A 70,667-nucleotide genomic window follows, 5' to 3' on the forward strand; every position below is an offset into this window, starting at 1 on the left:
TCAGTTTCATTTTTACATACCATACGGTGTTACAAATTATCTATCTATCAACTGTATCAGGATGACCATTGATGTTGAGGCTTTTGCAGATACGCAGTTGTTCTTGCCCTCTCAGATCTTTGATGGAAGGAATAATAGAAGCGCGTCTAGTGAGGGTATTCACAACAGATCTTTTGTGTTGTGCGTTTTGACACTCAGAGGTCTTTTTGGTCTACGAGAACAAGTGCTAACCGAGTGGAAGGGAGATCCTCTACATAGCACCCCCCAACAATTACATGGGGTTTATTTTTGAATCGAAGAAGTCTTACTTAAAGACAATAAGCTATAGGTTAAATAGTACAATATTTATTATATAAAACGTCATTTTGCCTTGCTCTGAAGTATGAGTCATATTAATATTATAGCTATTCTTTGCTGGGTAAAAAATTTTACAAATTAATCGATTATAAATCCGATTATACCGAAATGGGTTCCACACTAGGATATAATATGGGAGGTTGGTGTGACACGTGATCGGACTATAATTTCTTATTTTACCATTGAGTATCAAACTGATCCTATCAATGGTAAGATAGACTGCGGTTATGTTCATTTTTTTGTGTTCATCGTATAGCTGTTTTATTGAGTTTATATTAATCATATGGCTATTTCAAGCATATAAATGTGGCCATCTTAATGATTTTAGAGCCTGCTCATAAATCATGGGATCCAACGCTTTGCTGAAGATATTCTTTGTATAACTTCTCCTGTGAAGGAATAAAAAATAATAAATGAAAATCCCGGCAAAAAAAAAAAACTATTACCAAAACTTGCGAATTTACACAAAGTACTTTCGTTAGTTTGAAAAAGTGATCTTTAACAATGGATATTGATCGCGCCGCGTCTTGTTTAGTTGTTTGTTCGCATTAAATTTTTTTAACATCGTGTAACCCTCATGTAACCCCGTCAATATGGATGTCGCATGAGAAAGTTCATGATGGGGGAAACGAAGTTCCAAGGAAATAAAATAATGGCGAATAACACTTCTTCTTTCGATAGTCTATGACGGTTTAGAACGAAGTCAGGGCAGTCACCTTAAGGCACCAAGGTATAAATAGTCTAAAAAGAGATGATAGGAGTAGAATGGTTTTAAGGACGGGAAATATGAGGGTTGATAACGTACCTTTTTCCCCTTGACATAGCCTTGTACATAAGATTGCTTTTCCATCAGTAGTCTTTTCTGTTTTCTTGAAAAAGTGGGCTTCACCCTGTCAGAAATAAACAGCGATGCATTCTTTTACAAGCTACACCTATGTTGGTAGTATACTTTGCAAAATATTTCTTATCTTCATACCACTAACATGGCTGTCATATTTCTGTCTTTTGACTATTTTGGGAATTGTTTCAAATCCTTTATGACGAAAATAACGGCGAACTTCACATGAACCTAACCTAATGACAAAAAAGAAGGCCGTCTTATCCGATGCATATGAAGTTCAACGTTTGACCTGAGCATTAGACTAAATGTTACTTACTTCGATGAAAACTTTCCAATTAAAAGAAGAAGAAACGAGAAGACAAGAATTCCAATAAGAGTGTGGTAGCGGTATTCTATTGGTATGGATCTCCACATTTCTTCTACAGGAGCCTGATAATAACAACCAAGGAAACAAACAACTACATGTAAATATTCACGTTTACTAACGTGCCATGCGGTGTTACAATGTAAAGTATTCTCACGCACTGCTTGGTTAAATGTGTGTCCCAAATAGAACCCTTTCAGCACGTCAGAATGCTGCAGCTCAATTTGGAGGACATAAAAATAGTTTTCCATTCTCATGAGATTAAATTTCTGTTTTGTCCTCCAAATTGAGCTGTTTGGACGTCACATATGCAAGGGGTCTATTTCTTTCCGTGACCTTTAAAAGCCTTCATATTTTATCGATACCCTGAAACAACCTCTGGGCTGATAAAATTCAGGACACGGCTAACTCACAGATCAAACCCTGAAACAACCTCTGAGCTGATCTAAGTCAGGGCACGGGTAACTCACAGACCAAACCCTGAAAAAACCTCTGGGCTGATGAAAGTCAGGACACGGCTAATTCGCAAATCGAATTTGTGGACGGGGAAGACCCGGAGAGAGAAAAAAATCCATTAACAAAGAGACCTAACAAATTGTGTTCACGTGTGATGCCCTCGAATCAATGAAAAGACCCAACAAACTCTATCATGAAAAAATCCATTAACAAAGAGACCTAACAAATTGTGTTCACGTGTGATGCCCCAGACTCAAGAAGTGAGAGGCGAGTGTACCACCACTATAGATGCCAAACCTATAGATGCCACCACTATAGATGCCACCCCTATAGATGCCACCCCTATAGATGCCACCCCTATAGATGCCACCCCTATAGATGCCACCCCTATAGATGCCACCCCTATAGATGTCACCCCTATAGATGCCACCACTATAGATGCCACCACTATAGATGCCACCACTATAGATGCCAACCCTATAGATGCCACCACTATAGATGCCACCACTATAGATGCCACCACTATAGATGCCACCACTATAGATGCCACCACTATAGATGCCACCCCTATAGATGCCACCACTATAGATGCCACCCCTATAGATGCCACCCCTATAGATGCCACCAAGGTTACTTTCCTTGAATGTGCTGTGCTGGTTCATAGTCGTATGAAAAATACTCTTTACTTACAGTATAAGTTTGAAGCTTTCCGGCGAAATCGCTTCCAAGGAGATTTTCCAGTGTACCTCGCGAGCTACTTGCCACGAAGTGAACAAGCAAGACAAACGGAAGCAACATCCCAAGGAATGCAAACACAAAGCCCTTAAATCTTGCCTTAAGATTATAAGAACGCGCTTCCCTGAAGAATGACAACAAAAGACACTGCTAAAAAACACTATTCGGGAAATGATTAACACCATCGACTTCCAGTCTGGGCCCGGATTAACCATAGATTGAAAATTAGTTTGTTAGATCTGTTTTTTGTAGAGGGAGGTTTTGTCTGGTTTTGTAGAGGGAGGAAAACCTGAAAATTCGGAGAAACCCCTCGAATCAATGAAAAGACCCAACAAACTCTATCATGATGCCAATACAGCTATCCCACCCTTGATTCCCTTAGACCTAAATGAGATCAGTCTACAGCCAAAAGGGTTATTTCAAGGTTCGATAAAACATAAAACTTAAAAAATCCAACTTACGCATCCTTTGCTAGGTTTTCGTCCACAAGTTCTGATATTTTGTGACAATCTTTCTCTAGCGTGTTGAGTGTGTTCTGGATCGTGTGGTTTATAGTCTTTTCTAGCTCTTTGCACACTTCTTCGATCTGGTTTGCACATCGAGATGGCTGGAAAATTTAAATACACACCACATTAAAAATATATGAGAAATAAGACAATTTATGAGTTGATGAAAGAAAATTAAGCGTGTTCTATAGTGTACCAATAGAAAATATAGTATGACTAATTGTTCCCACTCGTAGCTTTGAAAATAACTAGACTGCAATTCTCATTGGCTGTATTTTCAATCAGGCGTGGGATATATCACTGTATGCCCTACAGGTGTATATATTGTATACATTATCATGCAACAGCATGTACTTTACTACTGTGCAGTCACAAGCTCATTTAGCAATCAAAGTACTATATATCTTATTTCATTACTGCCATAAATAAAATCTTGGTAATAAATCTCTTTAGCTTGGATGTAATGCTTTCCCATTTCAGTTAAACAAAGACAACATTCTTTATTTGTACAATTCAATTACAAAAACAAGAAAAGAACTATAATTAACAGTGGGGGAAAAGGCCAGAATATTGTATGTCATCTAAAAATAGCAGGTGCTAATCGAATTAAAAAATGACAAATGGTCAGAAATGGAAAACATGAAGCCCAAGGTAAAAAGTTCTATTGGTCTGAGAGTGTGATAGTCTTAAGTTAAGTTAACATAAAGTCATAAATGTGGCCTATGCAAAATGTACTGTTGGTACTGTATACATGTACCTTGTCCATGAGGTTTGGAACATAAATGGTCGGCATGTCAAAACCAGCTTTATTCAAACCAGGCCTCTTACATAGTTCCTGAGTTATCTGCATGAGTACTTTCTGTAGGTACATAAAAAAACAGTCACGGTTACATATCAAGCACCAATATAGACCTTATCCACTGTTTTCCCAATTTAGATCATGTGTCATTCTCTAGAGTGTTATTTCTTTGATTAATGGTTATACCTCAAAAAAGACACAAAGAATCATATTCTTAAGAGGATGACACATGAGCTGAAATGGAAAAAGATGATATGCCTTTTAGTGGATTGGGACCACTGCAACATTTTACTGGTGTATTCTTCCAGCAATTTGAATGTGTACTCTTTACTCCCTTTCTCAGTGTTCAATTTTAAGATAATAAGATTTATAATGTGTTAATTAAATACATTTTTTTCTAAGAAGCTTAAAGACTGTATGATTCAACTGAGTACTTAAGAGTACATACCTGTCTATCACTCTCATGTCCTGCTGTATCAGCTTTACTAAGGTAGAATCTCAGACGGTCAGAAGCCTTTTCATTTAATTTCTCTGTTAATTAGAAAATAATTCTAAAAGTTAATTAATACAGTAATACATATTGTACAATTCTTCATTAAAAGTGGACAAAGAAAGAAAAAAATGCAAAATTGAAAAAATCTTGCAGAACACCATTTCATACCAACACCTACATGTAGATATTACTATTACCAGCCACTTAAGGACAGGTGTTCAAGAAGGTTAACTTAAAGAGCGAGCACAAACCCCTGGGAATTAGTGGATTTAGGTTGCTTATTGTACTGGACGAATTTTTAACCACAAAAATTGACCTGTACAAACTGTTTACAGGGAACTGTCTCTTTAATTGTATAATGGAACTGAACTGAAACTTGGAACTGGATCCAAACTTGCACAGCATGTGGATAGCTCAACCCCGTGTGAAATGAAACCCAGAAACGTAAAACTTTTTGACTGGTTAAAAATTCATCCGCTATCATATAATAAAATAATCAATATTACTAAGCATGTATTACTAGAATTGCAATGCAATGAAACATATCACTTATCTTACCAACAAGATTCAACGTCCTCTTGCAAAGTGCTTGTCCAATGGGATCAAAAAATACAAAGATCAGATCTGCCAAACCACCTGCAGAGACAAAACCAATAGAATATCAGCAAAACAACAATTTAAGTGTAATTCCCAAAAGAAAATGATTTTGATGCATTGGAATACTCAACCTCCTCCCCAGTCAACCATCACTTTTGATACCCTTTACAGAGATTTTGAGCTTGGGGTCACTACCAATAAATTGATGAGGACACTTGCCAGCCTTCCTCTTCCTCATTATCTCAAAAAAACATAGGACTCCCAAAAAGAGTCAATCTAGAGTTGCCAGTGGATGAGGTTATTGTTTGCATGTCTGCAAAACTTTTAGATTAAAAAAGAGCACATTTTTGTGCCAAATAAACTTGGCATTTGTCCCTTCTTGATATATGTTAGATCAGGGTTCATGATGAGGTATCCACTTAAAATTCAAGGACTATTCAAGGACTATTTAAGGACTCAAAAATGATTTTTAAAGGAACATGTTCAGCTAACTAGGCTATGGCTGTACATGGTAATTGCACATGGCCGACTTCTGAGTCATTTCCAGTACCCCTCATAAGAGGGAAGTACAGTAATGCCTCCAGGTTCATATTGTAATTTATGTATAGTTGTAGGCCATTCAATATGCAAACATATTGAAAAAAGTTTGATGACTACAGTAAATCTATTTTAGAACCTTGCAAGCATGATCAAGGCACTGAAAGTCATGGAATTTTCTAATTGTAAAATTTAAGAATTTTTCAAGTCGCTTTTTCAAGTCAACAAGTTTAATAAGCAGCATGTGAACCCTGTAAAGTATTACTCACCTAACCACAAGATAGCATCATCAACATCAAATGGATACTTCATGTCACCATCAACAAGTCCAGGGGTGTCAACAAATGTAATTAGGCTGAACTTTTTCTGTTTTGAAGTGGAGATTTCAGTAACCAGGTATTCAACAACACCTAAAATTGCAAATAAACCCTTAGTTTCTAAATTATCTTACCCTACAGTACATAAAAGAAGGGGAGATAAGACAATTCTTTTCTGTATGCAAGTCTGAAACTATAATATGTAGAAAAGTGTAGAGGTATAGGGCAGGATGAATAAAACATCGATATACATATGTATGTATGTTTGTGCAATTAATGTCTTAAATTGGGCTATTGAGCCATTTCCTTCCCACCCCCCCACCCCCCCACCCCCCCCCCCCCCACTCCCCAAGATTCTCATGCACAACTGTTAAACAAAGAAATAATACTCATGGAAATGACACATAGTTTGGAATGGGCAAAACATTGTGCCCAAACTAAAGAAGTCTATTAGTATGTGTAGTAGGACTCCATGCTGTCCAATTAAGGAATAATTGGACGAGGAAAATTCTGAGGACTGACAAAATTGGATGAGGCCATAGGCCGAGTCCAATTTGGCAGTCAGAGGAATTTTTTGAGTCTAATTATTTCTTGATTGGGGAGCAAGAAACCCCATCACCTATTAATTATATAGCTGCCTGATTGATCCCATATCAACAAGACCTGTCCAATTAAGAAAATAATTGGACAGTTACCTATATGGGATTAATGAGAAGCTGTATAATTACAACTGTAATACAATGCATCATTGAGTATAGTTAGGAGAAAATATCACTGTTTTAATACCATTTATTTGTTGAAGTGGCTTGAAGTGTGGATACAAGTGAAGAGTTGCATTGCCCTTTATAAAACAACAAATAGAAAATAAATATTGATTAAAAAAATATGCTCTATAAATTTTGTGATCAAACTATCCACTAGTTTCATGCTCAGTACTCAATAATATCAAGGTTTCTTACTAGCCCCCCTTTAAAAAAATTTTTATATGGATTATTATTACAATTTTAAAGACCCATTGCCACTTACCGTGATGCACCGCGGTCACAGATGAATTTCGTGGTCCATGAAATTCAAAGATTCGTATATTGAATAATGACTTCATATTAAATCCTTTTCCAACATAGCACTAAGGCACAATAATGATTCTTTTACGTTATTTTACGGCTTAAGGGACTATCTAAGAGTTTATTCAAAAGGTTGGAATTGTTTTTTCGGTGGTGACACGATTCAAAATGTAAACAAATTGCGATGTATCACGGTAAGTGGCAATGGGTCTTTAATTTCAGAACTCACTGTCAGTGATTCCCGCTTCTTTCCACTAGTGACAACCGTGAAACCCTGAGTTTCTATGGCAACACCAGTTTTCTGAATGTGCTCTTCGATGTACCTGGACAATGTGAGGAAAAAGAAAGGCAATGAAAGGGGTAGACTAGGTAAAAGAAATGTAATAAAATGGGTATACTAGGGAAATAAAAGGTTTCACAAATCTTAATCTTTTGCTGGCTGGATTTCAATCAGCTGATAATGAAGGAATGGTCAATGCTTAGCATGCATATATCCAGTTCTGCATGGATGCATACTGGAGTTTGCTAAGCACAAAAGAAGTGTAAGAGTCCCACATTGCATAGCCAAGTGCCATAGCTTCTTGAGTGCTTTAAAAGTAACCTCCCAAGTACATTTAGAACTGGATATAGGCATACAGTAACTAAGCATTGACCATTGCTTTTACATAATAACAAAACAATTATGCCCCTACGTCCCTGTATTTATCAAATAAATGGGTTATCTTTCATATGTTAATAACTTACCAGTTAATAAAGGAACTTTTACCAGCCGAATGGTTGCCAATCAAAATCACATTTATCTTTTTCCTCGGTGCCAACAAGGTTAATCCAAGTCCTTTCGCTATTGAAACAAGACCTGTGCACAATAACATAGCAACAAAAGAATATCAAAGCCCAAAGTTTATTTCGAAACGTCAATAAGAGGCACTTTTAAAGAGGGACTAGCACAAAAGTCTTCCGAAACTTAATTCGGCTGAAACTCCAATGGAATAATCTTTAAGGGTTTAATAATCACTGGTTAAAGTTTTTTCTTTATATTCCAATGGGAAGTACTATATTTTTACGAATTTCTATAGGTGTCTGTGATGTCACATACTCAACACTAAACATTGCTCCATACATTTTTTTGTAAACAACTTCATGTTTTACTTTATTTCTATTACATGTAAGCCCAAAGGATCGCTTACGGACTTAACGTACATGACTTGTGGTTAGAATCATTTTATGGTATCTCTTCTTCAATACTGAGTATAAAACTAGAAGATATTTTGATTACAAAATACAAAGAAATGTATGGGGCGATGTTTGGTGTTGAGTGTATGACGTCCAGACTCCTATAAACATTCGCGAGAATATAATACTTGCCGTCCGAATATCAGGAAAAAACTTTAAGCAGTGATTATTAGGTCTTTAGAGTTATTCCAGTAAAGTTTCAGCTGAATTAAGCACGATTTACGTGCTAGTCGCCCTTTGATCTTTTTGGCCATGTTTTTGTCAACGTGTACAAACTAACCTCTCTCTTCATCTGTGTAGAGTTCGTGGCATTCCTTCAAGATCCGTTCGTTTAAACTTAACGAAGACGTATCCGGAGCATTTGCTGACGATCTTTGCTTTCCTGAAGGCATTTAGTAAAGATTTCTTTTGAAAAATCAACGAAATTATCTGGGAATTTTATAAAAACCGGCAAAATATTGAAAGTAAGTTTTAAACTAGTACCCAGGCTTTCTCCTAGGTCATGATAATGCGGCATTATGGGATCGATATTGGAAAGACACAGGGAACCCGAACCAGGCGTTCTTGTGGGTTTGAAGGGGAAAAACCGGGATTTTGGGAGAACTTTGGAAATTTGGAACGAGCGAGAACTGAAATAGCCTGCGTGCATCCCAATACAAACTGTTCGTTAAGTTCGTCTGCGAATCAGCGACAGATTTCTTGTTCTAGACCCCTAGCAACGTACGCAGATATATTTACTATAAACACAGGTAGCCCAAACTTGGTTTCTGTGGTGTCCTGTTATAAGGAAATGTATGGAGATTCATCAAAAATTTCAATAAAATCATTGAAACGTGAAATAAAGCCTCGAAATTTTACCCGATCATTGAGAAATAGCACTTCTTTTGAACTGCGTGGTTATTTTTTGAATTTAGCTCGTTTTAAGATTTTTTCTCCCACCAGTAAGAAATAAGAGAAGGTTGGAAACTCGAGTCCCAAAAGCGAACCATCACGGGATTTCCACAACGGATTTCCTTCGGCAACCGACCCGAGGTCACGCCGGAAGAAATACTTTTGTATCTTAGGCCGTTAAAAAATACACTCACCATAATTTCGAAGAGAGATTATAAAGTTATAAATCATAAGTTAAATACTTTTGTATCTTAGGCCGTTAAAAAATGCAGTCACCATAATTTCGAAGAAAGACTATATCCAAATCCAACCCGCATTTACGATACGAAGACTTCCGGCGTGACCTCGGGTCGATTGCCGAAAGAAATCCGTTGAATTGGTGTACAGTGAGCTCCAAGTACGGGTCAGAACAAGCGAGGTAGTATGTGAATACAGGCAAATTTCATGGCTTAAAGACACGAAGACTAATCTCTAATGCGACTTTCTCGGTTCTATAGGGATGTGAGAGAAGGGTCATGACTAAAATTTGGCGCTGGAAAGAAAATTCGAAGACGTACGAGGTTTCAAAGACCCGTGATGGTTCGCTTTTGGGACTTGCGAATAATTGTCCAAAGTGTTAATAAAGGTATCTATCATTGCAAGCTCACCGTTCGTCTCGCTTCGATGCAAAGGCACGGCTACTAGTCAAGATGGCGCAGAGAACTTTGAAAGGGACTATTGTGATTTGTTAATCCCTAGTTGCATTCTTACGCACCCTCTCATTGGCTGCTTAGCGTTACTTGAACCAGGCTGAGCTTTTTATGGTTTTTCCCAGGTTAGAAATTTTCATGGAAGGAATTAGGATTTGCATACTCTGCTCTATTAATATCATAAAACATAACAAAAGGAATTAAAGTTGAAGGAAAAGGAAGCTTTAAAGTGCATGAAGAGCTAGCCGAAGAGTCTTTCTTTTACCCGATAACCGATCAAGTGACTATATTTGCAAAGCGTGTCTACCACTTTTGAAGAAGCGCCGTTGTTTTATAGAGCAACTAAAGAGATTTGAAAACATTTTAGAAGAGCGATACAACACAGATAGCGCATGCTGCGTGGAAATAATAATAATAATAATAATAATAATAATAATAATAATAAATATATCCTTGTATTAATAAAGAACTTGCTTACCGCACTAATATTGAAAGAGCTCGAAAATGAAGCAAACAACCTGTGCCGGCTCGAAGAAGAATCCCAGCTGCCTGTGAAAAACGGATAAAACTAGCATGCTGTCTTTCCCTTTAGAAAAGTTTATGGACGAAATCAAAGTTCGCGCTAAATTATTCTACTCCTTTTTAGCAGCATTTAGGATGGCAGCAGCCATGGTTTAAAGAATCCATTGATCAAAATCTATGATTGCAGCTCAACGGTTTGGTCAATACCTTTTTATTTCACTCCAATTGGGTGGTAAGGCGATATCCCACTGATGTATATTTAACCATGCACCAGAAATGATCACATAATTACAAACATTACAGACTATAGTGTAAGAGGTTTAACAATTGAAATTCATTTCAGTGGTAGATCCATGAATTTTGGAAGGGGGGTGTCTATTACAAATGTGTCACCAGGAATGCCAGGAAAATGTGAGTAGCTTGCTAAGGACAATACTGATAAATTTGAGCAAGAAGGGGTGGCTAGCAAACCCCTTCAACACCCCTGGATCCGCCCCTACTATACGAAAACAGAAAACAGACAAGAACACCACCAGATAAAATCATCATTAATAAGAAAGAAAAATTTTCAAACCTCATTATACACATTTGAAGATGTATTCGAAGATGACAATAATTATTGCTATTAGTATATATTGCACTTACAATTTGATAGTAGATAACTTCATTATTTTAGACATTCCTAGGCGGGATGATAGATGAGAATGAAAATGAGGCAGTTGGAATCATAAAGGTCTTAAAATCCCTGCACGAGTATGTTGCTTGTTGTGGTAATGGTTATGAACGAGTGTATGCTTCTACAAGGAATTGTTGGGGACCAAGTAAGTGTAGAGCGGGCACCAGTTAATGGTCACATGTCTCTTGCCAAAGGTTTCGCGCCTGAACAGAGACTTGAGGGCTTGCATTTCAAAGTGGCAGATTGGCATACAGGAAACAAGAATCAGAAATCATTAGACAGAATATGTCATTCTTTAGGAATAACTGCAGAACGTATGGCCAATTTCGACTCCAGTTTGTTTGTATTTAGAAGATCTGGGAATCATATCAAGCAATCAACAAAGGGTGTTACAAAAAGTTGTTAAAGAGTGGTAATTTGCAAGGACTTGTCCAATATGATATTTGGACAGGAAACCATATAGTACCCACACTGTAATGTTTATTTGCAAACTTTGCTGAAATTCATAAAGCTGCTCTTGCAGTTTATTTCGATTTTCATTAGTTACGACTCTTGTAAAGTGTTGTCTGGGTTTTGGTCGACATTTCAAAGTATGAATTTGGAAATCTATCACGCTAAGCAGCCAGTGAGAGGGCGCGTAAGAATACGAGTAGAGATTAACTAATCCGACAATTTAGTACATATTATCTGAGTACGTTGCTGAGTATAGAACAAGAAATATGTCGCTGTTCGGATGCAAGCAGGCTAGAGCTGGAACCAAGCAAAAAAGAAGCAAAGTTTTTCTAGGTCCGTTTTTCTCGCGGGCACGAAGTTGAAATAGGAACCCCAAAACCCCGAATCTTCCTCAAACCCACAAGATCGCCTGGTTCGGGTTCCCTTTGTCTTTCTGATATCGATCTAAGAGGATTTCCTTTCCTTTTCCTTTTTTGGAATATCATTGCATCTTTTGTTATAACCAAACTATCTCTTTCCTTCAAACGATAACCCTTTACCAAATGATAGACATAAATATATTTATTTGGCATTTTGCACATAGTTGTACATCAACTTAGTTCCAAATAAGTTAAGAGTATATATGTATGTTTATGTATGTGTATAATACGTATGTATGTAAGTTTATGTATGTAATAATTGATAAATCAGATCCTTCCGTGGGGGGGGCAGGAAGGAAGAGAGAATGGATCAAAACGACTTGAGGAGGAAACTATACGCCAGCAGAAACAAACGCGTCTTTAATTACCTGAATCATCCCCCCCTACTTTGTAGGGGGGAAGGGGGGAGGGGGTGGTGGTTGTATTGAAACTCGTTCAGTTTATACAATTCTACCATCCAAAGGTCCCATGTATAGTTAACTCGTGGATACTCAGATTTGATTTATGTTGAACTACTTGCACTGTATTGGGTTCCCTGTGCCCTTTCTGTGATTGATGAAGGAATATATTTCACTTCGAATTGAAGTAGTTCGATCGCTAAATACAACTGGTAAAATAAATTATTGATGTTATCAGTGTTTTCCAACTTCTACGTTTTCCAGTTCAGTCTTTGTTTTTTTTTTTGTTTTTTTTTTTTTTTTTTGTTTTTTTTTTTTTTTTTTTTTTTTTTTTTTTTTTTTTTTTTTTTTTTCGTTGTTTTTTGTTTTTTCGTTGTTTTTTGTTTTTTTTTTTTTTTTGTTTTTTTTTTTTTTGCTAAGTTTTGAAGCAAACCCGATAATAAATTGATTGTTTGAGCAAGAGTTTGTGCACTGGTAAATTGCACTACTTAATTTTGATACTAAAAAGTTGGTTTTTTTTTTCAAAATCATTCGAGTTTTAATAAGTTAATATACGATAAGAAATAATCGATGTTTATGATTCGATGGGACGATCTATGAGCTATGATTCATTGATTTAATTTTGCTCGATCGAATTAAGTACAGACCAAGATAAAAAAAGCCGGTCAAGATAACTTGAAAAGTTAGTAGTATTTATAACAGTATATTCAAAAATTGTCCACATCACAAACTCCTATTAAAACTCTCACAGAAGAACAGCATGGACTACCTGTGGTTTTGCTATCATTTTACTTACCAAGTAAGTAGCACATTGCATATAGTAATATTCACTGTTTAAAAACATTGATGTCTGGAATCTTTTTAATTCAAATTTCCCAACCATTACAAAACAAAATATCTCCTTTTTTCAGTAGCCGATAGTTCTCTGGATGGTACTTAATATCAATAGGTGACCTCAGCGCAAACTACCCTCAGCAGGGGCGGATCCAGGAGCTCTTTTAGGGAGGTTGCACCATCCAGGAGTTTTGTTTCAGAAGGGGTTGTACTCTTTGCTTACAAACTCAAACACCACTAATACGGTAAATATCAGCTCATCTCCGATCTTGGGTAAGTGCTCCCCCTGCACCCCTCCCCTAGATCCGCCCCTGCTCAGCTTGCCAAACTGCGCAAACAAAAAACGTCTTTGTGTGCACGTGATTAAAAGGAAACCTCTTGATGGAGATATGGATTAGTTAATACAAGGCCACTTCACTCTTTATCAGCATGGAAAAAAAACACACAAGAAACATACCTATAGGGTACGACTATGAACCAAGTATGAAGACTGATAACGTGTGCGGGGATGAGAAATGGTCCTTAACATATGAGGCGAGGTGAGGGGAGAGGAGGGGAGTGGAGGGGACGGGGACGGGGACGGGGGGAGGTGAGGGGAGAGGAGGGGGGGACGGGAGGGGAGGGGAGGGGACGGGACGGGACGGGACGGGAGGGGAGCGGAGGGGAGGTGATTGCATGGCATGGGATGGGATGGATGGGATGGATGGATGGGATGGGATGGGATGGATGGATGGATGGGATGGGATGGGATGGGATGGGATGGGTTTGGTAGGAATAGGTTAGGTAGGTATATAGGTATAGGTATTGTAGTGGCTAGGTGAACAGGTGCGTATGTGGGCACTCGCGGAAGGAAGGAGCTGATTGCTGAGTATGAAGGGTTGGTTTTTCCTTGATGCTGAATCACAAATTTATTTATATAAGGAAATGCATTTGAACATTGTTTATTTTCCTGGATCAACTCCAAGATAACAATATTTGGCAAGATAGTCCCAACACAAGCCGTTAGATTCACAGTCTTTCGGGTTTTTATATCTTACATCTTTATAGCGTTGACTTGGTTTGAAGCACATAGAACCTGAAAAAGGTTATTGAATTGGTTTAATTAGAACACAAATTTCAGATGTGGTAACGTGGCGAAGGGAAATGTGTAGGGGAAAAAAGAACAAATATCAATAGATGTATTGATAATTAATAACAAGACGTCGAACCTTTCCTGTAGTAACAGTATCCTGGTTGCATTTGTCTCATCCTGTAGTCCCAACCTAGGGACAAGAAGCATCGATCTGGTAGTTTCTCACAATCGTCTGCACTCGTTTTCTCTGGAGCTGCCAAGATTAACTGATCGAAAGGCGTTTCTACGCATTCTTTAGATACTACATGAAGCAATGCAGACAGTCAAAGAATCACATCATTATCATTTAATTGAATTTCAAGCGGTTTAATCTTGAGTCAGGCTAAAAATTCGAGAAACAGAAATCATGATATAAAAAAGACATATATGTAACAACAACAAAATTACAGGCGGCTTGCGGGGTGTCCGGTGCATCTAGGTACACCCCCTGGATCAGCCCACTGAACATAATACTTGCTCTGTTACCTCATTAAGTCAATATTTCAGATTATCATATATATTTCTCCTTTTCGAAAAACTGATATATCGTTACCATGTGTGTTTAAGCTATTAGTTCAGTATATAAAAACTTTTTATAAATATAAAAAGCTTGTTAGTTGATTTTATGGATAATTACATTACTGACTTACTAATTTCGATGGAGTATCTTTCTGAAACATTTGGAATCGGAAACTGACTTGTAGACGCACTATAGACATCAATATCTCCGTCTCCATCGTCCCGAAAGCTCAACCATTTTTTTGGATCTATGGTTCCGATTCCTATCTGACTGCCAGCCTTCCAGCGTTCAAGAACAAAATTCACCCCAGCCTCTTTAAAATCTGGATTTTTCACAACGTACATAGGCCTATTTTTCTCAGAAGCGTACAGAAAATGACCAGAAGGCTCGTTGCTGTCATATTTTAATACTTCGAATAGTACAACTGGGCGAAATTCTCCAATCACTTTATTACAATGAACCTTAAAAGTCGATCTTAGTGTTGGGACCTTGATATCTTGGCGTCCAACCACGTCTTTCACTCCACAGCAACGCGTTCTGACGTATTTTGCGTCTGTGGATGTTTTTGGTTCTGCCCAAAGGTATTTGCCATTAAAAGTTTTGATGCGAGCATATTTATAGTCGACTTTATCATCAGTAGTTGGGCAGATTTGATCCCTCAAAACTGTAATGGAGCAATAAGGGGTAATGATTAGTATATAAACCCCTTCTGGCGGCTGGGATATTGGCTGATAATGTCCGAAGACGAAAAACGGTCCGAAAAGAGAACATTTGGCAACGGCTGCGAAGCTGCTAGGAGGGCATTTGTGATATTTTGGGGGCCATTTCTAATCCCAGGACATTATAAGTCGTTGTTATATAGCAGGGAGGTGGGAGGCGTTGCCTCGGGAAACACCGAGACTCTCGACTGGAAATCAAAACTAACTATTCCCTTCGCGACCAGACATCAATATATTTTATTACCAAACGACTTCACTGTAATGGATTCCACTACTGTATTAAACTGAAGTTTTGTAACGCGTGTGATTTTAAAATCTTGAGGGTCACTTCACTGTGTTTCCACTATTAAACCATAGTTAATGGAGCGGAATGGTTGGGAAACTTGTTGTTCTAGGTTTTTGTTCGACTTTATCCATTTTTATATGACGTTGACCCTGCACAGAGAAAGAATCGTTGCTCCGTTTGTTCATATTATGCGGGAATATAGAAGCTTTTAACCCCAAACCATTCCACTCCATTAACTATGATTAAACTGAAAGCCATGTTTTACTACAAGAAATACTGACGACTTATCATCATCAACATCATCATCATCATCATCATCATCAACATCATCATCGTCAACATCATCATCATCATCATCATCAACATCATCATCATCATCAACATCATCATCGTCAACATCATCATCATCATCATCATCAACATCATTATCATCATCATCAACAACATCATCATCATCATCATCATCATCAACATCATCATCATCATCATCATCATCATCATCATTATCATCATCATCAACAACAACATCATCATCATCATCATCAACATCATCATCATCATCATCATCATCATCATTATCATCATCATCATCAACATCATCATCATCATCATCATCATCATCATCATTATCATCATCATCATCAACATCATCATCATCAACATCATCATCATCATCATCATCATCATCATCGTCATCATTATCATCATCATCATCAACAACATCATCATCATCATCAACATCATCATCATCATCATCATCATCATCCTCAAGTTGTTATTGTCATAAACAAAATACCTGTTTTCGCAATGTTGTTTGTGCTTTGTGCAAAATATCACGTGCACTGGCTTATTTTCACCATTCTTGTCACGTGCAACTTGTTTTCCGATCGGGAGATCAGTGACTTACTTAGCTATATAACACCGATAAATGATAAACTTTCCATACCCTTATTATCGCAGGATGAAATACCACTACCGAATAATAACCTTTGTCCATTAACTTCTGAAAATAAAGAATTCAACTATAAAAAACAACGAACATTACCGAAGCGAAAAACCGGAATGAATACTGAATAGAAGACGTACCTTGCAAGAACACGTGTACGACGGCGACCAATAAGAACAACCACAAGGTTCCCATAATAGCTGTCAATGAAATATGAAATTAGAATTTAGCTGGTTACTAGTTAGGTTTTATGGAGAGAGGAAAACCGTAGAACCAGGAGAACGAACACTTGAAATTAAGGGAGAGAACTCCAGCCCAAAGTGAAGCTGTGGTAAAATCAGTAAAATCGTCAAGAATACGCCGTGTATTTTACTTAAGGCAATGAACATCATGAATAGAAACCAGAGTAGAAATCGATTTTTTTTGCGATTTTTCCACTGTTAGGGGAAAAGAGAGGATTTTAACTGTTTGACCTTCCCCGGAAATTATTATATGAATCTGAATCAGACACTGCCAGCTAGCCCGACGCTAGCTTCGCGTTGGTGAACTCCAGGCAAGAGATTAGTACACCCCCGCAACCTTGATTCCCGAAACAGGGACAACAACCAAACGTTACCAACAACAGTAAATGATTAAAGATAAACAATAGAAATTGAATTGAAAAGTATATACACAAGCACAAGGTATTACGACAAAAACAACTACGACGCAATAATAATCATATGAAATACTTCGAATATCCACTAAAAGTCCACTAAACATTTCTGTTTCTTTGCTTACCTAGATTCAAGTCCACTCAGGAGTTCTTCAGTCTAAATTTTAATGCCTTTTTTGTTGGTTCCTGGCGCAGAAAAAAATTGTTATGATTAGGAAATTTAAAAATAGTAACTTGTTGTTGATTGAATGACATATTTTTCTACAGGCATTGCTGTAATTGCTGTTATATTTTGACGATTGTCATTGGTTGCGCTATTGGTTGACCGATTTTCATTAAGTAATCTAAAAACTACGCCTATCATAAATAAGTTAAATCTAATATCATTTCTACAGGTTGCGAATTGAAGATAATGGACATGATTTTACTCTTTCTTCGCCGGTGCGAGTGACTTGGGAAGAGCGAGCGCGTTATTCAAGAAACGGTACTGTACGGGTAAGAAAGGATTCATGCTTCTGTTTTTCTTGTTGTGTTTGTGCTATTCACCTAGTTTTATTTGAGTGTTATTTTTTAGCTGTAATCATTACTCTGCTTCAAGTTCTTTTTTTTTTTTTTGTTTTGTTTTGTTTTGTTTTTTTTTGTCGTTTGTTCTTTGTTTGTTTGTTATTGTTGTGTGTGTGTGTGTGTGTGTGTTCAAATCAAATTCACAAATCACATTTTTGAAGCTGAATCACTATTTACAAATATTAAAAGCAATCTTTGATCGAAAAAAAAGAAACTAAAAATAGAACTTCTGCAATGGTATATTTAGAGGCTATCAATCTTATTTCAGAGCTATAGATAAGAAGAGTTCTTAAGAAGTATTTATAATTTTCAAAGTATCGACGAACGCATGGAATCGGCACGTCTTTTATTATCTTTCAAATTTAGTTACCCGTACCGCCCTGATATAGCCTCCTCCCCAGGCATCTCCTTGGCGCTTTTTTCTCCTTGGACTTCCTGTGGCGAGAACAAAAAACAGGAATCCCAACAGAGAATGGCTAACCCTGATGCATCCTCTCGGCTTACTCGTAAATCAAATTGGAGTTTAGCATGTTAGGTGACTGAGGAAGAAAAACCTGAAAACCCAGAGAAAAACCTTGAAATCAAAAGAGAGAATAAATAACGAGTGAGATGCATGCGATTGCACTTCGATCCACTAACCGCCCCTTAATCTGAAAGTTTCAGTTTTGATTCTCGGAAAGATGGTCATGTATCTACGGTTCTGCAGTCAAAATACATAGCTACGGCATTCAATCAAACTTTTCTTTCAAATTGACAGGTTGCAATAGAGTTAATTAAACCTTGGAATGAAATATTCATAAGAAACACAGGTACCAAACAGCGTTTATCTGAAACGTCAAAACTTAAAAAATGTTTTGCCTTGTCAGCTTATGCCGGAAATGCTATACAAATTTTCTATAGGCTAAGGTTACTTTTTGATAGAGATATTATATGCTCTTTTAGGTTAATCAGTGTGTCCTAAATGTTCGAGGTTTAATTGCATGAGAATTATTAACATTTCTTTTTTCGTCTACTTTCCGCGGTGTTTCGATTTTTAATTATAGTTTTTTGTTTATCATGATCATAATTCATGTTAACCACGAAAAATGGAAAAATCCAATATTCATCAAAATCAAACAATTTTACAACGAAAAAGAAAGCTTTCTTTGAAGTCGTTCCGCGTGTCATGTCACGATCACTAGCTTGGGTTATGACGTCATTTAGTAAATTCAATAATGGCGGATACCTGTGGATGATCTGACCGAGCGTGGCTTTCGAAGCAAACTTTGATTTCTAGTTTTGTCAAGAGCGAGCCACTCAGCCAGAGATATCCAAAAGGCTCTACAATAACACCCGTTCTTGAAACCTACGGGCAATATTTGGTTGGAAAGTAAAGGGCCTAAGAGAATGTTTCCGTGCAGACGAGGGACTGGTTAGCGTATTATAATATAGATACACGTATTTCAATTATGTTGAAACCTTTATTGTGTGTTTGCTTCATGCAGCTTCTTTGTTTGTTCGTGTGTTTGTTTGTTCGTCTGTTTGTTTGTTCGTCTGTTTGTCTGTTCGTCTGTTTGTTTGTTCGCCTGTTTGTTCGTTCGTCTGTTTGTTTGTTCGTCTGTTTGTTCGTTCGTCTGTTTGTTTGTTCGTCTGTTTGTTTGTTCGTCTGTTTGTTTGTTCGTCTGTTTGTTTGTTCGTCTGTTTGTTTGTTCGTCTGTTTGTTTGTTCGTCTGTTTGTTTGTTCGTCTGTTTGTTTGTTCGTCTGTTTGTTTTGTTCGTCTGTTTGTTTGTTCGTCTGTTTGTTTAGTTCGTCTGTTTTTCGTCTGTTGTCGTCTGTTTGTTCGTTCGTCTGTTTGTTTGTTCGTGTGTTTGTTCGTTCGTCTGTTTGTTCGTTCGTCTGTTTGTCTGTTCGTCTGTTGGTTTGTTCGTCTGTTTGTTAGTTCGTCTGTTTGTTTGTTCGTCTGTTTGTTTGTTCGTCTGTTTGTTCGTTCGTCTGTTTGTTTGTTCGTCTGTTTGTTGGTTCGTCTGTTTGTTTGTTCGTCTGTTTGTCTGTTCGTCTGTTTGTTCGTTCGTCTGTTTGTTTATTCGTCTGTTTGTTTGCCTTCGTCTGTTTGTTTGTTCGTCTGTTTGTTCGTTCGTCTGTTTGTTTGTTCGTCTGTTTGTTCGTTCGTCTGTTTGTTTGTTTGTTTATTCGTCTGTTTGTTTGTTCGTCTGTTTGTTTGTTCGTCTGTTTGTTTGTTCGTCTGTTTGTTTGTTCGTCTGTTTGTTTGTTCGTCTGTTTGTTTGTTCGTCTGTTTGTTTGTTCGTCTGTATGTTTGTATGTCTGTTTTTTTCTTTACGTCTGTTTCAAATGTCGTTTTCATAGGTCGGACTCGTCATAGCCAGAGAGCCATGGAGGTTTTCATTTTACTGTTAGTAGTGTTGTCCTCGATTCTTGTCTATCAACCATGTGCCGCCGACGACCAACTGGTCATGAAAACTCTCATGGAAATTTTCGAGAGTCCACAAGATTCCGACCCTGACAATTACTTCAAGACCTATGGCAAATCACTGCTTGAGCAAGCTGCTATGCTTGATGCTATGGCATTGGCTAAGCGTGGTTTAGACAAACAAGCACGAGAAGAGCTAAAATTCATGGTCATTCAAACACTGTTGGCAGACTTTCCGGAGGATTATCGCGCTGTCGGCGATCTCGTGAGACTTATAAACTCAGACCGATCTTTTTTTGCTAACACACTTTATACAGGACAAAGGTATTTTAAAGTTGCCTCTGAAGAGATAAAGAAAAAGTTATCCACTTATCGTTCAAGTCAAAAGACTGAGGATGACAAGACAAGAGTGAAGGAGCAAATTGAATCGCTGCTAAAAGGTATGCCGAAATATATATGCCATGGAACCAAAGGTGATGTACACTCGCCTCTACAACTCACTTTTGCGGTCTAGGGTTCGATTCCTGGACACGGCATCACGTGAGTGTAGAGTAGAGTTTGTTAAGAGTCTCTCCCTAACGGCTCGACTGAGGGATTTTCTCCGAAGTTCAACTCGGTTTTCCTCCCTCCGCGACACCTAACACGCTTCCAATTTCATCTAATTTCAGCAAAAGTTAAAAAGAAATTGGAGTTTAAGAAATGATGGCTATATCTTAAATTCCAATATTTTTAAGGGGAAAAAATATGAAAAAGGTCAAGCTACACAACGACGAAAAAGTCAAAAAAAATATTATCGTGGCACTTTAATAATTACGGTTTGCCAACTTTTATTTAACAGAAGGAAACGTAGCAAAGTGGAGGAATGAGCTAGAATCAAAATGGAACAAGGATTTTCAAGAAATGAAACGCCTGGGAGAGGGAACTGGAGGCAAAAAAGAAATGCGAGCTTGGCAAATGTATGGCCAAGTTAAGATTCTAGCCAAGAGGTTAAAGTTCACGGTGCCATTTGGCCCTAATGGAAAGTTTGGAGGTCCCGTAGCTGATGTCCTTGGGATTGTCGTGAGTAGCTTCGGGTTAGCGGAATGTATATCCACGGGAAACACCAATGGAATTGTCAAGAATGCCATTGGCATTGTTGGAAGTCTTGTGGGCTTGGTAGCATTTGGTTTCGTTACGCAAGGAGTTGCCATCGCGGGTCCTATTGGTGCTTTAGCAGGAGCAGTTTTCTTCATCATCCCCATGATAGTAGATTTGCTATGGCCGTCCAATTTAGCCATTGAGACAGCCAACAAGCTATCAGAGGTCTCTCGTAACGACTTGAATGGATATATTTCGCAGTTAAAGGGAATGAGAGAGGAAGGAAAGAAAAGGTACGTTATATCGTTGCAGTGAAGAAAGGAAGCCCTTTAAAAAGAACGTGTAAAAAGTTTGTAAACTGAAGTTTTCGTGGACATTCTAAGTGGGAAGAGGTTGTCAGTTAAATTTCTCTTTTGATTCCAGGGTTCCGATTCTCAAGTTTCCTTCCCTCAAAAAAAGCTACATTCCGATTCCATCTATGAATTAGTCGTTCCATTACTTAGACCAGCCCAGAAGTTGTTTTATGGATAAAATTTGAGGAAAAACTAAAGTGCAAAAAACAATTCAGCATGATTGTCTATAGTAGTTAGCTTACAGTTTACAGTCAAACTAAGAAAACCGTGAACAACTAAAATATATCTGGAATGTTAATCATCCTGTTCTGATCAATCACATGCGAGAATGAATTCATTTCTAATTAACTGTCGCATGTGATTGGTCAGGACAGGATGTTTAACATAATTCAGACATATTTTAGGTGGTCGTCATGGTTTTCTTGGATTGATTGCTCTAATTTGACTGTAAATTTTCATCATGGCTAAAGTAGCCACAAGCTGGGCACTAAATAAATAGTAATTAAAATAACACACGAGATGGTGTACTTTAACAAATACAAACCTGAATCACAAACCTGAATGCCTGCATAGCTGATCTCTATGTAGTACGTAAGAGCAACATACAGTTCAGCAACTCGAGTTTTGATCAAAGAACATGCTATGCCCAAACCATCGGTCGAACATCATACATTCTTTTTTCAAAAAGTTAGGAAATCTTTTCTAAGCAGACAGTACTAAAACATTCTTTTTTGTCTAATATGATCTTCAGTTACCTCTCTCTACTTGAAATGTCTAACTAAGTCATGCTTATTTTTCAGTTTTGGGTGGATATACCAAGTCAACAGTGGAGTGCTTATCAAGAAGGGGATCACACCAGATTCAATCATGAAGTTTACACAACCTTCTTGTGCATCAGAAGGCTCTCCATGTGACCCCAAGAAAGAGACCTACGATGGCAAGCCTTACTTGGTGTTAGGAGCGAGGAGACAGTCTACTGATTCCAGATCACAGTTTCAACTGGACATGCCGTATGACTTTATTGGCGTCCCAACCGAGTCCCGGTTCTGTGGCAACACTATCACCATCAACACAAGGTCATTTCGTCAGTACATAGAAAAAATTGACTTTGAATTGTTTGAATGGGAAGTGAAAAAAAAGATTGGCTACTATCATCGTAATGTCGAGATAGATACCAGAAATGTGCCAGAGTATAACCAAGTCAACATGGATGAATGGAGAAGGTCTAAAAGGTCGTTCATTACCAATAAGACGAAAGACCAATTGCAGGACGAGACTGAAGAGATCAAATGTGAACCTGAGAGCGATCGAATCAGCATCGATGAGCTGGAATATCTTGATCCAAACAATGGAAAAATGAAGATTAAGACTGGTTCGGGTAAAGATCTACTCTCCATCAACTCTATGATTGGCAAAGTAGACGGCAGTAAGTCTGATTTGATCGTAGCTGACTTAGGAGCCGGTGCCAATATGTTATCTCTAGGAAGTACGTTGGGTATTGGAAGGATGAATATAGGAGAACTTCTGGTAGGTGCGGTATTCGAGAACAACGAAGGCCATGGGCGAGTCTGCTATCTTCGAGAAGACTTCAAATTGCATAGATGCGTTGGGAATGTTCGAAATGTACAGATCTTTAAAGGCTCAAGGTAAGCCAAGAAGTTTAGGAATACTAGATCAGCGAAGAGATTCAGTTTAAACCACTCGCGGGTACTAAAAATATAGTCTTTTATCTTTATTCTGTTATAAGTTAGATACGTTAGATACTACGTTGAAAAAAGTCCATGTCAAGATCGAAATAGGTTGCTTTGGTCGTATAAGGACAATGTATGTAAACACAAATGCGTCTGGCTTTTGTCGATTCATCGAATTAACTCTGTGTACATGCAATGACTGACTGATCATTCTGTCCGTACATCACTAGGGAATCCGGTGACAAAATTATAAAATAGCGATCGCTCAGCATTTCGAGCAAAACTGACATTTGTATGGACAATAGTTTCAAATATGAATATTAACACATAATATTATTCTATGGGTTATTAGACGGTCGTGTAAAGAAAGACTTATAGCAATCCTTTTAGTATTCTTTTTACAATATAATTGACAAAGAAAAATGCTGCACTTTGATTTCATCTTACTCCTTCCAATTAGTTCGATGAGCCCCATGCATTTTTTTTATTTGTTCCTTGAACTTCTATTATGATCCTGATTCACCATGCGAAGTTTGAAGGGGAGGGGGTACTACAAAAGGTATTACATTTTGCGTTGTTATTACATTTTGTGCGAGTTATTACATTTTGTGGCGTAACAACGGGGTTCCACTTCCACTGTATTACAAAACAGCTGAAAAAGGCTTGTGTTAAAGCATATGTGTTCATTCCGAAGATTAATTCCTCAACATGTACTCGATAAGTTTCTATAAGGCGTTACATTCTTCCCCATTTGGAATATTGGGGTCCGCTTTTGATTGAAATAGGAAAAGTAGAGGAAAGAAAGATTGAAGGCTGTCAAAATCGTTAACATATGAGTATGTTCTTAAATACTTCGTAAAGGGTAGATCCCTTGCTGAACGTAGTATATTCAGACACTGACTTTACTTCATATGATATTGGGATAGAGTTGGATGGGGACGTACATACATACATAATTTTTGCTCTCATGTATTAATCATTAAATATTTTAAATTTTGTTGGGATATGGCTGGTTTAGGGGGAGGGTCACAATAAGCCTGAAGCAAGATGACGTTTTCACCCCCTACTCTATACCATAATAGTTTTTAAAATTCTTTCATATTAAAATTTTTGATTCCTTAGAGAATACAGGAACAATAGTCATAATTAAAGAACAAAGGCAGTGTGAAAAGGATTATGGTCTAAAACGTCTAAAACGGGTCATTCCCTAAAATGGCCTCTAGCAATTAGAAATTCATTTCGAAGCCAGAAAGTAACGATTTGCACCTTTTGGACTTTTCAGGCTCAGTGACACAGTATACATAGGACCTGATGGACCGTTCACGATTATACAAAACCATGGAACTAATCTTTACTATTTTGATATGAGTAGGATCTACGCGAGGGCCAAAAATGGTAAGCAAAACTGGCATTTCAACCTTTATGTTGTATTACCAAAAGGGTTTATTACCAAAAGGGTCGAGGAAGTAGTGTAGAGATATAAAATCCAACGAAATGGCAAATGTTTTTTGAAATGACTTTCTTCATTTCAATTGTCAAATCTCAGATCCGTGTTCAGTTTACAATCTCATTTTTTGCAGTTGACCAGCATATCATTTTCCATCGCTTTGTGCCAAAAGTTCAACATCGCTCTAAGATGAACAATTAATCGGTATCTTTCAAATTAACCTGACGCAATGATCTACAAATCAAAGAGAATCAGATCTTATTCTGAGCATTAAAATAAATAAAAAAAATATTTTGTTTTTAATTTTTTAAATTTAACTGCCGTTTCTAAAATAGATCAAAATAGAGGAATCAGTGTCTAAGCCGAATGATTATTGATATTTTATTTTAGGCTCTTTCTTATTTATGTATTTTCCTAAGAGGTTTTACTTACGATACCCAAGCGAACAAGATCACGTGGTTGGAAAATGGAAAAAAAAATTAGTTGATTTGGAGCAAATTTTATAATTCTTAGACAGTTATGCAAAATGAGATAATATGTGTTTCATTATGCAACAAACATACGAAACAAGACAGCATTATCATCTACAACAACAATTGTACATCTATTCAATTTAGTTATCCGCCGTCTTTTGAAATTCCAGGAAAGATGCTTCGCTACCAGATAATGGACTACAGTGGAAATAAACCACAGATCATTATGTACAATATGGCCAAGGGAAGTAATTACATTTGGTTTAGAGCCATTGGCCGAGACAGTCCAGGGATACTATATTTCACGACTGGACGTGAAAAGAATCGCATAGCTCGAATCGACATTACTGGTCTCTTTACGATGCCAGATGTTTACCAATATGATAACAAACTATTCTGTACTGGCATAGAATAATGCTATGTTCGTACTATGCAGAAATTTAAAGTGACAAAATACAAGCTCTGTACCCGACTAGGGTCGTGGCTACTGTCCATTTCAATCGAAAATCAGTAATAGGGGATTGCACTAAGAGGTCACGTGATCGGCATTGTGACTGGCATTCTACAGGATTTTAGCTATGCGAGGAATGTAGAAAAAGATGGTGGATTCGGATAGTTTTTTTGGTGATGAAAGGTGAGTTAGAGAGGCTAAATAACGATAAAAATCGCTTATTCTTAGTAGATATCTAAAGTGGATTTTTGCTTTTAACTCACCAATGCAAGAAGAGAAACAATATGCTATTTTTAGCGATACGATGTGAAGACCTACGAAGTGTTTAGTCTCGTTTTGCAAGTATTTTTCAACTTCATTCTCGAAAATTGCATTTTTTTTGCAAGAAATATAGTTTTTATAAATATCACAAGTAAATGTTTGCTATTAATTCGCCAGGAAAAGAAAAAATTTGGTATGTTTTGAGGCCATAAAATAAATACCATATTTTCTCTCTTCTTGGCGAGTTCATATAGCAATCTACTTTAGACATCTACTATTTTTTATCGTTATTTAGTGCGCTAATTTACCTTTTACCACCATAAGAACACCCGAATCCCCCATCTTTGTTTAAAAATATCTAGCTAAAGCTTGGTGGCACTTTAAAGAAAGTGTGAGGCCATATAGAGCCATAATATGCACATTTATTGCTGTACCTCCTTGCAAGGCTAAGTGGGAAGCTGTTTATATTAACTCGCTCCGGCTCTTCGGTGGTGAGCTTCTTCTTTACTTGTTTCGAAAGTAGCGGTCTTAGTTCTGTAAGCATGCTCATCATAAGCAGGGAAACTAAGTTTTTCAAACAAGAAAAGTCAGAATGTTTTTACCTTAAGTATAGTTTAATCAGTGTCATATTTTATTATACGTAAATTTCATGAAGTAATGATATATAATAGACTAATAAAGGTTAGTCAACTTATTTCCACTGTTTTTATTTGTGTCTCTTTGAATACAATAAGTTTTGTTTCACGGGTTAAGTAAAAATCATTGTAAGGGCTTCGTGTAGAATACAAGCCGCAGAAAGGTATAGAAGTAACCAATGATCATGAATAGCTTTTAATGAAGGCATCAGATCGCTTCAGTTGCCCTGGTAGCACGTGTTTCGTTGGTAGTCATAGCAACAGTTCGCTGCTTCGCAGTCTTTTGAGCCTTGCTGTGGACAGCTTCTTCGAGAAGCCACGTTTGGTTGATAACACATGGAATCTAAAAATAATTCCGAATTAAAAAATGTATTTACGAATTCGAAAATTTAATTGATCCCATACCCTTTAAACATCTAAAGAAGCTGTGAGGCGTCGTATGAACTTCAAACCTAATTACCTTTCTTGTAGAAGCAGGTTCCAGGAAGTACAACGTGCCTGGTTGTATCCCAACCGTCTGAAAAGAAACATCGGTCCGGCCTTTTCTCACACTCTTCCACATTCGTTGCACTCACAGCAGCCAAGATTCGTTCTGATTTTGGAACTTCAATGCATTCCCTTGGCACTGTATAAGATTAAAGCATGTTAACATAGTTTTTCTTGGCCCCCCTCCCCCTCCCCCCTTCATCCTTTTTAGGCGCCTGCGCCGCGGTCCTTGCTTGCGTAAACCTTACCCATCTCCAAAGTGAAAGCATCATAAAGTGGCGGGAATCGAGGGTATCGTTGAACAGTATGAGACTTTATCAAAATAGATCCATGACCATCTTCAGCAAAGGTCCACCAGTATCTATTACGGGCAGATTTGATAGCAATTACAGGTCCACGCCAGCGAGTGAGGATGAAGTTAGCATCGCTGTCGGAAGAACTTGGATTTTGTTTTGAAAACAGTTTCTTCCAACGTGTGTCTGCGTAAAAGTAGTACCCAGATGGACGAATAACACCAGTTCTTTTATCCGTGAGCACTTCAAACCTTACAGTGTCTTGGTTGCCAATCTTGCCACAGTGTACTCGGAATGTTGTTCGTAATCCTGGAATCATGACGTCAGTTCGACCAACCGCGTCCTTTCCGCCACAACAGCGAGTTCGTACGTAACTGTTGTCGCCATTTTCCGTGCCGTAAGCCCAAAGGTATTTGTTGTTGTAGGTTCTGATACGAACGTATTTTCGATCGTTATTGTCTTTCGGACAAATTTGAGTTCTCAAGTCTGTGAAAAAATCGAACAATCAAGTATCACAAAACACATTTTGGGCTGAGAATGAAATCAGGACCCCCTTCAGTCTCTAATCAATCTTCGATGTGTTTACAAAGTGCCGAGAACTGTCATGTCATTCATAGTGACGAATCTTCCCAAAAAAACTAAAAGTGATATAAGGAAAAGGGGTTTTGCACATGCCCTGGAAGTGTCTTGAATAAGAAAATACATTACTTAAAGAGAAAGTTACAGATACCATAGTACAGTCAACTCTCGCTACAGCGGACACCCTCGGGACCATCACTAGGTGGCCGTAATAGCGAGCGTCCGCAATAGGGAGAATTAATTACGGTCATTTCTTTGTCAGTATTTTTGGCCAGGGATTTTTCAATAACAAGGTTTATCATATGACCCGTACGGCCCTTCTCGCGCGCTCTAATAAAACCATTGGAAAAAAGTCACGTGATGGGGGCCGGACGGGTTGACGTAAGCGGGCCGGAAAAAACCCGTCCGGCCCTGCTCGAATCCGCGCGCTTTCTTTTTCTTAATTATTTTTATTTTCGTGAGGGTCATATGATAACATGCTTATTGACTGAGTTGGGTCGGGCCGTACGGGAAAATATTTGGCTCTTGGTCATTTGTACGGACCTCGCTGCGCTCGGTCCGTACGACATGACCTCGAGCCAAATATTTTCCCGTACGGCCCTCCCACTCAGTCAATAAGTACATAGTCCGTAATATCGGGGTGTCCACAAGGCGAGAGTTGACTGTAATTATTATCCCACAAATGTATATTGAGATTTGATCGATATGGAAGAAACCTTGTACCTTCCTGTTTCTTTTCACACGACGAATGTAGCTGTCCATAAAATTGCCTATTCCCGCAAACTCCTGAAAATATAATTGAAAAAATAAATCACCTGTTCTATGAATCCTAACAAAGTTTCCTATTTGTGTCCAATATCCCCAACAGAGAAAGAGAAAGAGAAAGAGAGCGAGCTAGAGAAAGAGAGAGACCCCAAATTATAAATTTGGTTTCCATGAAAGCCGTTATATATAAGTATAAAATAAGAAAATATGTACAATAAATATAATTGTTATCAAATAAAGAACCTATATATCTAAGAAATATTTATTCAGAAATAGTATAGGATTTTTAAAAATCTCTTTTTAAACAATGTCAGAGAAGTTATTTTTCTAAGATCTGTCGAGAGAAAGTTCCGAAATTTGGGCCCAGAAAATAAGAACGATATTTTCGCAAATGTTCAGATTTTGGTTTAGGTAAGTTGAAATTGATTTATTCCTTAAGCCGTGAGGGCTTCTTGATTCAACAGTGGAAAATGTTTTGGCAAGACTTTTTGGTGCTAATTTGTTGTAAAGTTTGTACAACAATGATCCCTAGTATGTTTAGCCCTTCTTTGTGATAGATCATCCCAAGCCGGATCTTTTCTTACATCTTGTGATCTTATTTTATAAGTTGATTTTGTGATTACTCTGCCAGCTCTATTTTAAAACCTTTATAGCCTCGCAGCTAGGTCTTTAGAAAGGTTACCCCCAGACTACATCACAATAATTAAATGCGGTTGTAATAAGGAATTGTAAATTGAAATAAGAACACTTTTGTTAACAAATGGTCTAATTTGTTTGAGAAAAAGAGAAAGAGAAAGAGAAAGAGAAAGAGAAGAGAAAGAGAAAGAGAAAGAGAAAGAGAAAGAGAAAGAGGTAGACAGTTCTTGGCTTAATAAAATAAAAACATTCGTTGGATGTTTCCTACTAACCTTGGAGACATATTTCTAGCATTGCCACCACCAACAGCAGCAAGAGATACATCCCGACACGACTAACAGATGCCTTCAGTCTGTTTCTCTGAGATTTCTAGCAAATCAAGAGGCCGGTTATTTTTACAATTATAGTCAGTTTTTCTTAACCACTTTTCGATATATCGGCACATTTGTCGTTTAGCTGAAAATGTCTTCTAATTTTTCAACAGCACCTCATGATACCTATTTCATATCTTAACCAAAGTGGAGATTCTACGGCATTGAAAAACGCTTTTAAGTTTTCAAAAAACGTTTTACATTATTTTCTTTTGGCTTAAGAGACATGGCAAAATGTGTCGAGAGAGAAAATTAGTGTTACGCATACTCACTCAGTATTCAGTGCTATGAGAGTAAGTCTCACTGGACGGCAAACTTAACGTTCCAACCGATGTCTTGTTCTTGTTGCTTTTGTGACCTTCGACTTTGATGCTTCACAATTTACTGGGATAACATCATGGTAAAAGTCAAGTACCATTTGACAGCTAAAATAATTACGTCTTTACTGACCGTTTCCTCCGACTAATTACAAATATTTTGGATATCTTTTGATTAAAAATGTAAAAGATATTTCAAAGTTAAAACAAACTTTGATCATCTTTGCAAGGTGTATCGTGATAATGACACTAGGTTAGAACAAATGCTTTTATTGCAAATAAAAAAAAAAAAGAAACTTTAAGTTGCCTTAAAGAATGAAAAACAGAAAGTGCAGTGAATGTGAAAATTTTCGGACAACCTCATGGATTTGGGAGTTCATTTTTGGCGTTTTCAAATTCCTTGTGTCGATAAACCGATAGCTAATGGTTATGGGCTGTAAAAAAAAAGAACTCAAATAATTTATTTAAATAGCAAACACCCCCACAGTCGTCTTTTGGTAGGTTCTTGCTCTTTTTCAGGGGTCCAGCCTGTGAAAATGAAAGATATTATTCTAACGTTAGGGTATGTTAACAAGCGTAAATAACTGCCTTTGTAGTACACACCAGCCCGTCAATCAAGCACGACCTGGCCATGGACTACCCGTTTTCATTATGTCTAATGAATAGTCTCTAAATGAAATTCTTTCTTTTTTCTTTCTTTCTTTCTTTCTTTCTTTCTTTCTTTACTTTCTGGTTCTAGTCAGTGTCATTTAGGGGGTACGTTTGGGGTTTGAGGGAGGTGGAGTAGCATTAAGTTTGCGGGAGTTGGCTTTCTGTCTTTCTTCTTCTTTTTTCCTCTCTATCTCTCTTTCTTTATTTCTGTATTAAGTTCTTTTTCTTTACTTATTATTGTTTTCTTTCTTTCTTTCTTTCTTTCTTTCTTTCTTTCTTTCTTTCTCTCTCTCTCTCTCTCTTTCTTACTTTCTTTCTTCAGTTTTTTTTCTTTCTTTCTTTCTTTCGTTTTTTCTTGGTCGTTCTTTCTTTTGGCTTAAGGCTTTATCGAAAATCAGTAATAGGGGATTGAACTAAGAGGTCACGTGATCGGCATTGTGACTGGCATTCTACAGGATTTTAGTTATGCGGGGAACGTAAAATCAAACGCCCTTTGGCGAACTCGTGGATACTCGTTGCACTTTTCGAAGATTGCTGTTGATATTCTCAAAGGATTCCAAGTATTTCGCTCGACTTAATATTATAAATACTCAATTTATCTAGTAAGATGAGTAATCGTCCCTTTTATTTTCCTTTTAACACCTAGTTGTTTGCTATTTTGTTGAGTTTGGAAGCGAATTCTATGATGAATTCCGTCTGAACTTAAATTAATACGAACTGACGACTTCGACTACGACTTCGATGGAGTAAACTGAGTTAATTGTAAACTGAATTAAATATGGTAACTGGCTAATTTGTCATTGTCACTGTTATTCTAAAAGCTACCAAACTCTGAATATCATGTAAATGTTGGACAAAAGTACTAATTATACCCAACTATCTACGTATGACTGCCATCAGCAGGTCTTTTTCTTTTCTGCTTGCAATCTGAAAAAGATGTACAATCATAATATTGTTGTTTGTTGCTGTGGTATGGTACCAAAGTATTTTGCTATATAAAAAACAACAATCGATAGATTGAAGCCTAAATCTTCGCGGTATGTTTACAAAAGCTGATTGACAAGACTGAAGTTAAACTTGTAAAGGATATTTTAACTACAGCAAAATTTACTCACCTTTTATCACCAACTCCAGGAAGGTCTCGGCGACCACTGCCTTCTTTGTTTTTTAAATACTATCTTATTACAAAGCATACTAAAGCAAGTCAAAGTACCGAAGAAAGATCTTAATGGCGCGATAAAAATTCAAAACCGCTGATCAAAATTAAAAAATTATCCGTTGACCAGATATGACTCCGTGATGCAAAGCAGTGAAAAGAAGCGTATTTATCATATGACCCGTACGGCCCTGCTCGCGCGCTCTAATAAAACCATTGGAAAAAGTCAAGTGATGGGGACCGGACGGGTTGACGTAAGCGGGCCGGAAAAACCCGTCCGGCCTTGCTCAAAATCCGTCCGGCCCTCTTCGGATGTAACCATTAAATTTCATTTAAAAAGAAGCTAAAATGACTGACAATTTAAGCGAACACGACGAAAGCGAATTCTACTATCCAGACGAGATATCTGACACTGAACTGGCTCAGTAAGCTACATATTTTGAGTCAAATCTGCTCAATGACGGTGAAATACAGAAATACATCCGAGCACAACAGAAAACAAGTACAATCAACAAAACTAAGTATGACATGAACGTACTGAAGCGCTTTTTACAAGAATGTGGTGAAGAAAGAGAAATTGAGAATATCCCTCCGCCTCAACTTGACAGTCTTCTTTCCAACTTTTACATAAAGGCAAAAAAGAAAGACAATACTTTGTACGAACCTGATACAATGTCGTCCTTTTCAAGAAGTATCCAGCGATACCTCGACGATAAAAATGCAAAAGTAAACATCTTAAAAGATGAAGAGTTTAAGCTTTCCAGACAAGCCTTGATGTCCAGACGACGAGAATTAAGAAAAGAGGGCAAAGGAAACAAGCCAAATGCTACTGCTCCTCTGACAAGCAAAGATATTGATGCTATTTTTAATGAAAACGAGTTTGGAGTCCATGATCCAGAGATCCTTTCCCGTACTATGTGGTTCTTGATTACTTTGCATTTTGGTCATAGAGCACGATACGAAGCGAGACAGCTGAAGTTTGGAGACGTACTTTTGAAGAAAGATGAAATAAATGGCGAAAAGTATGTAGAGTGGTTCCAAGAAAGAGAAACTAAAACTAGACAGTTGTTTGCGAAGTGTATTAAAACAACTTAAAACTTTCAATGTATTAAAAACAATTTTACTTCTTGAAATGTGCCTCGTGTTTACAATGGCTTCTTCTCAATCAAATAAAAAGGAATTATCCTATTGGTTCTCGTTTACGCGCGCTGTATTTATCAAGTTTAGCAAGATCTTTCAGCCTTTTTTTACGATAAAAATTGGGTCATATGATAGAATGCTTATTGACTGAGTTGGGTCGGGGCGGACGGGAAAATATTTGGCTCGAGGTCATTTGTACGGACCTCGCTGCGCTCAGTCCGTACGACATGACCTCGAGCCAAATATTTTCCCGTCCGGCCCTCCCACTCAGTCAATGAGTACATACTCCCGCCTACCAGAGCGCTCAAATACAGTGAATTCCTCGCGAAAGCCCCGGTCTGGCCCCGGTAATGCCCGAAGAGGGGGTGCGGGGCTTTCAAATGACTCATGCATTATGATACAATATCGGGACGATCAACATAAAGCGTTGCGTTAGAGTGCATACAATATATCCGTGAAATTTTAGCAGTACTAAATAGCACAATTTCATGCAAATTCCATTGTTTTCTATTGTTTAATTAGCACTATTTTGTACTATTTAGTAATTAGTGTTTCACGGATTAATTCTTTGCACTCTATGCGTGTTAATTTACATTACTACTTATCTTGACCTTCAAGTCACGGCTCCTACATTTGTTGTCTGAAATTTTCAAATGAAACTATTTATTTACACTGTGAACTAGGCAAATATTTTATAGAAATACGCTTTAGAAATGCTATTTATTTTGTTTTCATCCAAGTCTTTAAATTAATGATTATTTCCTTCGCACATTTCAACATTTGATCTGAGCATTTGCTTCGGCAGTTTGTAATCTTGTAATGTGTGGCGATCAATCTACTTTTTGTTCAGAACGGCTTATTTAAATGAAAAAACTGGCCGAACTTCCTCCAAAACTCCATTGGAATTGTTCTTTTTTCTTCTTTAGCTATTACATTGATTATTTCCTTAAGAAGTCACTTAGTAAACACAACTGTTGATTAGTAATATTTAGAAACTTCGCTAGATCGAGTTTATAAGATTTTTTTGCTGAATACCGCCGTGACTATGAGCTGTCTCTATGCAGAACAAAATCCTCCCGAGCTTGGAATCAGAATCTCTTCTTGAGTTCTAATTAAAATAGCTTTTTTCGATGCGTCCGGCTCGATCTATGAGTCTTCAGAAAAATCAAAATGTTGACGTTGTAGATAAGCGTTTTTGTTTACATTTAATACATCAGGAAAAAAAGGTTGACTCATTGAAACTTTATTTCAGGCGTTAATTATATAATTTTACTTCAACTTGCATCTTTCCTTGATTCTTTTGATATGAATAATCTGAAGATAAACCCATGTTCGAGTGTGCGCATGCACAGTGGGTCCTCACGGCGTCAACAAGTGCTAGAAACTATCCCACATGGAACGTCAGCATTTCATTTCCTGATATTAAATATCAAAGTAATCTATATTTCATAAGAGCTTTGTCTTATGAAACTAAAATTGACTCATCAACCTTTTAAAATAATTTTATATTTTCCTTAGCTTTCGACCGACACGGTCATCCTCAGAGGAACTAAAATACGTTACAATATTAACAAAAACTACGCGATCAAACGTTGTACATATGCGCGAGCAAAAGGATCGCGCGCACAAACCTGAAAGCACGAGCATTGAAAAACAAAAAAATTATGTAATTTGCTCAAGGGAGCACGTTAAAATTTTGATTGTGTTGGTTTATCTTCGATTTTATTGCACGTAATCTAAGATATAACAGGCGTACTTTCCTTGTAGTGCTTGTTTACGTGCGCGCGCTACGCTTTATGGCAGGCGTTCCTTGCTTCAATTATCGTAGAATGATAAGTTATACACCGTAGTGAAAATAGTAACTGACGTTTCGGACGTTAGTCCTTCGTCAAAGTCATTGACTCCGACGAAGGACTAACGTCCGAAACGTCAGTTACTATTTTCACTACGGTGTATAACTTATCATTCTACGATAATTGTTTCATTAGAAACACCGACGCAGTCCACGCTAGTGTTTACTAGCCATCATCTACATATTGTTCCTTGCTTCAGTTGGGCTAGCGAATTTACTCCGAAAACCGACGAATTTCTTGCGAGGAGCGGAGCGACGTGTAAAAAGGGAGGGGAGTGAAACTGTAAACCACGTGACTCTTTTCAGCCAATCAAACAATCCAAAATGAAAATATTTTTCGCTCTATGCTGGTAGCAATAGAAACGGATTACGTGACAAATTCAAAAAAATGATGTGTAACGTCAAACAGATGAAAACAAACAAAATGGCGTCCTTGAGCGAAGAGCAAAACAAAGTTTTTAATCTCGTAGAAAAAGGTTTTACTGTGTTTATTAGTGAAATAGCTGGAAGCGGAAAATCATTTTTAATTAGATATATATAAAAGGAGTTGAGAAAGGGAGCAAGCGGTGTTTTTATCACCTCATCAACGGACATTGCGGCTCAAAATATGGATCGACAATACATTATTTCGCCGGCGTGTAAGGAAAAAAATCGGCTCACGAACTGGTGAACATAATAAAGAATAATCCTACTGCTGAAAAGTTTGCCTGATCACATGGCTTTAGCCCTTTTTCGTTACACTCGGTCTCGTAAACTTAATATGCCTCCGTAGTTTTGATAGCTTCCCCATTAGATACGGAAAATAAACTAGTGATTATTCTGTAAAAAAATTCAAAATTCAAATTAACGATTTCAAAAACATTCAAACGAGTGACTCGACAGTTCATCTTGAACATAAACTCATACGCTCATGTTACGTAAATTCATAAATTCAGCTGACTTCTAGTTTCGAAAAAGTACTTACGTTCTAACTTGAACGTGTAATCCAGCCATCAATGTGCATAGCAACCGCCTGTGTGCATAGCAATCTGCTACGAGCATAGGACGATAAAATTTCCACTGTTTCACTTCCCTCCTATTACACTCGTCATTCCCTTCCTTACACGATCGTAAGCCATTCGGATCGGCCGAAACCAAAACACTACGAGGAACGCCTGTCACATGATGGATTGCGCACGCTAGATAAATCAACCAAGAACAATACCTTTCCTTACACAAACAAAATTTTTAATGTGCTCCCTTGGTTTGCTGGCAGAATTCTGCCACTGTCTCTGTCCTTGTTAGTGTCGTGTAACGTTCGTAATGAGATGACGTAAGTCGATCGGTACACGTTTAATTATCGATCTGCTAACATCTTAGTGAGCGAGCGAGCGAGTGACACATTTGCATATTCAGACCCCTCGCAATAACTCGTTTCTACGCTTCGCGTATCCACGAGTTCAAAAGATGGTGGATTCGGGTAGTTCTTTTGGTGATGAAAGGTGAGTTAGAGAACTAAATAACGATAAAAATCGCTTATTCTTAGTAGATATCTAAAGTGGATTTTTCCTATCAACTCGCCAATGCAAGAAGTGAAAAAATATGCCATCTTTAGCGATACGATGTGAAGACCTACGAAGTGTTTAGTCTCGTTTTGCCGTCTTCATGACCTCAAAACAGCGCGGACTTCTTGTAGAAAATCTTCAAGTCAGTATTTTTCAACTTCATTCTTGAAAATTTCTTTTTTCTTTTTTTTTTTTTTTCTTTTTTTTTTTCTTTTTTGCAAGAAATATACTTTTAATAAATAGCTTAAGTAGATGTTTGTTATTAATGCGCTAGGAAGAGGAAAAATGTGCTATGTTTTGAGGCCATGGAATAAATACCATATCTTTTCTCTTCTTTGCGAGTTCATAGCAAAAATCTACTTTACACATCTAGTAAGAATATATTTCTTGCAAGACAAAGGGTTTCTTATCGTTATTTAGTGCGCTAATTTACCTTTTACCACCATAGAAAATACCCGAATCCGCCATCTTTGTTTACATTCTCGCATAGCTCGCATGGCGGATTTGATCACGTGACCTCTTAGTGCAAGTCGCCTATTTGCAAAGATACTCCTATGGGACACCTTTTAAGTGCTTATAACCCCTAACTCAAAATTGTCAGTACTGTGATGCATTATAGGGATTTTGATTTATTTTTCATTATTTGCCAATCAGTGACGACTTATTATTATGAGAAAACAAGTTTGCAATAAACTTTCTATAAACCCTGAGTAAGACAACGGTGTTTTATAAAGGATATTTTACTGCCCATAATGCCTATAATGACACCACAGTCATTAACATATTGGATGTATAAACCTTGATATCTCCAAGATGCATCACTCAAATCAATAGTATTTTACCATTCAACTATTCACTTCATGTAGAATCAATACTGAAAATATCGAGCTAGGGCTTAGTGGCACTTTAAAGAAAGTGTGAGCCATATATAGCCATAATATGTACGTTTATTGCTATACCTCCATGAAAGGCAAAGTGGGAAGCTGTATATATTAACTCGCTCCGGCTCTTCGGTGGTGAGCTTCTTCTTTACTTGTTTCAAAAGTAGCGGTCTTAGTTCTGTAAGCATGCGCATCATAAGCAGGGAAACTAAGTTTTTCAAACAAGAAAAGTCAGAATGTTTTTGCCTTAAGTATAGTTTAATCAGTGTCTCATTATACTATACGTAATGATATATAATAGACTAATATAGGTTAGTCAACTTTTTACCACTGTTTTTATTTGTGTCTCTTTTGATTACAATAATTTTTGTTGCACGGGTTAAGTAAAAATCATTGTAAGGGCTTCGTGTAGAATACAAGCCGCAGAAAGGTATAGAAGTATGGAGTAATCAGTCGGTCAGTTCCTTGTTAACCAATCTTCATGAATAGCTTTTAATGAAGGCATCAGATCGCTTCAGTTGCCCTGGTAGCACGTGTTTCGTTGGTAGTCATAGCAACAGTTCGCTGCTTCGCAGTCTTTTGAGCCTTGCTGTGGACAGCTTCTTCGAGAAGCCACGTTTGGTTGATAACACATGGAATCTAAAAATAATTCCGAATTAAAAAATGTATTTACGAATTCGAAAATTTAATTGATCCCATACCCTTTAAACATCTAAAGAAGCTGTGAGGCGTCGTATGAACTTCAAACCTAATTACCTTTCTTGTAGAAGCAGGTTCCAGGAAGTACAACGTGCCTGGTTGTATCCCAACCGTCTGAAAAGAAACATCGGTCCGGCCTTTTCTCGCATTCTTCCACATTCGTTGCACTCACAGCAGCCAAGATTCGTTCTGATTTTGGAACTTCAATGCATTCCCTTGGCACTGTATAAGATTAAAGCATGTTAACATAGTTTTTCTTGGCCCCCCTCCCCCTCCCCCCTTCATCCTTTTTAGGCGCCTGCGCCGCGGTCCTTGCTTGCGTAAACCTTACCCATCTCCAAAGTGAAAGCATCATAAAGTGGCGGGAATCGAGGGTATCGTTGAACAGTACGAGACTTTATCAAAATAGATCCATGACCATCTTCAGCAAAGGTCCACCAGTATCTATTACGGGCAGATTTGATAGCAATTACAGGTCCACGCCAGCGAGTGAGGATGAAGTTAGCATCGCTGTCGGAAGAACTTGGATTTTGTTTTGAAAACAGTTTCTTCCAACGTGTGTCTGCGTAAAAGTAGTACCCAGATGGACGAATAACACCAGTTCTTTTATCCGTGAGCACTTCAAACCTTACAGTGTCTTGGTTGCCAATCTTGCCACAGTGTACTCGGAATGTTGTTCGTAATCCTGGAATCATGACGTCAGTTCGACCAACCGCGTCCTTTCCGCCACAACAGCGAGTTCGTACGTAACTGTTGTCGCCATTTTCCGTGCCGTAAGCCCAAAGGTATTTGTTGTTGTAGGTTCTGATACGAACGTATTTTCGATCGTTATTGTCTTTCGGACAAATTTGAGTTCTCAAGTCTGTGAAAAAATCGAACAATCAAGTATCACAAAACACATTTTGGGCTGGGAATGAAATCAGGACCCCCTTCAGTCTCTAATCAATCTTCGATGTGTTTACAAAGTGCCGAGAACTGTCATGTCATTCATAGTGACGAATCTTCCCAAAAACACTAAAGTGATATAAGGAAAAAGGGGTTTTGCACATGCTCTGGAAGTGTCTAGAATAAGAAAATTTATAAAATAAATTAAATAGTACGCACGCTGTGATTGGTTGATAGCCATGTTTGCATGAGGATATGTAAACACAGTTGTGACGTCACAACTTTCGTGTTTTCCCGGTACAAGTTCAAAAATTAAAAATTAATAGTTTCTTTCGAGGAAAAAAACGCCCCCAAAAATGTATTTTGAAGACGAAGTTCCAAATTTTGACTTGTGTCAGGGCCACAGGCATAACCCTATGGTCTCATACAGGTCTTTCTGATCGCAATATCATGACAATCTCTCGTTGGTCACCGCAAAGAGAATTCCCTCAGGAGCTACAACACACGTCCTCCTTCAGGACAGCTGCGGTTGTTCAGCGACGTGCTTTCTCATGATTTAAGTGCACCGCCCGATAAAGAATACAAGTATTTCAAGGAAACAGTCAGCAGCTACAAACTTTTTCCAGCGATAGCTCTTCAGCTCCACAAAATATCTTCTCGAGGCAAGACGAAACAATCAACTTCGCTGCCATGTTTTCTGGCTGTCAAATTGAGCAAAACCACGTTTCTTTCAACCGAGAATTCCATTCACAGTGACACTCAGTTATCTACTTTTGATCACTTTTGTAAAGATAATCAATTCTGAAATCTTTTATTAAGATTTCTATTCAATCTTTGGACATTTCTTTGTATTTGTTTTAAAGTTTTAGAATGATAAATGTTTAAAATAGCTAGCGATTCTTTCTCGCTTCACATTTGCCTCCTTGGCGTTTATTACACAAAATTTGATTGGCTAACGATCGAAGTTCGTGATGTATGGAGAATTTGTATTTTGATATGAGAATCAAATTCAAATAAAGATTTATTTTCTTGCAAGTGGTAATGTTTTCCCTTAGTATTTATTTTATAAAAGCAATAGAAAACTTTTTTCTCTGTGTTTACATAGCCTGATAGCAACACTCGGGGGGTTGGGAGAATTCTCGACAGTTATGCAAACCCTCGACTACGTCTCGGGTTTGCATAACTGTCTCGAATTCTCCCAACCTCCCCTCGTGTTGCTATCAGGCTATGTAAACACGGAAAAAGTTTTCTATTGCTTAAACATTACTTAAATAGAAAGTTACAGATACCATAGTAATTATTATGTCACAAATATTCATTGAAATTTGATCGACATGGAAGAAACCTTGTACCTTCCTGTTGCTTTTCACACGACGAATGTAGCTGTCCATAGGAAAGCCTATTCCCGCAAACTCCTGAAAATATAATGAAAATATTAATCACCTGTTCTATGAATCCTAACAAAGTTTCCTATTTGTATCCAGTATCCCCAACAGAGAAAGAGAAAGAGAAAGAGAAAGAGAGAGCTAGAGAAAGAGAAAGAGAAAGAGAAAGAGAAAGAGAAAGAGAAAGAGAAAGAGAAAGAGAAAGAGAAAGAGAAAGAGAAAGAGAAAGAGAAAGAGAGAGGACCCAAATTATAAATTTGGTTTCCATGAAAGCCGTTATATATAAGTATAAAATAAGAAAATATGCACAATAAATATGATTATTATCAAATAAAGAACCTATATATCTAAGAAATATTTATTCAGAAATAGTACAGGATTTCAATCTCTTTTTAAACAACGTCACGGAAGTTATTTTTCTAAAATCTGTCGAGAGAAAGTTCCAAAGTTTGGGCCCAGAAAATAAGAACGATTTTCGCAAATGTTTTCAGTTTTTGGTTTAGGTAAGTTGAAATTGATTTCGTTATTCCTTAATTAAGCCATAAGGATTCTTGATTCAACCATAGTTAATGGAGCGGAATGGTTTGGAAACTCCATAGAACAAAGCTATCGTTTTGCGTTTGATGTTGCACCGTACCATCACGTGATACTGACCCTGCACAATGAACCAAAGCAAGTATGGATAAAAATACTCATTTCCTTATTATTTTCATATATGAACATCTTGAAAGTGAAAACTTTCATTCGGTGCGACCACAAACTATGCGGATAAATATTTCCGCGCAGATACAGTTAAGTTACTAGATGATAAATAAGAAAGCATGAAAGCAATTTCCTTTTCAATAAACAATTTGTATTAATCATATAGCATTGATTAACAAATAATAAGTACTTTAGAACGTTTTTTAGTGTTAAAAACTTCTGTATTCTCGAATACTATGAACCAACGGAGAAACGTTTTCTTCTCTGTGCAGGGTCAACTTCATATAACAATGGATAATGTCGAACAAAAGCAAAGAACAATAGATTTCCCAACCATTCCGCTCCATTAACTATGATTCAACCGTAGAAAATTTTTCAGCAAGACTTTTTGGTGCTAATTTGTTGTAAATTTTATTAAACATTACATAAAGCCCTAGTATGTTTAGCCCTTCTTTGTGATAGATTATCCCAAGCCGGATCTTTTCTTACATCTTTTGTGATTACTCTGCCAGCTCTATTTTGAAACCTTTATAGCCTCGCAGTCAGGTCTTTAGAAAGGTTACCCCAGACTACATCACAATGATTAAATGCGGTTGTATTAAGGAATTGGAAATTGAAATGTAAGAACACTTTTGTTAACAAATGGTCTAATTTGTTTGAGAAAAAGAGAAAGAGAAAGAGAAAGAGAAAGAGAAAGAGAAAGAGAAAGAGAAAGAGAAAGAGAAAGAGGTAGACAGTCCTAAGTTGGCTTAATAAAATAAAAACATTCGTTAGATGTTTCCTACTAACCTTGGAGACATATTTCTAGCATTGCCACCACCAACAGCAGCAAGAGATACATCCCGACACGACTAACAGATGCCTTCAGTCTGTTTCTATGCGATTCCTAGCAAATCAAGTTATTTTTACAATTATAGTCAGTTTGTTAGTGATGAATACGTGATAATCATTATTTTAGAAATATTATTTTAGAAAAATTCATTGGACATTCGAACTAGTTTTCCATGATTTTGGGCCTCAGAAAAACAACTTGTGATTTGTTAGAAACAAAGAGGATGCATTTTGCCAATTTTAACCACTTTTCGATATATCGGCACATTTGTCGTTTAGCTGAAAATGTCTTCTAATTTTTCAACAGCACCTCATGATACTTAACCAAAGAGGATATTCAACGCCACTGAAAAACGCTTTCAAGGTTTCAAGCGTCTTATATTATTTTCTTTTGGCTTAAGAGACATGGCAAAATGTGTCGAGAGAGAAAATTAGTGTTACGCATACTCACTCAGTATTCAGTGCTATGAGAGCAAGTCTCACTGGACGGCAAACTTAACGTTCCAACATTGTATTGTAGTTGTTGCTTTTGTGACCTTCGACTTTGATGCTTCACAATTTACTGGGATAACATGGTAAAAGTCAAGTACCATTTGACAGCTAAATAATTACGTCTTTACTGACCGTTTCCTCCGACTAATTACAAATATTTTGGATATCCTTTGTTTAAAAATGTCAAAAAAGTTGTGCTTTGAGACAACGATTCCGCGCGCAGACACATACGGGACTTTTTCTACTCTTTTGGCGAGAAGTTCAAATCATTAGGCTGTGACTCGCTAACAAAGCAAGAAGAGCAACCAGTATTTTAGTAGGTTCTTACTTTTTTCAGTGGCCCAGCCTGTAAAAATGAAAGATATTATTTTAACGTTAGGGTATGTTAACAAGCGTAAATAACTGCCTTTGTAGTGCACACCAGCCCGTCAATCAAGCACGACCTGGCCATGGACTACCCGTTTTTCATTATGTCTAATGAATAGTTTCTAAATGAAATTCTTTCTTTCTTTCTTTCTTTCTTTCTTTCTTAACCTTCTATTTATTTTCCGCTTTTACATCTAGAAAAGAACCGGCGTGAAAAAAGACAAAGGTGTTACCCTTTGAAATCTTTAAACTTTGAACAGCCATTAATAAGTAAAAGGGACTGCACGTCAATCAAGATCATTTTTCAATTTTCAGTTTTTTTGAGACTAAACTTTCTATATCATTAATTCAAGTTTGTTTTTTTTTTCTTTGGCCAAAACCAATTATTGTCTTCCAAAACTCATACAAGCCTAATATCCGAATATATTTTATTGTTTTGAATAGAGACGGATTTTCGTGCTCTATAGTTTGATTTGTTCTTCACAAGCAATTTAGAAGGTGTCAAAGGCTATAACCCTTCACAACAAACAAACAAACATCACAGCTGCATCTCAGCAGATGAGAGGATTTTCTTTGCAGTCCAACTGTCGGAAGCTATTCTTTCAATCATTGACTATTTGGCAATATTAAATAAAGATTCTGCTAGTATTTAATTGGGCTAAAATACTTACTTACTTTGATTTGGTAAAGATATCTGCTCAATGAGCCAAAATCTGTCAATTAATATTTATAACAAAAAAAAAATTTGAAAATAGGGCCCTTTGGCCCTCAATTAATAACGAATATTATGAGGGGTTAGAGGTTGATTATGATTGACAACTAATGATGTCATGATTTCAATAATTAATAAACCATAATTATATTACTAGACAGTTGATTTATTTTCTTATTCAGGGCTCAGTTTGATTCATTTGAAAAGGGTAAGTACAGACAAAGCCTTTATCCTTTTGTGACGCGGATACCATTATAAAATGGTGAACATTTTTGATTCCATGAAATGCCCTAGTAGAATATATAGAGGTAATGGTTCGAAGAAGACAAAATGAGAAAATGAAAAAGCAAACTTGGAAAACATTTACTTTCAATTCAAAATAGAGAATTGGCAACTTTTGATTTTGGTCGTGACTTTCTTTTTCATTTGTTTGCTTGCTTGATTGCTAGCCCACTTGCTTGCATGCAAAAAAAGGATTCCTTTAAGGGTATAAAATAAGACACAACGCACAACAAACGTTTTTAGATGTAGAGGAATACTGGGACAGCAAATTATTTTCGGTGTGTGACATAACTTTTCAAAAACGAAAACGAAAACGAAATCATCATGAAAGTTGAATGTAGAATTTAAGAGATGAGTTGTGCCTTCTTCTTCTTCTTATTTTTTTCTTCTTGTATAAGTTTTATTTATTTATTTTTAATTTTTTTATTGCGTCAATGGCTGTATGGCATTATAATGTGATGTTGCAAAAGGGATTCTATAACATCTTCTTCTTTTTTTAAGGCGTTACTGGATCTTGTATATAAGAAGGAAAGTATGTTCCTACTGGCAGTGATAGTAGCATTTGCTACCATCGTATGTCGTTTCAGCGTCAGTAGTCAAAGCGATGAGCAGTTACTAACATCGTTGGGAAAAATCTACAGCGCGTCTGTTACCAGCAATGGAAAATACTTTAGCACCAACGGAAAAGAGATGTTTGAACAAGTCTCTATGCTTGATTCTATTGCCCTGGCTAAGGTTGATGCGCTCAGTGAAGCACGAGATCAACTTAAGTTCCTTGCTGTTCAAACCCTGCTCGCTGATTTGCCGCCAAAGTATCAAGCAGCTGGAGATCTTTTGGCGGTTATTCAGTCTGAGAGATCGTTTTTCCGCCAAACTATTTCTAAAGGGCAAAACTACCTTGAGTCTGTGTCGCTGGACATAAGGCAAAAAGTTTCACAGTTTGAATCAAGTCAACAGACAAATCAGGATAAGGAGACAGTGCGAAATGAAATCGAAAATCTGGTCAAGGGTAGGTTACAAAGTTTTGTCACGAATAAAACTGTAAGAACTGGTAGGACATCCAAATACTACTGCCCTGTTTGTGTTTGTGTTTGTTTGTTTGTTTGTATTCTGAACTAGCTATGAGGCATCTAGGAACATCACTACCTTCTTTGGAGTGGATACTAGCCCATCACATCATCATCCTCTGGAGTATTTTGTCAGGTTTCTTCCCTAACCCGGCTGAACACTCGCTGGTACCCGTTAATGGTACTTGGGCGGAAAGATGCATTACGTGTGGGTTCAGCAACTTGTGCACCGAAGGCCCGAAGATCTAAATGACTTTCAGCTTGCAAAGTGCTTTATCATTTTATCCACGGTCATTTTGCTGCGTGCACTTTGATTAGTTGACACCTTTAGTCCTTCAGAGAAGAGAGCACGGTATTTCTTGAGTGCTGTGTTATTGAACAAAGCGCGGGAACCCCCGCCCCCTAAAAATGATTCAAATGCATTTTTTTGTGTGTTAACAGGCAAAACATCTGAAAGAAACGAACTTACAGATGCCTGGCTTGCAGATTTCAATCGGCTTAAGGAATTGGCCGAGTCAAACAGTCCATCGCCTAAAAAGCTTAAAGCTTGGAAAATCTATGGCACAGTTAAAGCTCTCGTTAAAAGACTAAAGTTTGACACAAGACCTGGTAAACTGGTTGGTCCGGTATCAGATGTCCTGGGAATATTGATCAGTGGATTTGGCCTGGCAGATGCTATAGAAAATTCTAATACAAAGGGAATTGTCAAGAGCGTAGTTGGCATCGTTGGTGGCCTAGTTGGACTTGCTGCCTTTGGTTTAGCCATGCCAGGATTTGGTGCTATAGCAGGGGTTGCTTTTTTTATTATTCCTATGATCATAGAAGCTCTTTGGCCATCAAACCTGGCCATTGAGACTGCTAACAAGTTGTCCGAGATTTCGCGTAAAGACATGGAAGGCCACTTGACTCAACTGATAAAGTTCTCCGCTTTAGGAAAGAAAAGGTAACGGTAAATCTAAGACGAATCATTTTTCACTTCTAGCGTATTTTTCTTCACCGCAGAACGGTATTGCAAGTCGTCGAGGTAAGAAATGTTGAATTAAAAACAAGAAATGTTTGCGGTCAAGCTATTTGAGGAATGTCAAAATATTTTGTAACTTATAATAGTCAATGATCAAGTGTATTGTATTAATAGCTAAAATGGAGAGCCTTGTTGTGCGTACATGTTAGAGCGAATGTTTGTAGTGTTAGCCGGTAAAAATGGCTTCCTATTTGACAACTTGAATTCTCCACCACCACTTACATTATACAGAATAAGCTAGCCATACATCTAGCTATTCATTAGCTGAAGAAGAACGAGATTGAAAGAGTGAGAATGGCTAAGCTTATTTCATCTTGCAATGACATTCTATTTTTTGAAAAATAGCTTTGGGTGGATGTACATGTCTAATACTGGAGTCATGATCAAGAAAGGCATCCGGCCAGACACCCAAATGAGGTTTTTCCATCCCTCTTGTGAAAACCCTGGCGCCTCGCCTTGCAACCCAAAGAAGAATAGCTACGAAGGGAAGAATTACTTTATGCTTGGAGAACAAAGAAGCTCAACAGATTCAAGACCTGAATTTGCTCTTGAGATGCCATTCGACTTCATAGGTGCACCAACGGAAGCGAAGTTCTGTGGCAACACTATCAACATCAATACAACACCATTCCGTCAATACCTTCAGTCCCTCGTACGGAAATACAAAAACATTGGCAAGAATATTGGTTACTTTCATCGAAACATCGAAATCGACACACAAGTCGTGCCAAACTACAACGATGTCAGTTTTGGCGAATGGGAAAGGCCCTCCAAGCGTTCCTTGCTCCATTCAAAAATAAAAAGAAAGATTAAAAAGTTACGACAAATAGATGATAATCAACAGACTGGATGCGAACCTGAAAGTGATCGAATCAGTATAGACGAGCTGGATCACATAGATCCTAGGACTGGTAGGATTACTATCAACACCGGCGCTGGGAAAGATGTTCTCTCTATTAATTCCATGATCGGGGATGTCGCAAGCAGCAAGGAAGACTTCATAGTCTCAGACCTTGGAGCTGATGGGAACCTTTTGTCTCTTGGGGTTGCTTTGGGCATTGGAAGACATAGGGGGGATCTTCTGGTTGGTGTCATCTTTGACAACACTGAAGGCAATGGAAAAATCTGCTACTTGAAGGAAGACTTTGAGACAAAAAGATGCGTGGGGCATGTAAAGCAAGTAACAGTCTTCAAAGGTTCAAGGTAAGCGTGAGCATTAATATTTTATATGTAGTGCATTCAACGAACAGGTTTCATATTATCCAGAATTGAACCCAGAAGCAGCTAAACATGCAGGAAAGTGAAAAACATATCTGGGAACTTATGCCAAGTATTTAATATGTGAATTTATTTCCTAACGAAAATATAAACATTTTCATCATTCAATATATAAACAACCTTCATTATATTTCCATATTCCGGCATGCCCAGCCACATTCACCATAGAGTTCAAGGATCAGAGTTTTTCAGGGGGAAGCAGAAATTTAAAATGATTCTTAGAACCCAACCACAATACGAACCAAGGCAAATAAGACTCTTCCGTAGCGAATAAGGAGAATGTTGCGCTAAAGCGTATTTTCTGTTGTAGGCTTCACGATACAGTGATAATGGGAGTGGATGGACCTTATGTAGTAATACAAAACTTTGGCGCCAACGAGTACATCATCGACGTAGATGACGTCAAGAGAAAGCAAGGCTCAGGTAAATGTATGAGTGCTAATTATGAGCTGCATACAACAAAATGACGTCTGTAGTTTTAAAACACATGCTTCGGCTAAGAACTTAAGAATAATTTTATCAAATCGAGAGAAAAGCTCCAAAATGGAGACGTATGTTTGCATGTCAGACACGTATGGCAGTGATGAGGAAAACGTAATTTTTTTAAAATCCCCCCAGACAAAGTTGCTGACATACATTCAATCAAAATGGCATGATCATACGACATGAGCATATCCAGGAGGCGGATTGAGGTGGTCATTGCCCCTTTTCTCATCTTTTTTAATTTTGTAGTTGGAGAGATACGCTTTGAGATCATGGACATGAGTGGAAATCGGCCGATTATTAAAATCAAAAGCAGCACCCCAACACCATGGTATCGGCACCGAGACGACGGTTACATCATGGTTAAACCACATGGAATAGACATCAGGGTAGACATCACGGGGGCAGTGACCGAGCCAGATATATACCTTGTACCGATTGGTGGTAATGAGCAATGTGTGTATCCTGAACAGTTTTAACACCTGGGTCTGTGGTCGATAAAAGACTTATTTTCTCTTGGTATAATGTTTTCCCATTGATTAATAAAAATCAGCTGAATAAATCCAGGCCGGGATATAACAGCCAACCAGTAGTTGGCTCAGTTGATTGAACATCGGACTTTTCATGGTTTGAGTCCCGGGCGGACTAGCACTCAGGGGGAGAAAGTGCTGCGTTTAATTACTGCACCTTAAATTAAATATGTTTAGAAAGAGAACTATATAAATCATCATTATAAATAATAAACCTATTGCCAACCTTCGGTGAAGCTTTAAGTATTCGTATCAATCAGCTGAAGAATGAGCGTGAATGTCGCTGAATCCGCTCAGTGAATCTCGTACCAGCCTTGTCAGAGAGAGAGAGAGAGAGAGAGAGAGAGAGAGAGAGAGAGAGAGAGAGAGAGAGAGAGAGAGAGAGAGAGAGAGAGAGAGAGAGAGAGAAATATCTCAGGGAAAACATATGGTCTGAAATGGGAAAACATTACACCTAGACTAAAAAAGGTCAATTTGTTTATGTCGACACAAAACAATAATGATACTATACATACACCTATAATAAGACCTCTACGATCAACTTTAATATCTTACAATTCCAGTTGATTATACATTAACAACACTGTAAACGGAGTATTTGAAAAAGAAATAAAAATATAACAAAAATGAAATGTTACAATGGTTAAAGTTTATTATTCAGTTTAAGTGAAGATTTAGAAACTTGTCTTGAGTAGAGAAGCTTTACGATATACATATTTTCAGTTAGGCAGATGAATAATAAAGAGCAGGAAAAATGAAATGAAAACGTTTCGCCTGTTTACCAACAGATATTTTTTATATCATAATGAGGTAGTTTTTTCATATCATTATGGAAAGCGCAGACTGAAACAGAATTACCTACAAAATGTTTACCATAAGAATAATCCTCTTTTTCATTCGATGAATGCCGCTGTCACTGCCGACTATCACAGACCCTTGAAATATTATCAGGTTTATAACCTCGACACCATAGACACCAGTAAAAGTGTATGGGATTTGAAACCTTGTTTTATGTTTAAGTTCCACATTTTTTACTTTTACTTTACATTTAACTTTTGTGAATGAGTTTCTCTTAGTAAACGAGTCTAAAGTCGTACCACTGAATGAGATACTAGTAAAGGAACACCGCGGTAGTTACTGAATGAGAAAATAGACTATTGAGATAAAACAACGAACCTTGCAGAAGCACACGAACTATGCCATGTTTAAGTTTTTCTTGTAAATGGGAATAGAATGCATCACAGCGCGCGCACATACCGTAGGAGAATTTATTAAAAACTTGAGTAACGTAACGATCTAACCAACAACTTTGGAAATATATGTATATATATATTTATATAATATAAGAGTTTAACGAGATCTACATAGCTTTTAAAATATCCTAAACTATGATTTTTTCGATAAAGAAAGCTTTGACAAAATTCAGTTTATACAAAAATAAAGTTGTTGAATCTCCTAGTATTGCATTCGCACGACTTTACCATTGGTCCTAGTCTAAGCCATTCACCATGACAACTGTATATATCAACGGCAACCCATGACGTAATCTCTCCTACAACACCGTGTCCTTTACAATCACCATTCTCGTCCATGGCAGAATCTTGGCATTCCACACAAGTTGGTTTTCTAGGATCCAGGTCCCGCGCCCAGGTCCCTTTGCAGTATGGGTGCTTGGATTCTATCTTGAAGAACATACAGTAACTCTTCCTGTAATACAAGAAAAAATAGTATTTCTACACATGAGACTGAAAACGTGAAATAATTGCTCCGGAGTAATACATACGTTATTGGTGGTTCATTAGGGTGCGGCAATACGTGCTACAAATGCATCTTGGCGTTTCACGGCCGCCATGAAGTAGGACAAAAAAATAGTAATATGTCCTTGGGAAAAATGAAAACTCTTGTTATGCAAAAACATTGCATTGTCGCTGCCAATTACAACATGGGTGCCATGTGACCACTCCATTACCACCTTGCGCGCGCGCAACAAATTTTCTTTGGTGTAAAGAGTTGAGACGAGTCGAGACATCTTCTACTTCGCCTGCTCGTCTTTTAAATCAAATGTCGTAATGATTACCTTTTTGGCTTCTCTTCCTCTTCAAAATCTTTTCTTTTTGGTAGAATACTCTCGTATTTGGATGGTAGGCGTTTAAACTTTTTAGGTAAGATATGTGCCAGACCTTGACAAAAAATATAGTTAAAAGACTTCTAAAATTGTTATTGATTGAATTATTATGTTGGCAGGATGGGTCGAAGTGTTTTATCACAGTGTTCCATGTTTGGATAACAGAAAAGCCAATTACCACTCAATGGTTCTCTCCATGACTTATGCTGTCGGAGTTCCTGTGGATTTTGCGGGAAATGTCCCACCAAAACGCGCGCGCAGGTTTGAAAGATCTTGGAATCTGAAATATTTTAGAAGATATAAATTTCTAAACGGACCAGAACCCTTCCCAGACACTTAGTTAATGCCTACCTGATCGTTCTCCGCAGTGCTTCAGAAAGCATCCCCTTTTTTCTCTTAAAGGTGGGCACAATTTACCACCTTTTTCCGATGGTTTAACGATGACCTCACGATGTCGTTTTCGTGTTCCGACGCCACAATCATGCGAACACGACGTCCATCGGGACCAAGTTGAAACCACACAGTCCCGAACACCTAGGATACAAATATTCATCAGTAAAACAAACGAACAAACACTCATCCGTAACGCCTGTTATTGAAAAAAAAAACAACGGTACTAACGACGAAGTAAAGATTCTATCAGTTACATCACAGGCTAACCACTCTAATAAATGAAGGAAATACTAAATGGTGACTTGTCTTTTTATGCTCGCGCTAACGATTTTTTGTCATCTCCCCTACCCCCCTTGGTAACAATTTTGTTTTTCTACTATACAATATACTAACAAGGTAGGCAACTTCACGGGCTTCCTGTGGAAAATTCAAACTTTGACGAGAGAAAGCCGCGAATTTATCCAGATATTTTGACTCCGAAAACGAAAAAAGTATACAGAACGTCGTACTTACATCTAATCTTCAATAATTTAAAGGATTTTTGATAATAAATTCTCTATAAGGAGGGTTTTTTTGGGCTTTTTTAGCGAAAACTTATGTGCCGTCAGTTATGCTTGCATCCGAGCGGGCCTGAACACGAGAAAAGGGATCCAAAACAAGTCCTCTCCCTCCTCTCCAAGTGGTTTTGGTTCGTTACCACATACTTTCCAACCCCACACCCCGTGAGTCTTGCATTTTACTTCCGGTTTTTTTTTTTACAATCAAGAAGCGGTCGCCTATTTATTGGCTTCGCGAAACCGGAATTAAAATGCAAGACTCACGAGGAGTGGGGTTGGAAAGTATGTGGTAACGAACCAAAACCACTTGGAGAGGGAGGGAGAGGACTTGTTTTGGATCCCTTTTCTCGTGTTCAGGCCCGCTCAGATGCAAGCATAACTGACGGCACATAGGTTTTCGCTAAAAAAGCCCAAAAAAACCCTCCTTATAGAGAATTTATTATCAAAAATCCTTTAAATTATTGAAGATTAGATGTAAGTACGACGTTCTGTATACTTTTTTCGTTTTCGGAGTCAAAATATCTGGATAAATTCGCGGCTTTCTCTCGTCAAAGTTTGAATTTTCCACAGGAAGCCCGTGAAGTTGCCTACCTTGTTAGTATATTGTATAGTAGAAAAACAAAATTGTTACCAAGGGGGGTAGGGGAGATGACAAAAAATCGTTAGCGTGCGCATAAAAAGATAAGACACCATTTAGTATTTCCTTCATTTATTAGAGTGGTTAGCCTGTGGTTACATAAGAAGGAAAACTATCCTAAGCGCCTTGCGTGATTGGTAATGATGGTCGCAAGGAAAAGAGACAAGCTTCATCAGCGTTTTAGACGTGTTTTCGTTAAGCCGGATACAGAAGAGTGAGTTCTAGACGCTTTAAAATGATCACCTGCTGTTTCTGGCGCGTGCTACAACCGATTTACAAAATATAGTCCAAGGACTTACCAAACTATAATTATTAGATTAAAAATTGCATTGGTTAAATGCTACTAGCCCTTCCTAAAAAAAGCTTACTGAAATGTTCTTTAGTAACTTTAGAACAAATATATTTCAGTTATAGATTGAAGGAAAAAGGATTTGGCAACAATAAGAAACAAAATGATTAACTATACTTTGCTAACATCACGACTACAGCTATTTCGCAACCATTCTCACAAACGGACAAAATGACTACACGTGGCCACGAAAATAAGATGAGAAAACATCAAAAGAAACCAATGAAAAACTATTCGTGTTCATCCAACATAGCGGCATTGAAAACCGGACATTTTCAACTTGCACATCCTTCCATACATTATCTGCTCAAAGACAAAGGATCAAACCGAGGCTTGTCAAATCATCCTTTCTAAATAACTTGAAGCCTCGAGTGGTTATGCTTGCTAAATGTGGTGAATACATTAAATTCTCAAATAAATAAAACCGATGAAGTATGTTTGTCTAGAGGCCAGGTCGAACCCCTGTGGATGTGGTTTGAAGTTTATTAGTCTGCAAGTTAACGCAAATAAGCGGCACGTGTGTATGTCTGTTAGCGAATTATAATCTTTAAATATGATTATTGATAGAGAAGACAGCAAAAGTACAATTATAGAATGTTCGTAAGTCTTTTAAGACTTAGCAATAATCTATATTATCATTACCGTCACAAAAAAAATTATAAATACAATATGTAAATGTTTTGAAAAAATATATATTGAGGTAGTGAGAGATAAAGTATGCTCTTTTGCTGTCTTTTCTATCAATGTTTTGTTGACGGACTCTTGTCAACAAAAGTACAAAAAGCCGACACAATTCAGCATTCTCGTACACTATCACGAGATTCGTAATTACCTCAAAACAAAATCCTGCACTTTTTTTACTGGGTTATGAGAATGACAAGATCATTCAATTTTCATATTTTTAAGTTGAAAGTTTGTACCTTTGAAATATAATTATGCCTTTTGTACATCATTTGACAAGTGTGCAGTGATTAAACCAATTACGGTTTGAATGAAATTTAAGAGCATTGATTATCAAGAGAGTAAAATCGATAAAACTTTGCAGGAAAAATATATATATATATGTATATGTTTGTTTTTAAGAGTTGAAAATGACTTTTTTCAAAATGACATCCGTGTCTCGTACAAAGCTTCAAAAAAGTCTTTGTATCTGTTAAACATGACCAATCATTGCTTGAGTAAAAATTGGTCGCTTCTGAGGGGTTTAGTTTGTTGAGTGTTGCAGTACATTTATTCCATTCCTAAACAACGCAGGTCAAGAATGAGTGGGTCAATAGCAAGAAATAGAGTTACACACTATAGTCTTAAAACAATTGTTGCATTTATGAGGTTCTACTGATGCTTATATTGACTGCCAAATGCCTCGATCTAATATCTGTTACTTCAAACAACAACAACAACAACAACAACAACAACCATAACACGACATGACTAGTTAACAACAATACACAATTTTGGAATAACTCATTCTTGTAATATAGAGTAACCGGCTAGCGAGTCTTCTGCACGATTGCTTCCTAAAAACATTTTTCGAAAACCTCTTTTTAAGCTTCTTAATCGAAAGGGTGTTTCACTGAGTCTGACAAATCTTTATTTTTCAAAAATATTCTAAAATATAAATCAATTAATTAATTAGAATATATTCTTCTTTCAAATTTAGCCGCAACGATGTCAACCTAACAAAACAAACAAAGTTATCTACAGTTAAAATAATCGACATTAGTTTTCTGCGGGAAACTTGTTGTAACCAAGAGTGATGTATTTAAAAAAGATTTTAGGCCATCGAGCAAACATTGATCATTATTCTCAAGAGCTTCACAAGGATAATAAGTACGATATTATCATAATTGAATCAGGAAAAACCCTGTTGAAGAATAAGGTGGTATTTCAATACCTGTCAACGAAGGGTTGGTTTTGGCAGAGATTCATAATAGAATTTTATCTTTACTGATTGATGATATGGTTATTTGACAATTTAAAAACGGTCTTAAATGTTGTCTTGTTTTTCCGTTCTCTCAGCTAAACTTGTTCCATCAGAAATTTTTGTAAGAGCAGGCTTAAATTAATTATTAAGTGTTAATAAGATGATGGTGTGCAACAGATTTCATATAGGATATTTTATTATTTAGATCACATTACGATCAATATGTTTATAAAACGTTACATAAACTGGCCTATTCTAGCCCTTAATTAGCAGTCTTCTTTTAATGCGATAAGGAATAAGATCCCCGGGTCCAAACGTCTCGAGAAATGAGTGTTTTCATAAGAAGTGTAAGCATAGCAACCAATTTCATATATTGGGATACCTGTGGATTATCAAAAGCTTCCAAAAAAGACAAGTACATTCGTAAATCTAATCTTGAGGCCAAGGGTCTGTCTACTTTGGCGAAACCTAAATTTTCTTAATTCTACATTCCCAGCTGGCTATTTTTAACTTTCTAATGTTTGTTTAAAGACTCGGTGAGAAACGTAACGACATCGGCTAATATTAGAAGCATTTAAGTTATTTTTTCTTAACCTATTTGTAATTTCTTCACATGTCTGGATCAAGGTATATCTGTGTCTGATATCAATCTGGCAAGCGCTGGAAAATCGGCAAATCCCATCGGGGAAACATTTTAGTAAGGTGAAAGGTTGAGTGCGGAAAGCAAATTCTGAAAACGATTAGAGCAGAAAGTTATTACAAATATGAGAAGGTTGGAATTCTTTTGTCCAAGGTCGCGCTGGGAATCAAAGAGGCTGATAATATAAAAGATTGAAATGAGTGGGAAATGTTTAATAATGTGGCTCATAAGGACTTCCACTTGAGCTTGAACTAAGGCAAAAAGCGATAAAAATATATTTAAGTTGGCTTGCTTTTGGAAGTCAGTTTAAAGTCAAGTGGTCCAAAAAGAGTTAAATACATTATCAATAAAAACGACTAGAGTACAAATGCCATTTTCTCCTACCCACCCCCTCCCCTAATCCCAAAAGAACTATTTAGTTGCCTTACAATCAAATACAATCCATTGATTTAGGTCCTCAAGCATTCATAAACTTGTCTTGATCAAAAATTTTTGATGTACTTTTTCATATACCAAATCACATGTCATCACCTTTACCAAAAGTATTTTAAAGATAGCGGTCTGAGTGAATCCCGAGGGAAAATTCGTTGGACAATCCTTAGATTTCCTAGGTGTACCAAATGAAATAGCTGGCCAAATTTTAAAACTTAAGTGTTACCACATGGTTAGACATATGCACTTGAATCAAGACAACTGTTCTTTCCTTGTCAACTCAGTCACCGGTATACGAGTTAAATTGACTCGACACAAATATTTCATGCAATTAAAAATCCGACGTTTGGAATGGTAGTGGAAAACACCATGTGGCGTCATCGGTGTCCTTGGCTGGAAATGTTGATAACGAGACCGAATGAAATAAATGTAGACTACGAATGGGATAAATGTAGACTACTATGTCAGCCGACATCCATCTTTTTTGAATGCCACAAGGTCTTTCTAGACATAAACCAACTAAAACACCCTACTATTTCATGACTATAAGGAAACCATCCTCTGTGCCTCTGTTCGCTGTTTGCTTGGATATTGGTGAGATGTTATCAAAAGAGTTTGACTTGTTTGGGTCAAGTTAAAACGCTGACATGATCAACCATTCTTTCAAATTATGGCGAGATAACAACCTTGGCCTGAGGATGGCCAGCTGACAAGGACATAAGAGGATGGAATCACAACAAGGAATCCTTCGATTTAAAGACGTTGAATGTCTGAGCCAAGTTTAACACAACATTGTTGAACGTCATATGAAGGGAAAAAAAGAAACTTATCGAATTGGAACTCGCGACTCGAATCCAGGTCTTCCAACTTGAGTTTCCAACCAATAGCAATACATCGACTCAGATTAAAATTAACGTCAACCCTATATTAAAATTAGCCACATCATAAGAAATAGTCACAGAAGAGAGCAGCAGTGGTCTAGAACCCTCACATACAAACTTAACCACCTTCAAAAAATTATTGCAGAAAATACTGTTTATCTAAAACTTAATAATAAGAATTTAATGATTAAAAAAACAACACTCAAATCGAAACACATTCCGTTTGAATTGAATTTTGGAGACAACAGAATCTTTTTGTCCACCGAGTACTATTCTTATGCAAAAACGTTTACTTTGTTCTGTGTTTAAATAGTATATCAACGTTGACTTGAACCATAAGCTGTGACAATCAAATTTAAGTGATCCTAGGTTTTGTGTGTTGTGCTCGTTGTCAAACAAAATGACACCTAAAAGGACTCTTATTTTAAAGATCCCGTTTTGAAAAGTCGACTTTTTTTTCAATACCAAAACCAAAAATCTCAAATTACACCCTTAATCCACTTAATTTTGGTCTCTGCTTTCGACCAAAATGAAACACATATATTATTTTGCCAACGTTCAAGATTTTTACGGCGCTATAGCCTAACAACATCCTGGCGACAGATATTTCTAGAAAGACTATGCATAGATCATTTAAGAGGGTGATAAAACAGAATACTTCCACCTTAAAAGAGAAAGACTAAAATTTACCATAATAGACGGACCGTAAGAGGATTTTGTTTGGCGGATTTGTGCTAGCAAGGTTAGTTTAACGTGTTTGTTTAGGGATTGGTCATGTATACTCAATGTTATAATCCCGTATTCACGCAATGGCCAACTCTTGTAAAGTATAGCCAACATTATGGTCAAAAATTGGCGAATTTTTCGTTTACTAATTTCATTTCCATCTGAATGAGGATATCTTCTCGTCACCAAGGTCAAGTTGAATGTAATGTAAAGCTTATGAAGAGAAGAGAATAAAAATCCTGAAGCATACAAGTTGACCCTGAATTTGCGTCATAATTCCGAACTCGATTCACACGCACTGAAAGGTCATTTTATACGCGAGCTTCTCAAATTCGGCAACTATTTCCCATGATTACCGCTAACTGAATCCTAAGGCACCGCAACCCCATCATCCCTCTTGAGGCAGTGATAAGCAATATGCATTATTAAGTCAATCATTTCCCGGGGTCATATGGACAATCAGATCGTTCCCCTTCAAACCAAACAATACTAGAACATAACTATAGTTTTCAAGGTACTAGCTTTTCTAGAATGTATACAAAAAATGTAAGGCCATTTAGCGAACTCGCCGTCGAGATAATGATTATGAATTAAATCGATAAAAGTAAACTAATCAGAAAAAGTAAACTAAAATTCAATAAATCGGAAGTCGCCACGCTTCAAGTAATCTTTAGAAAACTATCTCGTGCTCAGAAGATTTTTATATAAACTAGAACATTATCGCTCTCAGTAGACCAATGTAGAATTTTCTTCAAAGATTTGGAAAGATTTCAAGTGCAATGCATTGCACTTTAATGGATTCTAAAAGAGAAAAGTCAAGAGGACTAGGAAAGTCTCAGTGATGGTAAAACATCTGAGGCGCAGATGGTCAGTTCTCACAGTACATTCCACTTACCTTTAATTTTACATTCTTCTTTCACGCGTTCAAAGTCGGGACAACAGTCCCCGGCAGGTTCGCAGAAGGCATCACAGAAGCATACTTTTCTTCTCAGTTCGGCTGGCTGGTCCTTCTCGTCGTTCTCGTACCTCTCCGCAGCACAAGTACTATTTCGCCCGCTACAGCATATAAGAGGGCCACCTCGTTGTCTTTGGTCACACTGTCCTGATACCAGAGTGCCAATCGCCAAAGAGCAAAGCAAAACAAATCCCCACACGGCACGCATCTTGGATCTCTCGACTGTTTAGTGATTGTTGGTAGACTGATCTCTCTTGCGCTGTGTTTGGGTCAAATGGATGTTTTTCTGCGCATAAGCCGCACGCTGTCAGAGAACTCGTGTCGGCTCGCCGGAAGTTACAGGATATCGTTACCGGCCTGGCAACGTGTCCAAGCCAATTGATTTGAAGGACAATGTTACGTATTCGGCGAGTCAATTAAATGGAACGTCCTGGTACAGTGTGAATGGATGATCTGGATAAATATCATGTTCATCGCAAATTAAAGAATGTTTCATCAGTGGGTACGTAATAAAAGAAAGGGATAACGATTGATTTATGACAATATTCATTGTTACTGGGGCACACTCCTGCGATAGGGCGAGCAAGGGGAAGCTAAGGAATCCCACAAATGTCGTATCACCGAGGCGCGAAAACCATCGCTTTCCCACAAATCTTTTGATCTTAATCTTGCGGTGTTTTGGCGAATTGTTCCTATTCTCCACTCTCTTAAAACTAAGCCAGAACTTGTGTGTCTTCTTTGACAATCTGTTTATTTGAGAAATTCAATCGATCTGTCTTGTCAACTAACGGAAGAAAAGACGTTTTGACTGTCCCTTACACAAGTGAGAAATATAATCAGGCCTCATTGTAAGGTAGCACTGAGAAACATTTTCCTGAGGTCAAGGCTGACGTGAGGGCCAAGCTTACATCAATAACAAAGTATTCCATCCCGCCGTTTCTGATAAAGTCCTTGACTCAGATCTCTGTGCAAACGTCATGGCATTTAGTATGACACGCAAGATTCGAATCATCGAAAACACTTGTTTTGAACACGCACCAATTCTGATTAATAATCACGAGTTACCGATACGATCAGACGATCAATATTAATAATTAACAGTTTTACAAGACATTATAGGTGACACTTGGAATCTAAGTATGTATTCAGACTTTGTGAGCGATGGAGGCCTTTTTTTCTGTACGTGTTTTTAACTCGAACTTTATTTGAGTCAAGTAAATTAATTAGGTAAATTATATAAGTACAATTCACAGCATTAAACAATTTCAAGTGCATATCTACTGAGTTTTCAGTTTTGTTGAATGAAATGACTTTTTAATTTCCGATATGCGGCAATTTTCATCTCTCCAAACTTCTGTACTGGTAGCCTGCGTTGCAACCGGTATTTTCTTTGTAAAGACCACGGGATGCAGCCTCGAGTAAACCTCTAGTTAAAATGCTACGAACGTACACTCACAATAACAGGCCGATGGAAAACGTTTGTGGTTCCAGTCATGAAGACCAATACAAGTGATCAGTGCCACGTTATGACAAATGAAGTAAAACTTGTCGGAACCACCTATGGGCAAAATACAAGAACCCGGAAGTAAGGACCACCCCGAGTAGGATTATTACATGGAAACAATAGACCATGCAAACAACTAGAATAAAAAGCCATTTTATACCATCATTAGTTGTTCGTTGGTGTTTTATAACAAGGTTTCAAACATCTACGCGGATCGAGTCAGATAGCCTCTCCCAACTGCAATTTGCCACACCCCAATACTTTATAATCTAAAAACCGTGATTTTTGGAATTGTACCTTTTTCACTTATGTAATCATAGAACGATCTTAAGCTATAGTAAAACAGGACAAAGTTTATTTTAACTTTATCGCTACAGATCCACTTCATTAACAAGGCTAAAAATATCGCCAAAAGACGTTTGCGAAGACCACATTGTCGTCACATGTATTTCATACTTCCGGTCTAACCGCAAGAACAAGAAACAATTTGCATTCATAATTATTCGCAAAATGGAACTATTCATGGCGGGTGTCAAGCCCATATGGTTGGTTACAATTAGAAATAGTAAAAGAACGGAAAGCGGCCCTACGATAGTCGGCAAAGCCGCCATCATCAGTGTTCCGGGCCTAGCCCAAGTCTACATTGACTCTTTGAGTTTAGGAATGTTTGGAACCCTTACGAAAATACACTTGAATTTGTTTGCATTTATAAGTTTATGGGTGGCTGAAGTCTCTCTTCAACAATGCTTGATTTCGTAAGGTTTTTCACCTCATAATGTATTTACGCTGAAACAATAGAGTCCTGTTCTAAGATCGACGTTTCATGGTAACGAAGTTAGAGCTATATAACATTTGTGACATGGCTTGCATCGCTTCTGTCCTATTTTTACATTGCAATAAATCACAGTTCCTGTCTGACCCTTTGAAGACATTCTTTCATTCTATTGTCCCCTTGTGATGGGTTCTTCGATTGAATCAAAAGATGTCTAAGTGGATACCACACTGCGCTACAGTATTACATGTGCCTTTTAGCGGAATGCATATTTTTCAGTAGTATTAAAGATTAGACAGGTCATTACCAAAAGGACGGAACAAACCAATGAGTATTCCGGACGTGAATAACAATTCGACATTGTACAAGTTAAGCTTTGGAACAGAGTTCGTATTTAACAGCTGTGCAGGAAGTTACAGGAGGCTAAGACCAAAATATTTTATGGTCACGATAGTCGTATCGTAAAAAAAGGCCCAGGGCTAGAATCTAGTCTAATTGCGAGACACGAATTCCACTAAATCAAACTGAGGATAAAGCTAGAGTGCGCATACACAGCTGTCTATTCCTTCCTAACCTTGTTCGGATACAGTGTTGATGTAATATTAAGCGTCTCTTTAACCATCAAATGCCAAGCTGAAAATCAATAGCTTATGCCATCTGCATTTTGCATCCTAATATCCTTCCTGGATAGACAGCTCAGTGCCCCTGCATCACTCACACCCTCCCATTTTTTTCATGCTTTATGCCAGGCCTGTTGCAACCTTTTCAGTACTTGCTTCTGGGTGGACTACACAGTACTCCTAACAGCTACACCCTTCTACAAAACAAATTAAAGCTGAAAATCCAGATTCCTATTTTCAATGTCTATTATAGTGTGTCAACAGAAAAGAAAGTGAGATTGACAAGAACAATCACTAAACAATAAATCTGCATATAATATAGGCTAAAAATGGATTTATTTTTAATGATCGTTTAGCAGTATATCATTTTAGCACCTTTAGCTACATTGTTTCAAGCTAATAACATTATATTATTAATATCGCTAGACAAAAATGGCTCTTTGATAAACAAGGATGTCAAATTCCAAATTCAATATCTTGAAATTCTTATAAAGTCAAACTTGCAAGTTAGTCTGTATTCCATTTTGAAAAGAAATTGTTCAAGTTATGTAGTTATAAGCAAAAGCTTCATCCGAAACATTAAGCCGATAGCGATAGTAGTGGGTCTATTCTCTCGCAGAAAATCAAAATACACAAGGAAGACAGTGTTCTTGATGACACTGTTCAAACGGTCAGACAGTTCAAACCACAAACCACATCTTATTTATCGATAATGGAAAAGTCTTACCTTACATTAAAAAACTTTATTTCATCAGTGTCAAGATTAAGCTAGAAAACTAATTGGGGATAAATTGCAGTGATTGTACATGTGCACCCGCCAAAGCGCTCTCCTGGAGTGCTCCTAATCTGTTGTCTTGGGGACCATCGGGGCTTAAGTTTGATTGCTGTGTCGTCGGAAGGCTGTTGCCCTGGGCAATCGAATCATAAGCAAGCACGCATTCTTCTACCTTGGTTTATCGTTATCAGGTCTTCATAAACGGATCGTTTAAGATGCCAATCAAAGGTATTCATAGATATGATACGATCATAGCCCAATATAGATATATTTTTTTGTCCCGAGAAAAACAAGCCGAAAGAAACTGCTCTGTAAAATTTCGGTGAAATTTGAAGCCAATTTTGGTTAGTTTTGACAAGAAAGATGAGAAATAAGATCGTAATTCCACAAATCTGAAAAGTCCTTTTCTTATCAGAGGTGAAGGTTAAGATGAACGAGAGAATTAATTGGGTTATCAATACGCAGGATCCAGCCCGGCGTGAGAAAAACTCAAACCACCAATAATCAAGACCACACCCGTAGTCTTCTAGAAGGACCGCTCATTTATTGTAACATCTTAAAGATAAATAGAAAAAAGTAAGCCATGTTGTTACCTTGAGGCTACACCCATATACCCTGTACTGATCTCGGGTCTCTAGTCTAGAGCAGGGGAGGTCATTTTGTGGTTTTCTAACTAAAGATGTAAAGTAATGAAAGTTTGCTTTCGTAATCTCTACTGTTTAGAACATCTTTAAGAATTTAATAGCGTGCGACCGTACCCACCTAAGACGTTGCGAACCCACCAACATTGCACCCACCCACGGCAGAAGACTGGCATTAGATTAGAAACGAATGCTGCCCAAAGTTAGAAAAAAATGTCATGATCTTATCAACGAAATTTAGATTTTGTGAAATTACAAAAATACGGGATTAACTGATCCAAAGCGAACGGTGCTCGACATATAGGGGTATCCATTTGAAGTAGTTCAGTGCAGGAGTGAATTAACTGAAGTGTTGGACACTTTTAAGTGATGACCCCAACATATGCGTGTGGTGTAAAGCAAACAGTGAACATAATTCACAAACTGCAAACGAATGGTCCCCGAATTAGAGTATTGATCTTCTCAGTAGAGAGTTCATTATTCCAGGCCAAATTTTATGAGAACAATATGGTGCTAAGAAAAATAAATGAAGGTCAAAATCTTGTTTCATATTTTGATTGACGTTTGGCCAGCACTCAAACGGCTTTTGACAGATCTGCCAAACAAGGGCAAACCCTGTAATCAAAAATAACGATGGTTATGATTAACCAAAACCACGCGTGCAGCGATAAGCATTCAAAACAATTGCAAAGGAGATTTTAAAATATCAAAATATTTGTATTGTGACACCATACATCATTAGTTGTGTATTTGTGTGTGTGTGTGTGTGTGTGTGTGTGTGTGTGTGTGTCCTACTAGCCATGTTTCCTACTAGCCATGTTTCCTACTAGCCATGTTTCCTACTAGCCATGTGTTTCATATCGGACGAACGCCTGTGATGCTGATTGAATAACGAACTTGCTCAGTTGCCAAACCACTTTTACCTCAAATTAATTCATACAGGGGGATAAAGCATACTTCGAGGACAGGCAAAAGCAACAACAACAACCAAGCAAACGCCTAAGGCATAAGCTGAACATCGCCGACAAAAGAGAGCAAAAAGTTCCCCTTCCCCTCCCTTCATAAATGTTTCGGCCTTAATGGCACACTCCTAATCGCAGATTCCTAATACACTGGCTGTGAAATCCTTTTAAAAGAATTCTTTGACGATCTCTTGTTGAATGTATATTCACTATATAAGAACCACATTATTATTAGTATCATTATTATTATTGTTATTATTATTATTATTATTATTATCATTATTATTATTATGTCATACTATTTGTTAATCAATTATATCAGTGATATCGATGTGACGGGTGTGTGATTCCTTCTCTTATCGTGGATTTTCCAATACCAAACGTGCACCCATGCTTTATCTTACGTGTTTACAAAATACGAAGTTCCTCAGGTTGTATACAAGGGTTACAGAGATAAAGGCGTTTCACGCCATATTGAAATTTAGAAGTTGAACTTCAGCTAAAGGAGAATGAAGCAGCGTAGCTGTACACCGGAAAATCCTCTAATTCCCTCTAAGAAGATAAGAAAACTAGCGAGTAAAGTAAAGAGTTTGAGCTGCACTGTATATGAATCGGATATTCATTACTCCGACGAGGACTATTAACGCCTCCGCGGAAACGACAGTTACTATACAGTGTTACTGAATCATTTCCCTCTAAAAAGAATCAGGAGAAGAAAAAGCAAACAACCCTACTCGTGGATGGAAATTGAATGCCGGTCTGTATTCAGTTTCATCTCTTCCGAGATTAGATTGTGAAACTCAACTTAACCCAAGACATTCTTATTACTAATGAAGTGGCTAATTACTTTTAGGAACAACGAAGAAGTGGCCACTTCAAACTCGAGTGCTTTCTGATGGAAAAATGACTGAAGACAGCGAACTTCAATCACAGAAAACCACTCAAGTTATCTCCCAGACAGTAATCGTTATACCTTGAATAGAGGGAATACCTTGACTACTTGTCAGGGGAAGGAGATTACGCATCTGGGTGTCTGTCTCGTGAGTTAAAACTCGTTCAGTGCTCAAAAAAACGTCCCTTTGTATAACAATTAGTTGGGAAAGTCATCATTTTGTAGGAATTTAGCAAAAGATTTGTCATTCGCGTCTCTTCTGTGGAATATCCACCAACATGGCCGCCACCCTGTCTTTTTGTTTCATTCTTTTGTGAATGATTGGAAACCAGTAAGTATATCACGCGCTATACCGTCAGATATCAGGATCAGTCTCTACGTAAAATCTATGGCACTCCAGGCTTTCACGCCACTGAACCCTACTGAGCCATTGCACGTCCTATATATTTATACAACGCTTGACTATGTTTATCGCGTGCACTTTGTGCATTGAGTACGATGACGTCGTGTATGACATCATCAAGAGACATGACGGAATTTCTTGATGACTGATTAATAGCCCGTAACTAAGAGAAGTGTTTGAAATGAATAGAAAGTTCGATAAGGGGTCACAAAAACCACCTGGCACACTGAATTAACTGTGTTTCTTTCAACCTGTGATGAGGACTGGGGACTGCAACGTTGGAGATTTGTGCAATCATCAGCACTATCACTATCATTATCATCACCGTCATCCCCACCAATAACCATCACCATCCTTGATCATCATAAACACCAACAGCATTACTGATCAACACCATCATCATGATCACCACCATTATCACCAACATTATCATCAACATCAACATCGACATTATTCATCAGCATCATCATCAGCATCATCATCAGCATCAACACCACCATCATCAACATTACCAGCATCATCACCATTATCATCATTATTCATCAGCATCAGCATCATCTTCAGCATCATCATCAACACCACCATCATCAACATTACCAGCATCATCGCCATTATCATCAACATCAACACTATTCATCAGCATCAACATCATTAACACAACCATCATCAATATCATTATCATTATTATCAACATCAACATCAACACCAATCATCAGCATCATCACCATTATCATCAACATCAGCACTGTTCATCAGCATCAGGATCATCATCATTAACACAACCATCATCAATATCATTATCATCAACATCAACACCATTTATCAGCATCATCATCAACACCATCATCAAGAATATCATCAACACCATCAACAATATCATCACTATTAACATCAACATCAACATCTTTTACTATCGCTAAACATCATTACCGTACCACTATCATAATTTTCTAAAAATTACGTTACGTTACGGAATAGATCAAGAAGAGAGAGAGAGGACTCGTCAGAAGCCTAGGGCAACGTGGAAACAAGAGAGCTCTCTTGGTGGAATGTAAAAGGGCGGTCTAGCTAGATCAATCGAAAAGAAAATATAACCTTAGAATTTTTTAATTTCCTTTTGCCAAAACACTTGGGTCTGCAGTATTTAATCAATACTTAAAGTCAAGGTCAGTTTATGAATGATTTTCAAATCCATCAGGTACATCATTTCAATTTACCAAACATTTATCACGTTTCCAACCAGCCCGCACTCATTTCCGTTCTCCACGAGACGCCACTTCCATTTCCGTTAAATTTCCTTACAACCGGAAGTAAAATAAACCCCAATAGGTCAGAGATGGTACGTGGGCTGCTTCCTTTTAGACCCCATCAAAGTTGACATACAACGTTATTAATGACACCTGAACGATGTTGAACAATAATGTGTTAAAATAATATATTCTCCCGAGTCAGAGGCGGAAATAGAAAAATCGCAAAATACTTTTAAGAAGCAATTGACGCTGATTTAAAGTGGAAAATGATTAACAGTGTAAGGAGAATAGCCGGAAACAGCTTTGCATTTGAAATTCAGCCTTTGCCAATTTCTTTAGCACACAATAGAAAACCAGACCAACTGGATGTTGGACTCAATGAAAAGTATTCGGATTTTAACGAAAATTATTCAACATTATTAATAAATTCAATTGAATGTCGTACACAATTGAACAGCGATCATGAAAACCTTATGGGATATCTCCTTGGGTATAAGTGTTTAATAAACGATATTGGTAGACCTAGAGGAGGTAGTGAATTCTTGTACAATGTGGCCCTATAATTTCTTGCACAGATAAAACGTTTTTTTTTTTGGGGGGGGGGGGGGGGGCATGATGTGCATGCACCTTCAATGTTTACGACATATCACAGTGCGAAATTACAGATTTCCGAAATCGGAAATATTGTCGGAAATTTGATAGTTTGGAATTTCCGTCAAATTTACGGGTACGGAAATCCACTTTTCTGAAAGCCAGTCCTCCTTCACATTTCCGTTAAGCGTTTAAGGGAAACAACGCCGTATACACATTGCTACATGTTTCCGTTCCATTTAAGGCACACGGAAATTGAATATAATTGTGAACACTTAGAAAAAATGTAACAGTTAAATGTAAATATAAAATATGCATGGATCGATATCGTGCAAGAAAATGCAGAAGGTCTACGAAGGATCTATGTAAGATCTAATCAGCTAAAGTGAAAATCATAAAATATTTTGAATAACTGAATCATACTAGGCAGAAACTAAAACGGCTTGCCAAAAAGCCATGCAGAAATAGCCAGTATTTGGTGAACAGCAGCGCTGTTTCGTCCTATTTGAGTTTGTCTTTTTAACTTCGTTTATGCGAACTACAACTTAAAACACATTATTTTGTGTCATTGCCATTTAATTAAGTTTTTCTTTATATTAGATTTCGAGGAAAGGGTTATATTTTTGCAAGAGAAATTACAAATTTTGACAGATATAATTTGCAGCTATTTCAAAAATATGTTCAGTGGTGTAGGATTTGAAGTTCGGTGCAATATTTATCAAATGCTAGGTCTTCACCTTTATTCGAAAAAGAAGAACAAATGAAGTGATAGTATATACCATAAAAAAGCATCAGAGGTTCTATTTCTTTAATTTTGATTTGATTTACTGAACATTGAAAAATAATTTCCAACTAAATTAGTTCCCGAAAAAGCGAAGCAAGCGGCTTATAACAATCCGCTCTTGCACCTTTGGATTAACGTAAATCAAGTATGTTTAAAATTAAACAAAGTGTTCTGAGGCATGGATCAGTTTGTGAAAGAAAGAAAGAAAGAAAGAAAGAAAGAAAGACTGAATAATAAATTAATGAATAAAACATTTATTTTGTATTTTTTTGAATAATTTTTATTACTGAAACATGTGTCTAATCAGGGGTGAGACAACGATTACATGTTGGTTTTCGCTTCTGTGTTCTCCGTAGACAAACCTTGAGCTTATTCTCTGAACTGGAATGAATGTTGCTGGCCCTGGTTCCTCAAAATGTTTTGCTTCCCAAACACTTAATGGATTGCGATATGATGTGATATGATTATTCTTTTGGTACCATTGAACGGCTGCAAGAATATGAGTTAATTGATCTCCATTGATCACAATAGTATGGCACAAATAAAACAAAACAAAGCCAGGTCTGCCAGTAGATGTTGCCTCAATTATTCCACCATTACCTGCCCATGAGGCCATGATCTTTCCTGAAGAATCAAGACGTGTGTTAAATCTTGAACCTAGTCTTTCGTCGAATACTGTAACTGACTTATACTTTCTAAAGGCTCGGTTCACTCGCCGACGGTCAAAATTCACTGTTGGATAAAGTTTCCTATACATTTCTTTTAGGTTGAATAAGTCGTCGTTGTCAAACGAAGAGATCACGAAGCTATTTGGCAATGCTACGTCACTAAAATCTGTCCACACATCTGTAAGGCTTTCTATTGATCCTCGTATTGCGATTTTAAATTTAGAAAGTCTATCTTGATTAATTTCCTCCTGAATATTATCCACTATAGCATCCCTCAGAAGAGCTTTGCAAAATGGAAAGAAAACTTCGCTGTACTCTTTCGGCAATGTATACTGCAAGTCTGCAGCGCTGCTCATGCAAATAAACTTCCTCATTAATTGTGATTCAATGAACCTGTTATTGGTGTGAAAGTTGCCTAACAATCCGTTATAACGCTCAAAGCTGAAACACCAAAAACCAAACACACTTCCATAGTTTTCAACACATTTCTTTAAATGCATATGTAGATGAATATTCGGAGTAACGGCTTCTCTTCCATAAAGATTTTCAAATTTTATTGCAAAGTCTAGTAGTTTTCTATCAGCTAAAAAGATATCAGTTTTCGAAATAGAGGTCTTGCACAGTAGCCGACAGGCGATTACAAAAGTTTGTAAACAGTTCAAATGTTCTTCTGGGAGAATTCCTTCGAGACAATACAAAGAATAATAAAGAATCCAGTTTTGCCACTGAGAAGCTGTAAAACCACCATAGTTTGTTGTAATTTTATGTGGTAATCTACCAAGATCAGAAGTGGAATTAATGTTTTGTATACGTCGCTCGATTTCAATAATATTCTCTCTTGAAAAAAGCTCGTTATTGCTCCAGAGTTTAAAAAGGTGCTTAGCAGTACCCAGAAATAAATTGTGCATCGGATCAATCACACACATTGTGATACTACCGTAATACGGAAGTCGTAACAATTCGGTGTATCTTGTTCCAAGTTCTTTTTCCATTCGTTTCTGTGCAGTCTTATTTTTACATCTAGTGGTTTTAAGAGCATCTCGTCTATGCTGCTCATCTGTTCTTTTTGGCCAGTTGTCCCGATCTGTAAACCCGCTGTAATCCTTCTTTTCTCCAAAACCCCCAGGAAAGGTTTTTAGGCAATGACTACATCCTTTGTGTGCAGCGTGTGATAGAAATCCGCATAATTTTCTAGCAGCAGGAATATCAGATGCACAACAGAGAAGAGCAGCTCTTATCTTTATTCCACCTTCTGGTGCACCATGGGCATTGACTTTTACACCTTTCCATAAAGCTAATAACTCGTCCACCATAGGTTTCAAAAAATGCATAAGCGTTGCTGGTTCCTTATTTAATGCAGGTATTATTCCTACCAATATTATGTTCTCTTTCTTAAAACGTTCAGCTCTTGGTAAGTTAATCAAAGCCAAATACAGAACTCCTATAGAATAACCACTGCGTCTCTTAAATGGCTGAAACCAGTCACAGTTCAGCATTAAACCATAAGAGTGTTTAAGGTTTAAAAAGTCTCGTCCTTTATACTTTAGGAATGTTTTCCAAACGTCTCCATCCATAACGTCTGCATATGTATCTTCATTAACATTTCGTTCACGCCATTCCTCACATTTTTCCTTCAATCCTGGTCTTTTCAATATCGTCTCTAACGAATCTATAACACTCCTAAAGCAATAAGTATATATTGGGTAAAATTTGACTGAACCATTATTCAGGAAAACTTTTTTAACTAGCTGGCCTCCGCAGGGTTTTCGTCTTGAAGAGTGTGGAAAAAGTACATTGTCGCAAAGTTTTGCTTGGTATTTGCCATTTACCTTCTTGACACAGTCCTGCTCTTTAAATAACTTTGTGCACTTTCCACAAACCACAAATTTTTGAAAGTTGTCCCTGTTTATACCTAGATATCGTCTCAGAGAATACATTGTTACAGGTATAAGTCCAGCCAAGGAAATCAATAGGTCAGATCCTGCATTTGCTGGTAATCCTTCGCCTACTTTGGAAAGTAGTGCACTTAGGTACTTCAAAAGACCTTCGATACCTCTGTCACTGATAAGATTGTAGTATTGCCAAAGAAAAATAAAATATAGGAGCCACGTTAGAAATGTGCGTGATTTTTGCCTATTGTTGATACTAAACTGCTCCTCCGTGACGTGATTTACAGTGCCATCGGAATTTTCTTCATCAATGATATCGCGCAAATCTTCTTCACTTAATTCATCCCAATGTTCAGGCGTTTCATCAGCATTCGAGTCTGAATCATGTTTGTCCTCATCACTCTCGTCCTAAAAGTAGGTAAAACAAATGTTTTTTCTATTATTATCAGCCCGTTTAGTTTAGTTTCATGAATGTTGAATAAGCCAAAATTATCGAATGTTAATCTCAGAACTGGATGTAGAAAGTCATCACTGAGGCAAAAATGAACTGACGTTTTCAATGAAGCCTTCGAAAATTGTCTAATGACTGAAAGCTTGTATATGACACAAATCAAGATTTTCGTCCGATTTTCGGAACAAGAGTTTTTACTAATTTGTGTACATTCACTTAAAAATAACCGTTTCGCAAGTAACAGAGCGAAACTTCCATTTTGCAAATTGTTTCCGTTTTGATTATGTTATTTTTAATTCACTTTGTAAATAATTTGCTAAATAGCAACATGGGCGAAGGTGTTTCATTGTATAACAAACCTCTTCTTCGCTTGAAGAGTCGTCCGATGCCGCGACTGATCCTGATGTCATATATTGATCTAATGATTAAAATAATCTGGTTTAGTATTCAAAAATAATTGATACATGAACAATCAATGATTGGATTCTTTTCCAAATCCATATAACAAAAGTTTATCTATCAGTACCTGAATCTGTACGGATGTTGTGTGGTCTTAAAATTGGCCGTTCTTAGGCATGTACGCACGTAATGCATGATTTATTTAAATCCGCTTAAAATGAAGATATTACTAATATAATATATAATAGAATAGAATAGAATATAT

The 70,667-nt window shown here is 37.4% G+C and overlaps 7 protein-coding genes across 7 annotated transcripts; 2 read left to right on the forward strand and 5 right to left on the reverse strand.

Annotated features, from left to right (window-relative positions):
* Positions 1-323: 323 nt before the first annotated feature.
* Positions 324-8,770, reverse strand: LOC116306015 (uncharacterized). The gene is made up of 13 exons (XM_031716043.2): positions 8,580-8,770; positions 7,811-7,922; positions 7,296-7,389; positions 6,789-6,843; positions 5,955-6,095; positions 5,110-5,187; positions 4,507-4,589; positions 4,017-4,118; positions 3,215-3,360; positions 2,709-2,877; positions 1,515-1,627; positions 1,163-1,247; positions 324-746 (listed from the first exon to the last, which is right to left on the reverse strand). Exons 1-13 carry the CDS (start codon positions 8,689-8,691, stop codon positions 693-695), a joined length of 1,344 nt encoding a protein of 447 aa, XP_031571903.1. The 5' UTR covers positions 8,692-8,770; the 3' UTR covers positions 324-692.
* Positions 8,771-26,890: 18,120 nt separating this feature from the next.
* Positions 26,891-29,900, reverse strand: LOC116306019 (uncharacterized). The gene is made up of 5 exons (XM_031716048.2): positions 29,810-29,900; positions 28,860-28,922; positions 27,513-28,043; positions 27,239-27,403; positions 26,891-27,121 (listed from the first exon to the last, which is right to left on the reverse strand). The coding sequence occupies exons 1-5, from the start codon at positions 29,859-29,861 to the stop codon at positions 26,997-26,999; spliced, it is 936 nt and encodes a 311-aa protein (XP_031571908.2). The 5' UTR covers positions 29,862-29,900; the 3' UTR covers positions 26,891-26,996.
* A 2,660-nt stretch (positions 29,901-32,560) lies between these two features.
* LOC148909728 (uncharacterized) lies at positions 32,561-33,127 on the forward strand. The gene has a single exon (XM_089032165.1). The coding sequence runs from the start codon at positions 32,561-32,563 to the stop codon at positions 33,125-33,127; it is 567 nt and encodes a 188-aa protein (XP_088888291.1).
* A 4,638-nt stretch (positions 33,128-37,765) lies between these two features.
* On the reverse strand, positions 37,766-42,486 carry LOC116306020 (uncharacterized). The gene is made up of 6 exons (XM_089032198.1): positions 42,403-42,486; positions 41,910-42,006; positions 40,386-40,448; positions 38,480-39,010; positions 38,206-38,370; positions 37,766-38,088 (listed from the first exon to the last, which is right to left on the reverse strand). The coding sequence occupies exons 2-6, from the start codon at positions 41,959-41,961 to the stop codon at positions 37,964-37,966; spliced, it is 936 nt and encodes a 311-aa protein (XP_088888324.1). The 5' UTR covers positions 41,962-42,006; positions 42,403-42,486; the 3' UTR covers positions 37,766-37,963.
* Positions 42,487-43,705: 1,219 nt separating this feature from the next.
* Positions 43,706-48,558, forward strand: LOC116306017 (uncharacterized). Its single transcript, XM_031716046.2, has 6 exons — positions 43,706-43,729; positions 44,305-44,812; positions 45,312-45,813; positions 46,237-47,094; positions 47,480-47,592; positions 47,902-48,558. Exons 2-6 carry the CDS (start codon positions 44,338-44,340, stop codon positions 48,129-48,131), a joined length of 2,178 nt encoding a protein of 725 aa, XP_031571906.2. The 5' UTR covers positions 43,706-43,729; positions 44,305-44,337; the 3' UTR covers positions 48,132-48,558.
* Positions 48,559-49,172: 614 nt separating this feature from the next.
* LOC116306018 (somatomedin-B and thrombospondin type-1 domain-containing protein) lies at positions 49,173-58,144 on the reverse strand. The gene is made up of 4 exons (XM_031716047.2): positions 57,742-58,144; positions 50,659-50,841; positions 50,260-50,362; positions 49,173-49,889 (listed from the first exon to the last, which is right to left on the reverse strand). Exons 1-4 carry the CDS (start codon positions 58,007-58,009, stop codon positions 49,610-49,612), a joined length of 834 nt encoding a protein of 277 aa, XP_031571907.1. The 5' UTR covers positions 58,010-58,144; the 3' UTR covers positions 49,173-49,609.
* A 9,134-nt stretch (positions 58,145-67,278) lies between these two features.
* LOC148909729 (uncharacterized) lies at positions 67,279-70,417 on the reverse strand. The gene is made up of 2 exons (XM_089032166.1): positions 70,363-70,417; positions 67,279-69,960 (listed from the first exon to the last, which is right to left on the reverse strand). Exons 1-2 carry the CDS (start codon positions 70,411-70,413, stop codon positions 67,279-67,281), a joined length of 2,733 nt encoding a protein of 910 aa, XP_088888292.1. The 5' UTR covers positions 70,414-70,417.
* Between the last annotated feature and the right edge of the window lie 250 nt (positions 70,418-70,667).

Source organism: Actinia tenebrosa, unplaced genomic scaffold, assembly GCF_029948245.1.
Source record: "Actinia tenebrosa isolate PJP-AT-01 unplaced genomic scaffold, QUT_ActTen_1.0 PGA_scaffold1__47_contigs__length_23844297, whole genome shotgun sequence".
In the NCBI taxonomy this organism is placed as follows: domain Eukaryota; kingdom Metazoa; phylum Cnidaria; class Anthozoa; order Actiniaria; family Actiniidae; genus Actinia; species Actinia tenebrosa.

Excerpts from the sequence above, each read along its gene's own strand:
- LOC116306015 (XM_031716043.2), bottom strand. The coding sequence starts at position 8,691 with ATGCCTTCAGGAAAGCAAAGATCGTCAGCAAATGCTCCGGATACGTCT. Across the intron at positions 3,361-4,016 it reads TTCCAAACCTCATGGACAAG|CCATCTCGATGTGCAAACCA; the intron begins GTACATGTATAC and ends TAAATTTTCCAG. Across the intron at positions 1,628-2,708 it reads GAAAGCTTCAAACTTATACT|GCTCCTGTAGAAGAAATGTG; the intron begins GTAAGTAAAGAG and ends TGTTATTATCAG.
- LOC116306017 (XM_031716046.2), top strand. The coding sequence starts at position 44,338 with ATGTTCCTACTGGCAGTGATAGTAGCATTTGCTACCATCGTATGTCGT. Across the intron at positions 44,813-45,311 it reads AATCGAAAATCTGGTCAAGG|GCAAAACATCTGAAAGAAAC; the intron begins GTAGGTTACAAA and ends GTGTGTTAACAG. Across the intron at positions 47,593-47,901 it reads CAAGAGAAAGCAAGGCTCAG|TTGGAGAGATACGCTTTGAG; the intron begins GTAAATGTATGA and ends TTAATTTTGTAG.
- LOC116306019 (XM_031716048.2), bottom strand. The coding sequence starts at position 29,861 with ATGTATCTCTTGCTGCTGTTGGTGGTGGCAATGCTAGAAATATGTCTC. Across the intron at positions 28,923-29,809 it reads GCTAGAAATATGTCTCCAAG|GAGTTTGCGGGAATAGGCAA; the intron begins GTTAGTAGGAAA and ends TTATATTTTCAG. Across the intron at positions 28,044-28,859 it reads GTGTGAAAAGAAACAGGAAG|ACTTGAGAACTCAAATTTGT; the intron begins GTACAAGGTTTC and ends ATTTTTTCACAG.
- LOC148909729 (XM_089032166.1), bottom strand. The coding sequence starts at position 70,413 with ATGACATCAGGATCAGTCGCGGCATCGGACGACTCTTCAAGCGAAGAA. Across the intron at positions 69,961-70,362 it reads ACTCTTCAAGCGAAGAAGAG|GACGAGAGTGATGAGGACAA; the intron begins GTTTGTTATACA and ends ACCTACTTTTAG.
- LOC148909728 (XM_089032165.1), top strand. The coding sequence starts at position 32,561 with ATGAACGTACTGAAGCGCTTTTTACAAGAATGTGGTGAAGAAAGAGAA.
- LOC116306020 (XM_089032198.1), bottom strand. The coding sequence starts at position 41,961 with ATGTATCTCTTGCTGCTGTTGGTGGTGGCAATGCTAGAAATATGTCTC. Across the intron at positions 39,011-40,385 it reads GTGTGAAAAGCAACAGGAAG|ACTTGAGAACTCAAATTTGT; the intron begins GTACAAGGTTTC and ends ATTTTTTCACAG. Across the intron at positions 38,089-38,205 it reads AACCTGCTTCTACAAGAAAG|ATTCCATGTGTTATCAACCA; the intron begins GTAATTAGGTTT and ends AATTATTTTTAG.
- LOC116306018 (XM_031716047.2), bottom strand. The coding sequence starts at position 58,009 with ATGCGTGCCGTGTGGGGATTTGTTTTGCTTTGCTCTTTGGCGATTGGC. Across the intron at positions 50,842-57,741 it reads AGAAGAATGTAAAATTAAAG|GTGTTCGGGACTGTGTGGTT; the intron begins GTAAGTGGAATG and ends TTTGTATCCTAG. Across the intron at positions 50,363-50,658 it reads GCACTGCGGAGAACGATCAG|GTCTGGCACATATCTTACCT; the intron begins GTAGGCATTAAC and ends TTTTTTGTCAAG.